The sequence below is a fragment of the Podarcis filfolensis genome (genome assembly GCF_964270895.1).
Source record: "Podarcis filfolensis genome assembly, chromosome: 9".
In the NCBI taxonomy this organism is placed as follows: Eukaryota; Metazoa; Chordata; class Lepidosauria; order Squamata; family Lacertidae; genus Podarcis; species Podarcis filfolensis.
This window is the reverse complement of record NC_139610.1, coordinates 74249841-74321418: the sequence shown is the minus strand read 5'-3', so window position 1 is coordinate 74321418 and position 71578 is coordinate 74249841. Positions and strand designations below refer to the sequence as shown.

The 71578-nt window shown below is 46.9% G+C and overlaps 2 protein-coding genes and 1 pseudogene across 3 annotated transcripts in view; 2 read left to right on the top strand and 1 right to left on the bottom strand.

Moving 5' to 3' along the window:
* Positions 1 to 36273: 36273 nt before the first annotated feature.
* On the bottom strand, positions 36274 to 37449 carry LOC310742751 (G-protein coupled receptor 151-like; the record flags this gene model as incomplete). The annotated part of the gene is made up of 1 exon (XM_083572168.1): positions 36274 to 37449. One exon carries the CDS (start codon positions 37447 to 37449, stop codon positions 36274 to 36276), a length of 1176 nt encoding a protein of 391 aa, XP_083428294.1.
* A 19155-nt stretch (positions 37450 to 56604) lies between these two features.
* Positions 56605 to 56913, top strand: LOC310742700 (thymosin beta-4-like; annotated as a pseudogene). The gene has a single exon. The product of its transcript is annotated as a thymosin beta-4-like (transcript).
* An 11742-nt stretch (positions 56914 to 68655) lies between these two features.
* Positions 68656 to 71578, top strand: part of LOC310742675 (RING finger protein 145-like) — a 19595-nt gene continuing 16672 nt past the window's right edge. Inside the window, exons 1-2 of the mRNA XM_083572095.1 lie at positions 68656 to 69335; positions 69383 to 69615. Coding sequence (XP_083428221.1) covers positions 69444 to 69615 — 172 coding nt within the window. The 5' untranslated portion in view covers positions 68656 to 69335; positions 69383 to 69443. The remainder of the gene's footprint in view (positions 69336 to 69382; positions 69616 to 71578) is intronic.

The following is a 71578-nucleotide window of genomic DNA, read 5'->3' as shown; positions in this document are numbered from 1 at the left end:
AAAGATCTGCTCTGTTCGGAATGTGGTCGGAAAACCAGGAAACTGGCAACCAAAGGTAAGGAAAAGCAAGGCAGCTGTAAGCTATGATCCCTTATTACAGTTGCAACAGGGTTCCGAAATACCAAAGCAAGAAAACTCCGTCTCCAGGTGAGTGCAGTTTTTATACCTTTCGGTTTGGTAGGTAAAATACGTCATAGATTCTGGTTACATAGGTAAGGGGTGCAAAACAGTGAGGTTCAGGTGCAAATACATCTACATTTGATAGGTGAAGTAAGTGTACAATTATTGATAGTATACAAGAGGAGATGTTTATGTCCAGATTCCAGGGAAATAATGGAATTTGGGGTTAGTGTGATGCAATAGTTAATTTTCTCTCTATTATAGGCTTGATTTCGAAGGTGAGCCTTACGAGGAAGTCCCCGGAATGATAAAGAAATCATTACCAGATGATCCCCCACTGGGGGATTAATTAACTCCATCTTCACTGTTACAATAAAGAGAATGCCGTAAAATGTCATGTTCCTTTTGATACATAGCTTATTTGTTACAACTCAGCATGGGTACAGCTAAAGCTACTCTGGTGTCATAAGAGTGTCATAAAGGTAAAGGTAAAGGGACCCCTGACCATTAGGTCCAGTCGTGGACAACTCTGGGGTTGCAGCGCTCATCTCACTTTACTGTCCAATGGAGCCGGCGTACAGCTTCCGGGTCATGTGGCCAGCATGAATAAGCCGCTTCTGGTGAACCAGAGCAGCACACGGAAATGCCGTTTACCTTCCCGCTGGAGCGGTACCTATTTATCTACTTGCACTTTGATGTGCTTTTGAACTGCTAGGTTGGCAGGAGCTGGGACCAAGCAACGGGAGCTCACCCCGTCGTGGGGATTCAAACCACCAACTTTCAGATGGGCAAGCTCTAGGCTCTGTGGTTTAACCCACAGCGCCACCCATGCCCCAAGAGTGTCATAAAAAGGTAAAGGTAAAGGGACCCCTGACCATTAGGTCCAGTCGTGACCAACTCTGGGGTTGCAGCACTCATCTCGCTTTACTGGCCAATGGAGCCGGCGTTTGTCCACAGACAGTTTTTCCAGGTCATGTGGCCAGCATGACTAAGCTGCTTCTGGCAGCGCACGGAAACACCGTTTACCTTCCTGCCAGAGCGGTACCTATTTATCTACTTGCACTTTGATGTGCTTTCGAACTGCTAGGTTGGCAGGAGCAGGGACCGAGCAACAGGAGCTCACCCTGTTGTGGGGATTCGAACTGCAGACCTTCTGATCAGCAAGTCCTAGGCTCTGTGGCTCTGTGGCTCTGTGGCTCTGTGTCATAGTCTCCCTATATAAAAATGTCAACGTTACACCCATAGTTCATTTAATGACAATGTTAAGCTTGCCTTTTATTCCCTACATTTTCTTTATTAACTAAATCTCAGGCGATCTCTGATCATTCTGAGGACAATGAGTGAGGTGAATATCTCAGAACATTTTATTACCAGGAAAGGGTTTGTGGTTGGAGAAAGCAATGTTTTTGGAATGTATACAGCATTGATCCCTTTACCTCTTTTGTAAAACAAGGCAATCTGTATCGGAACACATTAATCAACATGTGTCTCTTATAAGTAATGTGTGATTTCTGCATCAGTCCCAGTTCATACTTCTGTTAGAAGGCACAAAGATGGTACCAGAGCCTGTAAACAGATTTGTTCCCTCTCAGATGGTAGCCTGTTGACTTTGTCTCCTGATGGGAGGTGCTGAGGAAACACAACCACTCCCATCATCAAAGCCCTGCCCTGCCCTGACATGTTGGTTGTGCTGTAGTGTGACAGATTGCTGTCAATTGGGTTTTATAGAGAAGGAGTGACGGAAGCCAAGGTCATCCACTTCGGGATGTGAATAGATGCTAGGAGAGGATATATTTGTTAGATATTATCCTTCCTTCCTTACATTTTGAGTTCAGCAGTGTCGTCCCTTAAAAGGGAAGCTTAAATAGGTTAGTTTTAGTCTTTTAGTTTAAGTAATCCAGGATGCTTTAAGGCAGACTGGATTCTCCTGGTGTTTTCCCCCTTTTCTCCCTCTTAAAATAACAAACACACAAATAGTCTTGTAGAAATGTAAAACAAACAAACACACACACATTTACTCACTTTGAATACTTGTTGAAGAGCAACAGATACAGCAGCTTTGTTCAGGCAAGCTGAAAATGGCAATCCATTAAGGAATGCTTAATTCTAGCATAAAATGTAGTCTGAGCATGTAGTTCAGACTTAGCAGATGTTCTCACATTTCTGGCTTGGTGATGAAGAGATGAAGAACAGAGGAAAAAAGAGAGGATGCACCCAGGCAGGGAAGATAATATATATAGCTATGCCCTCTGCCTGTCAGGGCCCAGTGGGAATGCCTTTCACAGAGTTCTCTCTAGCAAACTTACAAGAAAATTCTGCAAGCTTCAGCTCCTATCATGTGCCTATCTCCAAAAGACGAATTGTTGGTTTGACAGCATTTTAAATATCCCACAGTCAAGGTGGCAGATGCTTTGTGCGCACAACCGTTCCAAACTCCAAGCTTGCGTGGCAGAGCCTCAGAATCCACACATGACCTCACACATAGGAGCGGGCTAACAGGCCATCATCAAGCAGGGCAGCTCCCCCAGCAGTTTCCCCATGTCTTCTATGGGCTTTCCCAAGTCCCTTCTCCTGAGGGTCACAGCAGTTTTCATCTCCTGCAAATGTTCAGCCAGGAAAAAGGGGCCGTGAGCTCCCCTATTTAATATGACTGATGGATTTTTCATCCTAGATCAAGAGCCAGTTAAGCTCTCAGGTTCTTTTGGAGAAAGCGGCTACGTCATTCTGATTTGCAATTATTTGATGGAAGAGAGAGAGAGAGAGAGAGAGAGAGAGAGAGAGAGAGAGAGTTGCCTTTACCAGCTCTAGAGTGGCAGCAGAATCCAGTGTTTTGCCTACCCATCATTGGGGGACGGAAGCAAAAAATCTGCGAGAAAGGAAAGGAAAAGAGCCACATTGGGAAATGTGGCTCATGTTGGATAATTCCAGCAAAAACTGGGGGGAAAGCAGAAATTGCTGCAGTTCGTATGCTCGTCTGTGGTCAGGATTTGGGAACGGAAATTGGTCAAATGAACATGATATGCATTCTTTCATATAATTATTGTTTTACCCCTCAAATGACACATAACAAATTACCCTTTTCCACTGTTTTGATACTGAAATGAACACAAGTTATGTAAATAGTTTTCCAAGTTGAATAAGTTAAGAAATTTAAACTAAATTGCAGACAGTGAGTTTTACCTCTATGGATGTTGGTGATCTGACACTAAGTAAAAGCGAAACGATAGAAGTGCCATGGTCAGATCACTTCCTGGTGCAACTGGACTTCTCCGTGACCCTTCCCCTCTGCAGGGAGGTGGGACCGATTCAGATGGTCCGCCCCCGCCACTTAATGGATCCAAATGGTTTCCAAAGAGTGGTAGGGGATGTTTTATCCCATGTTGATTGCCTTTCAGTTCATTCCCTGGTGGCCCGCTGGAATGTGGAGTTAACCAGGGCTATTGACTGTTTGGCTCCGAAGCGCCCTCTCCGATTGCATGGAGCCTGGACAGCCCCGTGGTTTTCCCCGGAGCTGAGGGCGATGAAACAATCGTTGAGACGGCTAGAGCGCCGGTGGCGGATAACTCATTCTAAAGCTGACCGGACACGGGTTAGAGCTCAATGTCGAGCCTACCAAGTGGCGATAGCGACGGCGAAGAAGACTTTCTTCACCGCCTCTATTGCATCTGCGGAAAACAGCAGCAGGAGACTCTTTCAGGTGGTTCGCAATTTAGCGGAACCACCTGCTCCATCAGGGCCCAGTACGGGCCACATGATCTCCTGCAATGATTTTGCAAAGTTTTTTGCAGATAAGGTGCTCAGGTTCGAGAAGAGGTAGACTCCACCGTGGGAGAAAGGCCGGGGCGGGAGAATGCTAGAGTCCTGTCTAATCAAGTTGTATGGGATCAATTCCAATCTGTTACCCCCGAGGATGTGGACAGGCTGCTTGGACGAGTGAAACCAACCACTTGTCTCCTTGACCCTTGCCCATCCTGGCTTATAAAAGCTAGCTGGGAAGGACTGGGCGATGGGCTTCGGGGGGTGGTGAATGCTTCCCTCTGTGAGGGAGCCTTCCCAGACCCGCTGAAAGAGGCAGTTATTAAACCGCTTCTTAAAAAAACATCTTTAGATGCAGCCACAATGGCCAACTATCGCCCAGTCTCAAATCTTCCATTCTTGGGCAAGGTGATTGAGCGCGTGGTTGCTGAACAACTCCAGGCACGCCTGGAGGATGCGGACCATTTGGATCCCTTCCAATCAGGATTCAGGCCTCATCATGGGACTGAAACTGCCTTGGTCGCGCTGGTTGATGATCTCCGGCGAGCTAGGGACAAAGGTGAGAGTTGTTTCCTGGTTCTGCTGGATCTCTCAGCGGCCTTTGATACAATCGACCATAACATCCTTCTGGACCGTCTAGAGGGGCTGGGAGCTGGGGGCACCGTTATGCAGTGGTTTCGCTCCTTCCTCCTGGGCCGTGTTCAGAAAGTGGTGGTGGGGGATGAGTGTTCAGACCCCTGGGCCCTCACTTGTGGGGTGCCTCAGGGTTCCATCCTCTCCCCCATGCTTTTTAACATCTATATGAAGCCACTGGGAGAGATCATCAGGGGGTTTGGACTGGGTGTCCATCAATATGCAGATGATACCCAGCTCTACCTCTCTTTCAAATCAGAACCAGTGAAGGTGGTGAAGGTCCTATGTGAGTGCCTGGAGGCGGTTGGAGGTTGGATGGCGGCTAACAGACTGAGGTTGAATCCTGACAAGACAGAAGTACTGTTCTTGGGGGACAGGAGGCGGGCAGGTGCAGTGGCGTAGCGTGGGTTGTCAGCACCCGGGGCAAGGCAAGTAATTTGCGCCCCCTAACCCGTGGATTTGCGCCCCCTAACCCATGGATTTGCCCTAACCCCAGATGTTGCGCCCGGTGCGGCCGGCCCCCCCTGCACCCCCCACGCTACGCCACTGGGCAGGTGTGGAGGATTCCTTGGTCTTGAATGGGGTAACTGTGCCCCTGAAGGACCAGGTGCACAGGCTGGGGGTTATTTTGGACTCGCAGCTGTCCATTGAGGCACAGGTCAAATCTGTGTCCAGGGCAGCTGTTTACCAGCTCCATCTGGTACGCAGGCTGAGACCCTATCTGCCTGCGGACTGCCTCGCCAGAGTGGTGCATGCTCTGGTTATCTCCCGCTTGGACTACTGCAATGCGCTCTACGTGGGGCTACCTTTGAAGGTGACCCGGAAACTACAACTAATCCAGAACGCGGCAGCTAGACTGGTGACTGGGAGTGGCCGCCGAGACCACATAACACCGGTCTTAAAAGACCTACATTGGCTCCCAGTACGTTTCCAAGCACAATTCAAAGTATTGGTGCTGACCTTTAAAGCCCTAAACAGCCTCAGCCCAGTATACCTGAAGGAGCGTCTCCACCCCCATCGTTCTGCCCATACACTGAGGTCCAGCGCCGAGGGGCTTCTGGCGGTTCCCTCATTGCGAGAAGCAAAGCTACAGGGAACCAGGCAGAGGGCCTTCTCGGTAGTGGCACCCGCCCTGTGGAACGCCCTCCCTTCAGATGTCAAAGCGATCAACAATTACCTGACATTCAGAAGACATCTTAAGGCAGCCCTGTTCAGGGAAGTTTTTAATGTGTGATTTTAGTGTATTTTTGGTTTCTATAGAAGCCGCCCAGAGTGGCTGGGGAAACCCGGCCAAATGGGCGGGGTACAAATAATAAATTATTATTATTATTAATAATAATAACATAGCATTTGGTAGAAGCTGAACTGCAGTAGAAAGGAAATAGTACTGATTGTGAAGGACACAGGTTAGGATGGAAATTGCTGCCTTCTTTCAACCCTACTCATAGGCTAGGCCTGGAGGTCTTATGGAAGTAACAACAACAGTAAGGTGCTCACCTCTCCCCATCACCCCTCTTCCTTGCCCAACAGTCACAAGCCCGCCTTGCTCACTGGATGCTCTGCTCACTTGCCCTGTTTCCTGTCTGTCTCTGATGCTTCCCTCAGCCTGGAGCATGTGAAGTCACCAGCATGATGACAAACGAGTACAAATAGAGTATAGAATTAAATATGAATATATAAATAAATCAGCTTATTTATTGAGTACACTTCATGCCACATCGGCCTAGAGGGGGGGACTCTTGCCAGATCAGAGTCGCTTCCTCTGAGTTGGCACGTGCCAAGGAAGGCCATCATAAGTTGTCACTGGCTTAGACAACTTTGAAGAGGGTGTAGAATTGGGTCTATCAATGACTACTTGTTTGGCTTTATGGAACCTCCATGATCAGAGTGGTGAGGGTGGAAGAAAGCAACAGGGGAAGGCTATTGTCTTCACACTCCTCTAATAGGCTTCCCAGAGGCATCCAACGGGCTACCATGGGAACCAAAATACTAGACTGAGGGCTGAGCCCTTAGCAAGATCCAGTCACGCTCTTTCTATTTCCTTATGTCTCACTAAATACCTGAACGTAAATTAATTGAACGGCTCAGTCGGTAAAGCATGAGACTCTTAATCTCAGGGCCATGGGTTCAAGCCCCACCATGGGCAATAAGATTCCTGCATTGCAGGGGGTTGGACATGATCTGATTGGGTGATATGATTGACATCCTATGCCCTTTTAAAATGTGGTTCTTTTTTGGGGGGGAGGGTGTTATTTTGATTATATATTTTGTGGTTTTATATTTTGTTCTGTGAACCGCTCCAAGACCTCTGGGTATATAACAGTATATAAATTCAAGAAATAAATAAAAGCACATAGATCTTCCCTCGCAGAAAACAATAGCACCTCATTCATCCATATTTTACTATTGCTCCTGATACCATCTAGTCAATTCCACATGACTTGACATTAACCCTGGCCTTTCAAACACTCTGGAAACTGGACTAAGCAGTGGAGAACTTGGAGACTGTGACTGGGGTGGGCAATATTGAGTGGAATGCAGCCAGAGGGGGGGGAGGTTAATTTCTTGCCTCCTTCCTCCTCCTCCTCTCTTTGTCAATGAGTCCCCACACCTTCAGTAAAAAATGGTCTCAAGAAGGACATTTACAAAGCCATTACAGGCTCCCACCATTTATCCACTTAAACTCACATCCTCCCAAGGCTGTTCTTAGTCTGAAAAAAATAAAGACTCTTCCACTGGGGAAAGATGGACAAGACTGTGTGTCAGACCTACAGTAGTTTGGAGCTGAGTGAGAATATAGGGCTCATGAGCTCGCCTGCGCAACTGTCATATTATGCAATATTAATTGCATTTGTATCCCACTTTTGCTCTAAGGAGCTCAGGGTGACTAGCATAGTGCGCTTCCACATTTCCTCTTCCCTGTGAGGTAGGTTAGAGTAAGTGACTGGCCCCCAGTTCACTCAATGACCTCCATGGCTGAGCAGGTATTTGAAATCTGGTTTCCCAGGTCCTAGCCTGATACATTAACCACTATGCCACAGTGGCTCAGATCCAATCCTCAATTACTTTTCCTCTGGCAAAGACCCAGAGCCAGTAAACCCTGAAGAGTAGACCCAGATGCCACACCCCTGCAACTCCAAGGAGTTATACCTAATGAGACCATTGAACCAGCCATCATCCATGCCTTCATCCATGCCAGGGGTGCGAAGTCTCTGGCTAGGAGCCCCAGTTTGAGCCATGAGATTATTTCCCCCCAATCCCACCCACTTGCCAATCATGTCACTGAGTGACATCGGCTGAAGAACGGTTACAGGGTTAGTGTGGGATGATTTTGATAGGTAGGAGAGGATATATTAATTGAGTGATTTATCCCTCCATGCACCTCCATGTGTTGGTTTAACAGAGCTTCAAAATCCCTTCTTTGGCAGCTAAATTAAAAGTATAGGAATTAGGCTACAAAACTTTCTTTTGAGCAAGTCCAGCTAACAAAGTAAGTTGACTTCCCCTTTCTCATCCCACTTACCAAAGAATCAGATTTACTTACTTCATGCATTGGTTCACAGCAACAGTAGCAGTAAAAGCTATGCAGGCAAAATACTTGAATTTCTAGTATTACCAGATTCAGGCACATGCCTGAAGTTGTTAAGGGCTTTGTATACTAATAGTAACACCTTGAACTTAACCCAGTAGAAAATTCACAACACATAAGCTTTGTGTAAGCAAATCAGGATCAGCAAATCCAGAAAGTAGGGGAACCCTAAGGCAGAGGCTCTCCAGGCAGAGAGAGCTCTTCCCAGTGATTTCCTGCTATCTGATTATTTCTAAAAAAAAAGATGGGAAGCAATTGTGCTCCACTGGTGAGCCACAACCCTTTACTTGAAGGATGATAAGACACAGGGAAACCATCTAAGAGGCTCAAAGCTCAACCAAGACTAGGTATAACTTATTCTAATTGCTTATAACACACTTTAAAAGCTTTACTAGTGCCCTGGAAATGTTTCTTTAAAAATTTACATATATTTACTTATAGCGGGAGACAGTGGAAGACAGAAGTGCCTGGCGTGCTCTGGTCCATGGGGTCACGAAGAGTCGGACACGACTAAACGACTAAACAACAAACTTATAGCATAGCTAGGTGTAATAACAGATGCCAAATAAAACAAAAGTAGAAAGGGATAACAGGAACTAAACATATAGGAACTAATTTTCATGCCAAAATCAAATGACTCAGAAAAGATCTACCCAATGCAACATTGGGAGTGCAATCTGTAATTAATACAAACACCATAGACTTGAGGCAGAGACTGGATGGGTCAAGTTACATTGGAAGGAGACCTGAAGAATGCAAATGTCTCCCTGCCTGGCTTCTCTGAGGGCATGTAATTATGGAGAAGGCAGGTGGGTGCTGATAGATAATGAGGACAGCTGTTGCCAGCTTTGGGAAACTGAGGGCAGTCTCCGCTTCCCCCTTCCTGCCACTCATCTGCCACAAAGTTCCATGCCTCTACCTTCATCAAAGAACAGAGTTGTGAAACCATCAGGCAGAATTCGAAAGAAACACGCAAGCAGAGGTTCATTGGCAACAGCAGTCAAACACCTGACTATTTTTTGATTCAGTGTATGAAATTTAGCTCCCTTGGCACCCACTTCCTTGTCTGGGCTCAGTCCCCATGGCTCCCAAACTCACTGTCATCTAACTTTCCCACCAACAGCACACATTGCCACAGTGCCACATGAGGTTTTCCCTTCAGTGTTTGCTTCCCAGCTCTGTAGTGTGGGTGCAACAAGTAAGGGGGCTTCCCCTCTAGAGTTGTGCTTTGTCCCCCTGCCTCCATGGATTTTCTCTTTGGGTCTCCTGGGATCAGCCATTTTATCAGACTGTCTCTCTTGGAGAAATTAGGAAGCAAAGCTCATTCCGTCAGGCACCTCCTTACTCTGTACTGTGTGCCAGCTGGTCATTATAAGAACAATTGTTTAAGAATTAGTGCCTGAGTTTGATTTCCCCCTCTTCCTTCCCAGTCCCTTTCGCTTTGAGTTTGATTTCCCCCTCTTCCTTCCCAGTCCCTTTCGCTTTGTGTGTTGTGGATTTGCTGATTTGCATTTAGATAGCAAGCTCGTCCCCACCCTGCACCCTGCACTTCACCTGTGGCTTCTAGAAACTGTTGGCATGCAACAACAGCCAGACTCCAGGAATGGGTCTGACTGACTCCCTAAACTGGGTGAGGTTAACCGATGGGTTTCAAACCCTCGGTGAGTTAGGCACTTATTCTGCATGCAAAGACAGGCTCTGGTGGACTGAGCAGACCAGACCAGTAGTCAGTCCTATGATTAAGATGGTGGTTTCTGCATGTGCTGTAGAGGGAAGTGAGGTGCAGATGGGGCTCATACACCCGGGAAGGGAGCCCATCTGGGAGAAGGACAACTCTGATCCTAAACCTCCACTGTCTTGAGTGATATATTTGGGAAAAGAAAAGGCTCAGGAGTAAACCCTACACAAATCTGGAGTGGAATCCCTAAGACAGTTGGATGGCGCCTTGCACACCTCCATCTGGCAACTACTGCGGCCAAGTTGGAGCCAAATGTATTGCTTTCCGTTCCTTTCAACCACATCAGCAAGGTCGAGAGGGGAGTCTTGTTGCTTGGGCACCAGCCTCCAGACACATTGCCCACGTCCCAGGGAGGTCACTTTGGTGCTTCTAATGCAGCCATTTGGAGGCGCACTCCATTGCCTCAAGACAGACACATGGCAACAATGAAAGCCGCTCTGGTGAGTAACAAATTCTCAAAATTAAATTTTTAAAAAATCTCTTTCAAATTTGTAATATGACAAACACTGACAGCTTTAATTTAAAGAACCACTGTTTTACGGAGTAATTAAATAAAAGGACCCTCTGCAAAAATTAAGAGTTCATGTTCATCAGAATAGATGAAGAACTGGTGAAGATTAGCCAAAGTTCAGAGTAATATTTGTGTAATTGTATTGTTCTTAGTTCCACTCAATATTTTAAACATGAGAAAGCCAGCAGCCCTGCAGGAAAAGAAGTGGCCTCAGCTCAGCACAAGTTTGTCACCATATAGAAAAACATTTGGAGTCATGAGGATGTGAGCATTTTATCTTGGCATTTTTTACCCTTGTCCAGCTGAGGTTTCAACCTGTGAATTAGCCTTCTGGAGAAAGTGGGAGGGACGTAACCATGGGAGAAATTGCTGCCTTTGAAATAGCACCTGCATAATTATATGGCTTGTCTGCTCTCTTTTCTTCCTAGTGATGAACAGTGAAGTTCAGAACTGAGTGCCTCCATGCCCTGGATCCTTTTGTTGGCTTTCCACCTGGCCTAGGGGGCAAGGCCCACACTCACCAGCCCCACTGAAGCAGCTCCTCATGAGTCCGGAGGAACATTGCCTGGCTGTGGGGTGTGAAGGCTGCTCCCTGCAAGGCCCTTTCCACCTGGCCTAGGGGTGAGGCCGACACTCACCAGCCCCACTGAAGAGGATCCTCATGAGGCCGGAGGAACACACAGTGGTACCTCAGGTTAAGTACTTAATTGGTTCCGGAAGTCCGTTCTTAACGTGAAGCATTCTTAACCTGAAGTGGACTTTCCTACTGAAAGTAATGGAAAGTGGATTGATCCATTCCAGATAATGAAAAACACTCCCTAAAACAGCAATTTAACACAAATTTTACTGTCTAACGAGACCATTGATCCATAAAATGAAGGCAATAATGTACTGCACTATAAAATAAATAAGACGATATTTTAGATTAAAAAAATAACATTTATTTCTTTTCTTACGTGCACTGATGATAGTCAGTTTGGATGGGGGGCTTTTATCCATTTCTGAAGTCACACAATCAACCAGTAGCTGAACTGGGTTCCACGCAGTCACAAAAGCAAGTCACAAAAATGAAGACACAAGCCACAGTCACAAAAGCAAAGTCACAAGTCAGTCCCATAAAATGAAGAACAAGTCACAGTCAAAAAACCGACAAAGCCACACAAACCAAAACGCAAAAAGGAACCGGACAATGAAAAGCGACCCCTAAAACAGCAATTTTACATGAATTTTATTATCTAACAAGGCCACTGATCCATAAAATGAAATCAATAAAACAGTACAAAATGAAAATGTGATTTTTTTTCTTACCTGCGCTGATGATAGTCATTGTTTGGATGGGGGCTCAGGGTCCTCTTCCACAATCACAATCGGCTTGGCTCTGGGAAATTCGCGGAGGCCTCAGAGAGCTCCGTAGGCCCCGCGGATGTCCGGGTTTGGCTCCAGGCAGCGGCGAGGCCTCCGAGAGCTCAGACAACTTACTTCTGGGTTACAATTGTTTGTAACCCGAAAAAACGTTTGTAACCCGAGGTACCACTGTAGTCTGGCTGTGGGGCGTGAAGGCCGCTCCCTGCAAGGCCCTTTCCACCTGGCCTAGGGGGCTGGGCCCACACTCACCAGCCCCACTGAAAAGGCTCCTCATGAGGCCGGAGGAACATCGCCCAGCTGTTAGTGTGAAGGCCACCAGGCAGAGGGCCTTCTCGGTGGTGGTACCCGCCCTGTGGAACGCCCCCCCCCCCAAACAAATGTCAAAGAGAAAAATAACTACCAAACTTTTAGAAGACATCTGAAGGCAGCCCTCTTTAGGGAAGCTTTTAATGTTTAATAAGTTATTGCATTTTAGTGTTCTGTTGGAAGCCGCCCAGAGTGGCTGGGGAAACCCAGCCAGATGGGCGGGGTATAAATAATAAATTATTATTATTATTATTATTATTATTATTATTATTATTATTATTATCATCATCCCTACAAGGCCCTTTCCACCTGGCCTAGGGGGCTGGGCCCAGACTCACCAGCCCCACTGAAGAGCACAGCTGTCAACTTTCCCCCTTCCTTGCGAGGAATCCTATTTGGAATAAGTGAATTTCCCTTTAAAAAAGGGAAACGTTGACAGCTATGCTGAAGAGGCTCCTCATGAGGCCAGAGGAACATTGTCCAGCTGTGAGGCGTGAAGGCCGCTCCCTGCAAGGCCCTTTCCACCTGGTCTAACCTGAAGCGTTCTTAACCTGAAGCATACTTTCCCATTGAAAGTAATGGAAAGTGGATTGATCCATTCCAGACGATGAAAAACACTCCCTGAAACAGCAATTTAACACAAATTTTACTGTTTAACGAGACCATTGATCCATAAAATGAAGGCAATAAGCAATGTACTGCACTATAAAATAAATAAGACGATATTTTAGATGAAAAAAAATAACATTTATTTCTTTTCTTACGTGCACTGATGATAGACGGTTTGGTTTGGGGGCATTTATCCATTTCTGAAGTCACACAATCAACCAGTAGCTGAACTGGGTTCCACGCAGTCACAAAAGCAAGTCACAAAAATGAAGACACAAGCCACAGTCACAAAAGCAAAGTCACAGGTCAGTCCCATAAAATGAAGAGCAAGTCACAGTCAAAAAACCGACAAAGCCACACAAAAAGGAACCAGGCGATGAAAAGCAACCCCTAAAACAGCAGTTTTACATGAATTTAACTTTCTAACAAGGCCATTGATCCATAAAATGAAATCAATAAAACAGTACAAAATGAAAATGTGATTTTTTTTCTTACCTGCGCTGATGATAGTCATTGTTTGGATGGGGGCTCAGGGTCCTCTTCCACAATCACAATCGGCTTGGCTCTGGGAAATTCGCGGAGGCCTCAGAGAGCTCCGCAGGCCCTGTGGATGTCCGGGTTTGGCTCCAGGCAGCGGCGAGGCCTCCGAGAGCTCAGACAACTTACTTCAGGCTTACAATTGTTCGTAACCTGAAAAAACATAAGTTGAAGCGTTCGTAACCCGAGGTACCACTGTAGTCCAGCTGTGGGGCATGAAGGCCGCTCCCTGCAAGGCCCTTTCCACCTGGCCTAGGGGGCTGGGCCCACACTCACTTATTTATGTTTTATTGATTCAAAGTGGTTTACAGCATATTAATATATTTCTTTGAAATATAAAGCGGGATAGAATTTTGTATAAATAAATAAATAAATACCATTGTTGTTGTTGTTTAGTCGTTTAGTCGTGTCCAACTCTTCGTGACCCCCTGGACCAGAGCACGCCACGCACTCCTGTCCTCCACTGCCTCCCAGTTTGGTCAAACTCATGCTGGTAGCTTCGAGAACACTCCCACCATCTCATCCTCCGTCGTCCCCTTCTCCTTGTGCCCTCCATCTTTCCCAACATCAGGGTCTTTTCCAGGGTGTCTTCTCTTCTCATGAGGTGGCCAAAGTCTTGGAGCCTCAGCTTCAGGATCTGTCCTTCCAGTGAGCACTCAGGGCTGATTTCCTTCAGAATGGAGAGGTTGGATCTTCTTGCAGTCCATGGGACTCTCAAGAGTCTCCTCCAGCACCAGAATCCAAAAGCATCAATTCTTTGGCGATCAGCCTTCTTTATGGTCCAGCTCTCACTTCCATACATCACTACTGGGAAAACCATAGCTTTAACTATACGGACCTTTGTTGGCAAGGTGATGTCTCTACTTTTTAAGATGCTGTCTTATTATTAAGTGTATAAATACCATAGGTTTGTTTAATGGCACTGTATTATTGTCACTTTTATTTTCAGTTCCTTTCCCAATGATTCCTAGCATGGAATTCACCTCCCCACCCCCAGCTTCTGCACATCTTCATTGAGCTATCCACCACATTCCCAAGGTCCCAATCCTAGTCCGTTGCCACCTCTTCAGACCCCACGTGCAGTTATGCAGTTAAGATTTTTCACCCCAACATGTTCGCACTGATTCGCATTTGTTTTCCTGCCCCTTTATTTATTTATTTATTTATTTACTGAACTTATATACTGCCCTACAGCCGGACGTCTCAGGGCGGTTCACAGAAAAGATCATAATATATAAAATAAAAACAATAACCCAATAACACCCTCCCCCCCCAAAAAGAGCCACATTTTAAAAGGCTATAGGATATCAATCAGGTCAACCAAAGGCCTGATTAAAAAGGAACATTTTTGCCTAGCAGATAAAAGTGTATAATGAAGGTGCCAGGCGAACTTCACTGGGTAGAGCATTCCATAGATGGGGAGTCACTGCAGAGAAGGCCCTGTTCTCGTGTTGCCACCCTCCAGACCTCTTGAGGAGGAGGCACACAAAGAAGGGCCTCAGAAGATAATCTCAGGGTCCGGTTAGGTTCAGATGGAAAGAGGCAGTCCTTGAGGTATCGCCATCCTGAGCCGTTTAAGGCTTTATAAGTCAAAACCAGCACTTTGAATTGGGCCTGGAAACTAATTGGTAGCCAGTGCAGTCGAACCAGGATCAGTGTAATATGCTCAAACCATCTTGCTCCAGTGAGCAACCTGGCCACTGAATTCTGCACTTGCTGAAGTTTCTGAACCATCTTCAGAGGCAGCCCTATGTATAACGCATTGCAGTAATCTAACCTTGAGGTTACCAGAGCATAGGCAACAGTAGTTAGGCTATCCCTGTCCTGATAGGGGCATAACTGGGCCACCCGCCGAAGCTGATGGAAGGCACTCCGGGCCACAGGCCACCTGAATCTCGAGCGACAGCAAAGGATCCAGGAGGACCCCCAAGCTACGAACCTGCTCCTTCAAAGGAAGTGTAACCCCACCAAGAGCAGGTGATCTGCCACCCATCTTGTATTTATCTTAGGCTGTATACATACCATGCATGTAAACACATGACTTCCCCCAAGGCTCCTGGGAACTGTAGTTTGTTGAGGGTACTATGGATTGTAGCCCTGTGAGGAGTAAAATACAGCTCCCATTATTCTTGGGCAGGGAAGCAATATTCTATAAATGTTTAGCGGGCTTTACAGTACATATTTCATAGGTTGTCATGGAACGAAAGAATCTGTATCCTGTTCTGGCATTGGTTGTGGTTTGTTTTGATTCTCTAAATAAAATAGAAAAGCATTTCAAAAGTTTGGAGAAAGGTTTAGAAAAAGGACAGCCCAAATGATCAAAGGGGATGGAGCTATTCTCTTATGATATAAGAACTAGAGACCCCAGGTGTATATATTTTATATTTTAAAAATGTTTCAGTGTTTCGCTTTAATTGCATTGAAACTTAAGCTTGATTGTTGTGTGCTCTGCATTTGCCAGTCTCTCCCTCCTACGCTGGGACGCGGGTGGTGCTGTGGGTTAAACCACAGAGCCTAGGACTTGCCAAACAGAAGGTCGGCGGTTTGAATCCCCACGACGGGGTGAGCTCCCGTTGCTCAGTCCCTGCTCCTGCCAGCCTAGCAGTTCGAAAGCACGTCAAAGTGCAAGTAGATAAATAGGTACCGCTCCGGCGGGAAAGTAAACGGTGTTTCCATGTGCTGCTCTGGTTCGCCAGAAGCGGCATAGTCTTGCTGGCCACATGACCCGGAAGCTGTCTGTGGACAAACGCCGGCTCCCTCGGCCTATAGAGCGAGATGAGCGCGCAACCCCAGAGTCGGTCACGACTGGACCTAATGGTCAGGGGTCCCTTTACCTTTATCTTTACCCTCCTATGCTGCATTCCATTTCTCCTTGTCTACCCCTGAAAGTGGTACAAATCGCCAGATGTTTTAGCACCAGAGTGTAAACTAGCTATCCTTGAAGCTATCTGAGACCCAGGAAGAGGGTTTTTATGATGATGTTCTTCCTTCTCACTGAAAATTAGGTTGCCAAGGTAACGCCGAACATCTGAGACCTAAAATGGTCAAATGGCCTAGGCAAATTGGGGCCACTCCAACGTGATGCTGTGACAAAGATACCAGTATGGAGCCATGTGTGTTTTACTTCTCATGACCTGTAACCTTTCCTGACGTATGTGAAGGTGTTTGATGACTCTTTTCCACAGAGAGGTTAGGCTGGCCTCAACCAGAGCCAGGGCTTTTTCGGCTGTGGCCCCGACTTGGTGGAACGCTCTGTCACAAGAGACTAGGGCCCTGCGGGACTTGACATCTTTCCGCAGGGCCTGCATGACAGAGCTGTTCCACCAGGCCTTTGGCCAAGGCGCAGTCTGACCCCCTCCTTTGGCAATCTTCACAGAACTCTAGCCCAATGGTTGCCATTGATCTAATTTGAACTGATTTTATAATGAAATGATTTTAGAATGTTGTATCATTTTACTGTTACTAGCCGCTCTGAGCCCGGCTTTGGCTGGGGAGGGCAGGATATAAACAAAATTTTATTATTATTATTATTATTATTATTATTATTATTATTATTATTTGTTTGCGGTGTTTGAACTACTATATAAGCTTTTATTCTGTAGTGCCTTGGGGCAGACCTTCTCAACTGGCACATTGAGTTGAGTGAGCTCTGTTCTATCGCAATAATAAATGCTGGGTCCTTAAATCTGGATGCTGGACTTGGAAATAGTTTCCTTGGTTCTGTGGTGTATTCAAAAGGTGGTTGTTTCTCACCTGGGTTTGTTACCTTGGTAACAAACAAGGTGGTGTAGCGGTGAATTCTTACCACACTTATTAAGGAAGTCTAGCATTTGGGACTTTTAAGAGAAAAGGCAGGTAGGAGGATTAGACAAAATCATGGAGGACAAGGCTATCAGTGACTACTAGTCATGTTGGCTATGCTTTGTCAGGTGGGCAAGGTGCTATTGCATTCATGTCCAGCTTGCAGGCATCTGGTTGTCCACTGTGAGAACATGAGGCTGGACTAGATGGGCCATTGGCCTGTTCCAGCGGGTTGTCATGTTCTCAAGTTCTAAGAATAAAATAAATTGTGCACTCCAGCAGCTTTCTTCCCTGTGGGGGAAAATACACCTGTGTGCATGTTCTTTCCTGTGCAGGTAGAAAAGCAGTTTTGGGAAGTCTATCCATAAGTGCAAAGGCATCTGGGAGATAACTGTATTTCCTCCCTGCAGGTGAAAGAAGGATGTTGACAAGCTGGAACGTGTGCAGATGAGGACAACCAAGATGATCAAGGGTCTGGAAACCAAGCCTTATGAGGAATGGTTGAAAGAGCTGGGTATGTTTAGCCTGGGAAAGAGGAGACAGAGAGGAGGTATCATAGCCATCTTCAAATATCTTAAGGGCTGTCACATGGAGGAGGGAGCATGCTTGTTTTCTCCTGCTCTGGAGGCTGGGACTCAATCCAATGGCTTCAAGTTACAAGGAAAGAGATTCCTCCTGAATATCAGGAAGGCTTTTCTGGCAGTAAGAACTGTACAACAGTGGGGAAACACCCTCAGGAGGTTGTGGACTCTCCTTCCTTTGAAATCTTTAAGCAGAGGGTGGATGGCCATCTGTCATGGATGCTTTAGTTGACATTCCTGCATGGCAGGGGATTGGGATTGGGGTACCTTCCAACTGTACCATTCTATGACTCTGTGGCAGGGGGTCCTCAAACTTTTTTAACAGGGGGCCAGTTCACTGTCCCTCAGACACTGCTGGGGGCTGGACTATAGTTTCAAAAAAAGGTCACCTTCATTATACACCTTTAGGTGCCAGGCAAAAATGTTCCATTTTAGCCAAGCTTTTGGTTGATTTTTTTTTTGGGGGGGGGAGATGTTATTGGGTTGTTGTTTTTATTTTGATTATATATATTGTGGTTTTAGATTTTGATTTTGTTCTGTGAACCGCCCTGAGACCTCCGAGTATAGGGTGGTATATAAATTCAATTAATAATAATAATAATAATAATAATAATAATAATAATAATAACTCAGTGGCAGTCCCAAATTCAACCCCTGGCATCCCCAGATGGCGTTGGGAGAGCCCCCTGCATGAAACACTGGAGTGCTGCTGCCAGCCAGGGTAGGCAATACTGAGCAATGGTCTGGCTTGGTATAAGGCAGGTCCCACGTGGTGTAGTGGTTAAGAGCGGTAGACTCGTAATCTGGTGAACCAGGTTCGCTTCCCCGCTCCTCCACATGCAGCTGCTGGGTGACCTTGGGCCAGTCACACTTCTCTGAAGTCTCTCAGCCCCACTCACCTCACAGAGTGTTTGTTGTGGGGCAGGAAGGGAAAGGAGAATATTAGCCGCTTTGAGACTCCTTCAGGTAGTGATAAAGCAGGATATCAAATCCAAACTCTTCTTCTTCTTCTCTTTCACCTCCTCCTCCTCCTGTTGCAAGAGCTAGCTGCTTGTCGGGAGAGGCTGCCCATTCTCTCCAGCTTCGCCCGGGGCCTCTGCCTCTGGCTCCAGCCCATGGGATCCCACTCTGCGTGGAGGCAAGCACTCTCGAACTGCCTCCTGCAGCCGCGCCACTTAGTCCTCAGAGCCTCCTCGGCCCATGGGCGACCCAGGCACTACACGGTCCCCGCCTCTCCACAGGAGGCGCCCCTGGGCCAAGGAGGCTCTGAGGACTAAGCGGCGGGGCTGCACCTATGACAAGGCGGGTGGAACAAAGAGTCTGGAGCCAAAGGGTACCATAGCCGACTGGTGTCTCTGCCTTAGTGTGGAGTGGGCAACTATGGGAAGGCGAAAGGGTCAAGAACAAAGTTCTGTGGAACGCTTGGAATGCAGGAGGAGGGAGGGAGAGACGCCAAGACACCCCTTTGCCTTAGCAGGAAACTACGAATTCCAGCATGCAATGTGGCTGCAGAGAGTATGATTAGGCCAGGCATGGAGTTGTTGACGAATGCTTTTGTTGCGTTCAGTCAGATCGCTTCGCCACCGCTTTGCCGTTCCCCCCTGCTGGGAGTGTTGGGTTCAGGACCCTGGCAGGCCGGATCTGGCCCATGGACCGTAGTTTCGGGCCCCTGCTCTATGAAAAACCAGGTGAGGCGATACAGAGGCAGATAGTGACTGTGAGAAAAGGGGTTAAGCAGAGGGAGGGAGGGAGGGTGGGATTCTTCAGTTAAACTTGCAGCTTCTTGAAGAGACATTTGGTTTTTTTAAAAAAATATATACCAAGGGGAAGATGCAAGCGGTTGTCTCTCCCACCCCAAACCTCCCCCTTCTTTCTCTACATGAAACACAGGCTGGAAAAAATGTCCCTTCCTCTGTGAAGGTGTAAACATCGTCCTCTTTAAGACAGCCAGAGACAGGAATCCAGTGAAGCATCCAAGACTTTGGCTTTGCCAGGAAAGGAGCTCTCCTGTCATAACAAACATGCTGCAGAGGTTTTAAAAACAACAACAACTACACCCAGCTGAGGCAGGGAGAAGGGAGAGGTGTAAGAAGAGCCCTGCTGGATTGGAGCAAAGCCCCAACTGGCCCACCAGCCTCTGAGCTGGCAATTTCAGGACAGAGCAGTTCTGAATGCTGGGGAGGTGATTGGAAGACTATTGGGTGGGAGGCTATAAACTGCCCTCTTGAGATGCTGCACCCAGGAAGGGCAGGCAAAAGGGAGAGATGAGTTTTGTGGTGGGTTTTGAAGTCCACCCAGACCACCATAGGTTCTCCACTCCTGCCATAAAGCAATGGTCCAGGAGCGGTGAGGGTCTGCATGGTGCAGTGGATAGATTTGGAACTGGGTTCAAATCCCCACTCAGCCATAAAGCTCCCTGCATGAGTTTGGGCCAAATCATTGCTCAACATATATTACCCCACAAGACCAGGGAGGAGGAGGAGGAGGAGGAGGAGGAGGAGGAGGAGGAGGAGAAGAAGAAGAAGAAGAAGAAGAAGAAGAAGAAGAAGAAGAAGAAGAAGAAGAAGAAGAAGAAAGGATCAATGCTGGAATTATTTCCTTGGAGGAATTATGGGGTGCTTCCACTGTGTCAAGGAGATGTCAACAAGCCAGGTCAACCACAGGGCAGGCACACACACAGCAGGCATGGAATGCAATTAGCTCTTTATTAACACAAAATGAGAACACAGCAGAGTCCTCTTGATCGCCTTAATCCAGTTAAGATGTTGCTGAATCTGACCACTAGCTCCATCCTTCCCCTCTAGCCTCTCACTCTGGATCCCTCCCAAGCAGGCAAAGGCTGCGTGGAAAGGGTGGACTCCTCGTCTGGGTCTGCCTGGCCCCTTGCTCAGCAACATGCAGGACTCTCGTTGTGACTGCTACCTGCCTGGGGCCACACACTTTCACCCATGGCATGCTGCAGTTAAAACTGGAACTTGGTACAGAGAAGCAGGGCAAAGCGGTCCTCTTTGAGGAAGCATGTGGTAATAACACAGCAATAGTAATATTGAAGAGAGCTCAGCTTCTAGCACTGGGTTGGCAGCTAGCTCCCAGATGAGAATTCTCTGCAGAACAGAAGAAATTAATGAGCATGGTTATAAAGGAGGCTGTGCATATTGGTTGGGAATTGGGGACATTTCAGTACATTCTGGTTGTTAGCAGAGGTACGGACAGTTGAGGATGGGAAGGAGAAGAAATGGGGGGGAGGTCACATAAGAGGAAAGAAGAGACCTTCAAATTAGGGTACCTCTAGACTAAGGATGGGGCAGAAATTAAATTCAGTTCTAATTTAAAGATAAATTTACCAATTTCACATTTTCTGAAACAATATGAGATCCAAAGCACAGGCATCCTTAGAAACTTGCAGTTACCTGAAATGTTCTATGCACTTCTCCAACCAGTAGCCACAAAAGTACACATATTAGGAGAAAGGGCATGCAAAAATGTGTACATTAGTCAAACCCGCATGCAAAAATGTGCTTATTGTGAGAGGTTCACACTAAAATGCAAATGAATTATTTTTCCAAGAGAAATTTGCAGATTGCTGCAGAAATGTAGAGGGTCAGATTTAAGGGTGGAAAAGTTAGAAACGGAGGGAACCAAAACTATCATATCCTTCCATCTGTAATTTAGACCAGCATCCTGTTTCCAGCAGGGGACAGGCAGATACCTGCCAGAAGCCCACAAGGAGCTCACAAAGTCAATGGCAAACCTGCCTCTGCAGTTATTCTCCCAGCTTCTGGTACTTAGAGGCCCTTTCACCTTGAGTAATCCTGAAAAGAAGAGATAGCCATCATGGCTAATGTGTGTGAATTTGTGGGGGACAGTCCTCTATTTGATGAGTTCTGTAGTTCTCCATCGACAGTGATGACTAAAGCAACAATCTGAGCCACTAGGTCACAGTCTTCTGCACTGTAGCAAGATGTACTGTATTTCTATTTATAGGATAATGATCATTTCTAAATGTGTAGCAATGCATATAAATTAGCATTTGCCCCTGCTAGGTTATCCCACTGCCCCCCAAGGGGTGATACCACAAACTTTGGGACCCACTGGCTGAAGACCAGTGGGCTGGAAGGAATCCAGCAGGAGTCTCCCTGGGTGCTTGTGACATTTGAGCTCAGCCGTGGCATTTAGTGAACATGTGTCTGGTTGGCCTCCTTCCTTGGGGCTCTTCCTCCTGAGTGCTGCCTCCTTTGCAACAACATGGAAATGGGTGGGCAGGTGGACATGGCATCACTGCTGCCAATCAATGGTTCAGCGCTTTACCAAGTGCAGCATGCAATACTGTGCTGGTCCCAGGGGCTAACTGAGAGGCGAGGTCCGACTCCAGTCCGAGGTCGAGGGTGCGGTATGGAGGCTGTCCGTCAAAGCTGTAGCTGGGTCCAAGGCGGGGAGTCAGGTGGGGTCAGGAACTCTGGCAGAAGAGCAGGACAGGGTGCAGGCAGGAACAGGCTAGCAACAACGTTGCTCCCGCAACCTGGGACTGGGGCTGACGGCTTTTATCTGCCCCGAGGCATAGGGCGGCCCCGGTCTACAGGTGACTTGCCTCTCCTGGCCTGGAGGCGAGCACTCCTCCTGCAGGAACTTAGTTCCCTCCGCCTCTCTGCCCTGAGCCTCTGCAGCTCAGGAGAGGCTGGAGGGTTACTGGACCCAGAGGCAACCTTCTCTTCCCCTGACGGGGCTGAGAGTGGAGCACCTGCAGGCAATGGGTCCTCCATCACCTCAGGGGCCAGAGCAGACTCAGCTGGTGCCTGCACCTGAGGATCCAGCACAGGTGAGGACCCCTCAGGCTCAGGCCCCAGCCCCGGCTCAGCTGGTTCTGGAGGCGGGGATTCCTGTGCAGGCTGGGATTCCTCAGGTTCAGCCTCTGAGTCCGAATCCCAGGCCATCACAAATAAGCTTTCAAACCAGCCTGCATTTGCATGCTTCTACACATGCTCGTATTCAAATTGTGCTGGAGAGAGGAGCAGACAATTATTCAATGGCTCAGAAACCTCTCTCTTTCACTCTTTTTTTTTTTAAAAAAAAACACTCCGTTGATTGAATGTTGCAAAATGAATGATGATTAGACAGCACAAGCTGTCAAGGCTGGCTCAGCCTCTAAGACAATGTGAGGCAGGGGACCAGCTTAAGGAAAGAGACTTCCATACCATGTCCAGCCCAAAAATCCAGGAAGTTGAAAATCGATTTGTGCTGCCTCTGGGCTGGTCAGGAACTGTGATGGCACAGGTTGCAGCTTGCAGTGTGAGAGGGAAAGAAGCAAGCAAGGAAACCCTCATATTCACACAACCATGCCGCAAGCAAGTCATAATGATTAGCCTCCAAGCTAGTTGCAGGGTTGGTGCCAGCAGTTAAGCAAGTCAGGCCAGAATTGGGGGGCGGAGGGGGCGGGTTACCCTGGATGCCACTCTGGGGGTGTGTGACAAGATGGCCCCTGCCTCCCCCCAGCTGTAGAGCGGATGAGGGCGTGCGCAGTCAGTATGGGTGCCGCTAGCGCGGCGACCATACAGGCTGCCGCTCTCGCGCAGCATCTATACAGGCGTCCATACGGGCTGCCTCTTGCACGGTGACTGTACAGGCTGCTGCTCTTGTGCGCTCTCCACACAGGCTGCCACACATGTGCACTCCATATGGGATGCCGCGTGTGCGCAGTCCGTACAGACATTGCGCATGCGCCACCAGGCGGTTCACCCTGCCCCTCAGCTCTGGGTGCCGGAGAGGGTTCCCCCGCCACTGAGTCAGGCACAGGCACAGTGGTCCCAGAACCTTCGAGGAGCCCTTCACCAGCTCAGCCAGGCCACGCCATCATTCACCTGCTCCCCAGCTGGTCCCCTGATGCATCTCAACAGTAGGTGGTGCTGGTGCTTTTGAACAGGTGGCAAGCTTAGCTCCCATTCAAAGGCATCACTGTTGAGTATAATTGTTTAATTGCACACTGAAATGGAGAATACCTGTATGTATATTGCTGAAGGGTTTAACATTGGAAAATTCCATTGGCGTATACTAAGTTGGAAGAGAGCTCTGTAAGCTTCTAACTGAGTTGATAATTGTTGACATTCTCTGTCACATGAGTGTTTAACCTTAGATCACATGATTAAGGTATTCAATTACAAATCTCCATTTTGTAGGGGAGTTGCCTTAGCCATTTGTTCCCAGGCACAGTGAGAGAAGGATGTGATGATGAAGCTTATCCAGGAGCTACATAGCCTTAGGCTGGATGCAGGCTAATGGGAGAGAGCTTTGATTTCTTTGCTCTGATCATAATTATGTAACATATTTAAAAAGAAGAACCTATGTTTGGATAAGCGTATGCTTTATGGCACTATTTTAATGTATCATTGTTTTTGCACCTGTTTTGAAGAAATTCTGGTTTGTAAAGCTTTGAATTATACTTATGGGTCTGTACAATCTTTATTCCCAGAGGAGTCTGCTTTTATGAATTCAATGGCTTCCTGCTGCACAATATCTGCAAAAATCATCTCCTGTCCACTGCCTCCAAGGGATAATGGAAAGTGAGACAAAGAGAGGCAACAGCTCCACCCATCTTGTTTGTGGTTGGCATCTTGAGCGACAATGGAGTATGCCTTGTGGGGTGAAGTCAAACCACTGTGTTAGCAGCACGGAAGTGATCCTGGGCTGCCTACACGATAAGACCTCCCTCTCGGACACGCTGGTGTGGTCCAAAAGAAAAGCAGAACTGATCTTCCACCTTCACCTTTTCCCTCTGCTCTCATTTCATTGCACGCCTCTTCATCTTTTTATTTTGTAAGGCTGATGCAAGGCTGGGCCTCTCCCTCCCTCCTGTGGATTGATTTGAGCCACTTTGGAAGACAATAAAAGAAACAGAGGGTGACAAATGAGGATAAATTATGTGAACAGGGAGCAGCCATCTGACAACCCTTGGAGGAAAAAAGAAACCCTAACACAGGTATTTGAATGAAGGGAAAGTGCTGAATCAATATCGGAGGCCAGCCCCTGTTAGTCATCCTCTGTCAGATCCCCTGCCAGAAGTGTTTTATTAGAAGCTAAACTTGCAGAGACTGGAGAGACACAGAAGTTCTATTAGCAGGTATCAATATTGTGCAGTGTAGTGAAGTTAAAGTTGGAAAGGTGAAGCAGCTGGAACCGACACAGGCTGTGAGTGAAGCAATTTCTCTCTGAGAGAGAGAAAGAGAGAGAGAGACTTTGCTTTCCCAAGGGCTTTGGATAAAAGCTGGATCTGGTAGAATCCACCTGAGCTTGTTTATAACATCAGTGTCTCACATCAAATATAACGGATTTGTAGAAAAAAATTCTGTGAAAGGAAAACAGAGACGCTGTATATACTTTTGTAATTCAAGAAAATATTTAATAAAAACATTTTAAAAAACAATAAGAAATAAGAAAAGTAATGAAAAGCTATGAGTCTACTCTCTCCCACACTCTCCCTGGCGGTGCTGCAAGCTGAGCTGAGCCCAACGTTTCTAATTTTCAAGTAAGTCACACCCAGCTTTGATTACATCACTTCCTATGGGTTACAGCAAAGGCTGAGCTGAGTGTTTGCAGCAGAACATTTTCTTTAATTAAACAAACAAACAAAATCCCTTCCAGGGTTGTTGTGGGGTTCAAATGAGCAGGGGCAGAACCATGTACAACACCTTGAGCTCCTTGGAGAAAAAGGTAAGATACAAAATGCAAGAAATAAATAAATGAAATTTAAGAACATCAGAAAAGTCCAGCATCTCATCTGGTACAGCTTTTTATTCTCACAGTGGCCAGCAAGACGCTTCTGGGAAGCCCGCAAACAGGGCCAGAGTGCAAGAGAGGAGATATGATAACCATTTTCAAGTATCTAAAGGGCTGTTTCATGGAAGATGGAGGAAACGTGTTTTCTCCTGCTTCAGAGAGGATAGAACCCGAACCAATGGATTCAAGTTATAAGAGATTCTGACTGAACACCAGGAAGAATTTGATGACTGTTGGACAGTGGAATGGACTCCCTTAGGAGGTGGTGGACTCTCCTTCCTTGGAGGTTTTTAGGCAGAGATGGGGTGGTCATCTGTCAGGGATGCTTGAGTCGAGATTCCTGCATTGTAGGGGGTTTGATTAGATGGCCGTGTTGGAAGATTCCATTCCACCTTTAGTTGCAGACATGGGATTGTTACGTGTCACATGTCTGTTTACATTCCAGCACAGTTTGCTGGCATAAGTGGAACTTCCACTGTATTGCTTTTGTTTTGACTCGCTCTCCGAGGAGACGTCAAGGAGAGACGACATGTTTCTTTGTCTTGATTTATGTTTAATAAATCCGTAGTTCATAGTATGTATCCACAAGCCTCAGCCTCTTCTGTTTGTGCGGTTTACACTGCTATGTATAGTGTGCCCAAGTCTGGGAGGCTTGAGTCACTGATATATGTAAGAGCCAGAGGTCGATGGATCTTCGCAGCGGCACAGCTGAGAAGGAGACGATCCAGCTGGGGGCTAGCCAGCTGGCCTTTTGACCCCCAGATGCCTACAGGCCATTGGGGGGTCCCTTCCAACTCTATGATTCTATGATTCTAAGAAAACTCTTCCCCACTTGTGATTCCCAGAAACTGTTATTCAGAGCCAGGGTGCTGCCACCACTGCTATTATGAATACAGTGGAACCTTGGTTCTCGAACGGCTAAATAGCCGAACAAATCAGCTCCCAAAGCTGCAAACTCAGAAGTAAGTGTTCCAGTTTGTGAACGTTTTTCAGAAGCTGGATGCCCTGATGAGTGGCCCTTTCTCTGAGATGTCCCTATGAAGCAAATCTTCATTTGCACAGCTTACTGCTTGACTTAAGGGTGCATCGTTCACATGTTACCTTTAAAGATATCATCCATGCCAAGATGAATTAGGCTTTCGCAGGACAAATCAATCACCATTCCCTCTCTTACTAGCATTCAGGGTGTGAGTGTCATTGCCCATGTAGCCAATATGGTGCCTTGCTCCAGGCACAGGAGGAGGTATGGGCAGTCATGGGTAAACCCCAAGGTTTGCAAAACCACACACACACAAAAGAAAGAGGGGGAGGAATCCAAAGGAGGGGGAAATCACCAAACTAATGATCATTGAATTTTGACTGGCTATTAAGGGTAACAATGGGAAAACAGGCTGGAGCGGGGGTGGGAGGTGGAATTGAATAACTTGAAGGAGAGTATAGCTGCCTGGCTGGAACAGTAACCATAAGAACTCCACGCTGCAGGATTATGCTGACTGTCCCACTTGTGTCATTCTAATTTTGAGGCTGAGGTGGAAGGTGGGTCACATGCTTTGTTGAAAATGTACATCAAGCATGTTTGTGTGTGTGTGTGTGTGTGTGTGTGTGTGAGAGAGAGAGAGAGAGAGACTTGAGCATAGAATCATAGCATTGTAGAGTTGGAAGGGACCACAAGGGTCATCTAGTCCAACCCCTCTGCAATGCAGAGATCTTTTGTCCAACATGGGATTTGAACCCAACCCCTGAGACTAAGTCTTATGCTCTATCGACTGAGCTAGAGTAAAACACTAAGTGTGCACATATTTATCTAGAAATGAAGACAGGAGTGCCCGGCGTGCTCTGGTCCATGGGGTCACGAAGAGTCGGACACGACTAAATGACTAAACAACAACATGTCCTGTTGTGTTCAGTGGCCTTTATTCATTTCCCTGTTAAGTGTGCTTAGAGCTGCTGCTGGAGGGAATTATCACGAGCAGAAGTTTCTTGTGCTTTGCTTTCCGAAGCTGGCCTTAGGAAGAGGAATCTCAGCGTCCACAGAGCCAAATTGAAAGGTTACACAAAAAGAAACCATTGGTCTCTGAAGAGCCTGCAGATATAATTTGCAGGTTGGTTGCCATACAATTGCATTGCAGAGTCTTTCTTTTTCTCCCCGTGACAGGTTATTAAAGGATGGCACAGCTGCTTGCTTAAACCCAGTGCCAGATATATATATTCTTTTGAATGCCAGAAAGGGCAGCAAATGCCATCGTTCCTCCTCCCATATTTTGCCTCCTCTTTAGTTGTCTGAGTTTTCTTTGTCTTCCAAGAACAGCTGTAGATGTCTCCTCCTCTCCATAGCTGCACTTGACCCTTGACCTGATGGTTGCCTTTGGGCCCTCCCATTTCTCTAGCATTCAGTTTCCAGCAGTGGACAGCCAGTTGCCTCTGAAAGCTCACAAGCCTGACATGGAGATGATGACCCATCCCAGTTGCTTCTTCCTAAGATACGATAATGAGGGTATACGGTTTCTGGGCATAGAGGCTCCATTGAGCCATCATTTGAAACCATTGAGGCATTCATTGGCCTTTTCCCCGTGGATCTGAACACTAGAGGGGGGCTGTAAGTAAGGGGGTGATCCTTTAGATATATGGGGCCCAAGTCATTTCGGACTGTAAACACCAACGTGAGCACCTTGAACTGGGCTCAGGAGCTAACTTGTACAGCCTTATGTAGCGCAGGACCCCAATACCTTAAGAACCGCCTCACCCCATATGAACTGACCCAGACCCTGCAGTTATCACCTGAGGCCCTTCTTTGTGTGCCTGCTCCATGACAGATCCAGAGAGTGGCAACATGAGAATGGGCCTTTTCTGTGGTGGATGCTCATCCCAGCAATAGCGGACTTTGGTACCCCTGTGCAAGGCCAAAATTACCCCCAGCCCTGACGTGCTGCCTTCCTAAAGGTGGGTGAGGAGGCAACCTCCTTTGCGAAGGAGGTGTGAAGGTACTGTCAGGGTCCAGAAGCCATCCACCTCTTTCCCAAAGCTGGGAAAGTGCTAACTAGGCTTTGGGAAGGAGAAGTGGGACTCCAGGACCCTGTCAAAGCCTCATGTCTTCTTCCCAAAACCCAGTGCCTTGCCTGCCAGGCTTTGAGATGGCGCCCCCTTGGCTCAGCACCCAGTGTACGCACCACTCGCAGAGTCCCAGATCCAGCCCTCACCACCGGGATGCTTGTCTGGCAGCATCATTGCATATCTTCAGGCACCAGGAGAAAGCATTCTTTTATAACCAGGTCTTTTCGCCTTCTATGATTGAGTGGGGTCTTTGTAATACATACATTTCCTCTTGCTTTTAATGTATGTATGTATGTATGTGGTTTTTGTTTCTGTTTTTTTGTAAGTAGCTTGAAGAAGAAAGCAACTAATAAATTTAATAAATAGTAATAATAATAAACTGGCAACCAATGCAGCTGTTGCAAAATGATGAGTTCTAAATGGAACCCCAAACAGTCACCTAACTGCTGGGTTTGGGGCCAGCTGAGGACACCGTATTCTTGCAGGATCTAGCATGTTGTTGTTGATGATGATGTTGTTGTTGTTGCTGCTGTTGTTGTTATACTGCCCCATATCTGGGGGTCTCAGGATGGTTCACATAATGTATCTCTCCTATCCCTCATTCCTTTTCCCCCCCTTTTCCCTTTTGCATCTTGTCTCTTTCGTTGGCAAGCAGAGCTAAAACTCTTAGCCACGCCAGAAACAGAGTTTCTTAACAGGCATGCCCAAAACTTTTCCAGCTCTGCCTCGCAGAAGCCTTTGGAGAAATGCAAAACCTCTGCAATGCCTTCCGCTGGGCCTCTCCACTTGTTCAGTCTCCAATGAAGCATGTAGAGTTCAAAGCTTTAAGTAAGGGGGGGAATTATGCTAGCTAAAGACACATAATAGGCTGCCTTAGATGTGCCTTTACAAAGTGGGGAGGCTCCGCTAATTGGCAGGCGTCGGGCAAAAGTGCCACCTGCAAGAGACAAGTCAAGCTGGAAGCTTGTTAAGTCAGGCCCACTCAAGCACTTTCATTTTCAAATGAGGGAGAGCTCTCCAGAGCTGGAAATGGGGGAGGTATTTGTATCACATTTTGCTGTCACCCGTCAATCAGCAGCTGGCTTTCACGGTGCTTTACAGAGGAGAATTGTGACATTGCTGTTGTAATAGTCATTCCTTTTTAATCAATTAATTATAGTGATTGTGATTATGATAATGAACAACAACAACAACAACAACAGATTTCGGTGATTCTATTAATGAGATCTAGCATCGTGTCTTATGGAAGACAATCTTACTCGGCTGCGAGTGATCACCAAAGAAGAAGAAGAAGAAGGTGTCACACCCCTCAACCGTCTCGCTTTAAGCAGGACATCCCAAAACTGCAGAAGCCACCCCAGCTTCTGATGGGATCCCAGAACGTCCCATTTTTTTGGTCCCAAACATCAGAAAGAACTTTCTGACAGTAAGAGCTGTTTGACAGTGAAACAGACTTCCTGGGGAGGTTGTGGACTCTCCTTCCTTGGAGGTTTTTAAGCAGAGGTTGGATGGCCATCTGTCATGGATGCTTGAGCTGAGAGTCCTGCATTGCAGGGGGTTGGACTAGATGACCCTTGGGGTCCCTTCCAACTTTACAGGTCTATGGTGGGCTACTGTGGGAATGGGATAATGGACTAAATGGGTCATTGGCCTGATCCAGCTGACTCTTCTTGGTTTTTTTTTAGAGGGCAAACAGTTGCACCTTCTCCTTTCCTTTTGGGGTATCCACTTGGATTTTTGAAATCTGTCTGCTCCCCTATCCACCCCCACCCCACAGTCTCCTCCTCCTAGACTACCATGTTTCCTTGAGGCATTCCTCAGTCGGCTTTCTCATCCAGAGAGGAGGATCACTGCTGGCTCTCTGCCTTCTCCATATTCATGCGCCTGGGCCACAGGTCAGTTTCCCCATCAGACTGGTGTGCTTAACATCGCTTACCTCTATAAATAGCTTGGAGGTATTTGCAGAGATGGCCCCCGTATAATTCCCTGGCATGATTATGAATTCTGACAGCATTTAAGCTGGCAAAACAAGAAAGGCCCAACCAAGCTGGCTGGCATTCTTCTCTGCTCTCATGTGACTGAGGACAAATTATCAAAAGAGCTTAAAAGATTGCAAAGCTTTATTCTGTATTAGTTTATTGTTGAATGGATCCCCCCCCCCTTTCTTTTCAGCTACCCAGACCAAAATCCAGCCTTAGTTTGAAGGGAGGTGGGAGTCTGATGAAGAACAAAGGCCAAGAGAGAGGGAGGAGGGAAAATTATGTATTGTCATGGACTCACGTAGCTTGCCATGGTGCTGTCTATGGTCCCTTTCTGGAACAAGGATGCAAGAACTGCCTTTGTGGATCAGAGGAAAGTTAAGGGGTGGGGAACCTGTGGCCCTCCAGATATTGTTGGACTACAACCAGGGGCAGATTTAGGTTTGATGAGGCCCTAAGCTACTGAAGGTAATGGGGCCCAGCTTTGTCAACACCTTTGTCAACAACAAATTGTCACTGTTTTTTGCATATGCTACGTGGTAATTTATGGACCTTATAGGTATCTAAAGCCATTTGCACATAACAAATAGGAGCCTCCACAACACAAAACACTTATAGGTATCTAAAGCCATTTCCACATAACAAATAGGAGCCTCCACAACACAAAACACTGTTGCTGTATGCAGGTTTTATTTTATTTGTTTTTCATCTTACATTTTGGAAATGTACATCCAGTTGTTGTTTTTTTCCTTTATTTTTTGAAGGGGCCCCCAAGAGAGTGGGGCCCTAGGCTATAGCTTGTTTAGCTTATACGTAAATCCAGCACTGACTACAACTCCCATCAGTAAGAAGAACATGAGAAGAGCCTGCTGGATCAGGCCAGTGACTCACATGGTCCAGCATCCTGTTCACACAGTGGCCAACCAGATGCAAGCACAAAAAGAATTATCCTTTGTGGAGGTGATGCTCCGCTTGTGCTGAGGCAAACCTCGCACCAGGCATGCAACAGTGTGCCAAGGAGCGTTGCGCCCACACTCCCTGACCTTTTGCCTTCTTGGCTAGAAAACAGGGTTTCCCCCCTGACCGTTTGTCCTCTCACAGATTTGGTTACTAGACATAACGCTTGGCTGGAGTATGACCGGGGACGCAGATGTAATCAAGTATCAGGGGAACATCTGAGGGAAACACCTGCTGACATGTGTATTTGCTAATGCTGGAAATGTGCTTAGATGGAAATACGTCATGTTCAGAATGGTTTCACTACTGTTTCCAGTTGCTGACTTCTGCTAATAAAAGGAGCCTCAGCAGAGCTAGTCGGCAGCTTGTTTTGGGGCTTGCTTGCCAGTGTGCCTCTGCACAGCTCACCTGCATCCAACCTCCTGTCGTCCTCATTATTCCTACAATCCTCTCCTGTTGTTTCCAGTGAACAGCATTCAGAAGCATCTCTGCCTCCATCTGTGATGGGCAGAGCAAAGCCATCCTGGCTAGTAGCTGACATAGCCTTCTTCTCCATGAATTAGTCCATTCCTCTTTCCAAGCCATCCAAGTTGGTGGCCATCCCTGACTCCAGTGGGAGTGAGTTCCACAGATTAGCTATGCACTGCGGGAAGAGGGATTCCATTTTATGTGTCCTGAATCCTTTGACATTCAGCTTCATCAAATATCCACGAGCTCTACTGTTATCAGAGAGGAGGAACAACTTTCCTCCGGCCACTTTCTCCATGCCCTGCAGGATATTCTAAACCTCCATCTCATCATGTCCTACTTGCCTTTTCTCTAAATTAAAACCTGTCCCCAAAGCTGCAACCTTGCTTTATGGAGGAGTCACTCTGTCCCATTGGCCACTTTGGTGGCCTGGGGTTTCAGACAAGGGACATCCCCAGTCGTACCTGTAGATGCCAGGCTTGAACCTGGCTCCTTTGGCCTGCATAGCAGGTCCTGAGTCACAGCCTTCCAGTGTATGACCATCTCTGTACAGGTGTCTGGATCTGTCTTTGCTAACCTGGTGACCTCAAAATGCTTTAAACTGCAACCCACACCTGCTCCAGACAACTGGGAGTTGTAGTCTGAACATTTGGAGGGCTCCAGGTTTGCAAAGCCTGGTGTAGATATATGGATTACTGTGTTGTTGCTGTTTTTTTTAAAAAAACCATCTCAGCTCCAACACCTCTTGTTCATTCTCTATGTTTTTATTTAAACCCAAAAAAAGCACATTTAGAAAACACAGTCCATTGCATTCTTCATGTTCACTTTCTTCCCAGGGAATTGTCCTTCTCCAGTTGAAGTATGCCTCTCTTTTTCCAAATAAACATCTACTGTCAAGGGGAGAGGGATTTTCTTCCTTTCAGAACAATGTGGCATCCCTTTCTTTAAAGCAGCCATTCCCCGCCCCCCCCCAGAGGACAGGGGGTGGGCAGTTGGTGGAACTTCTGTAGGGTGGTTGTGATGGTTGAGGGTGCTGCAGAAACAGCTCCTGACCAAAGCCCTTCTCTAACTAAGGCTGCAGTCCCAGGCACACTTAAGACGAGAGCAAATGGGCAACTTACTGCCAAGTAAATTCACATAAGTTTGTACTGCACAGGAAAAAAAGAAAAGCCAGGGAATGGAAACAGCATTACAGTGGTACCTCGGGTTACAGACACTTCAGGTTACAGACCCTGCTAACCCAGAAATAGTACCTCAGGTTAAGAACTTTGCCCCAGGATGAGAACAGAGATTGTGTGGCAGCGGCAGCGGGAGGCCCCATTAGCTAAAGTGGTACCTCAGGTTAAGAACAGTTTCAGGTTAAGAACAGACCTCCAGAACGAATAAAGTTCTTAACCCGAAGTACCACTGTATGGGGAACGGTTGAGGGAGTTGGGTGTGTTCACTGTTCAGCCTGAAGAAGAGGACACTGAGAGGAGATACCGATAGAAGCCATCTTCCAATAGCTAAAGTGCTGTCACGTGGAAGATGGAGCAAGCTTGTTTCCTCCTCCTTGCAGGCTCCGAAACAATGACTTGCAAGAAAGGAGATTCTGTCAAGACATCAGGAAGAACTTTCTGGCGGTAAGAGCTGTTTGACAGTGGAACTGACACCCTCAGAAGGTGGTGGACTCTCCTTCCTTGGAGATTTTAAAGCTGAGGTTGGATGGGATTCTTTAGCTGTCATTCCTGCATTGTAGGAGGTTGGATTAGATAACTCTCGGGGTTATTTCCAACTCTACAATTCTATGAAGGTTATGAACTTTACAGAGAGAAAATGGGGGGGGGGTTCCTCTCTGGTGGGCTCTCCATTAGTGGACAACCAACTGTCAGCTTACAACTCTAGAGCTTACATGTTCCTCTTATATCTGTGGGAGAGAGCATCTTGCTTCCCTCTGGAGCAGGGGTAGAGAATCTCAGACTCGGGGACCAAATATTGTCCTCTGGCCCTTGGAACTTTCACTGGCCACGCCCCCTCTCCAGGCCACACCTCCCACCAGCCCTGCTTTGCACCTCAAGTGTTTTTTCACCAACTGCAATGTGCCCTTGAATTCCCACTTGTCTGGGTGGAGGATAAATGCACTTGCTACTCCACCCACTTTTGGCCTCCAGCCTCATCAACCATGAGGCCCTTGTAAGGTTTCTCAGAAGGCAATGTGGCCCTTGGGATGAAAAGGGCTCCCAAGTCCGGAGTAATATTCTGCACCATCTCTGGATAGCTAACATGGGCCATCCTCTTGTCCTGCAAGCCAACACACTACAAAAGGGAAAAGACAGAGGGGTCCTGGAACCAGATATTTCACATACTAGCTGAGAGCCCTGTTGATATGTCTTGCAATCTTGGTTTTGGCACAATACTGATGGGTTTTGGTCTCTGTTTTTAAAGCCGTGGGGCGGGGGGGGGGGAGAGTTACTGTCATATCCCCAAAATTCAACAGTGAAAAATATATTAAACATAGTGATTCCTTCTAGCAAAGAATGATGGTTCTTGTTTATTAAGCTGTAAGTTACCTGAACAGAAAAGCTCATGTATGGTGCAGGATACACCCCCCTTTTCCATAAACTTGGAGCCATTCCTAGAAGGTATAATATACATAAAATGAAATATCTGAGACCATATACGTGGGTGTCTTTCTAATGAGAGGGACAGTCACTCATTGCTTAAAAGCCACCATTACTATTGACAGCAAAACAAGCAATAAAGATAGAAGCCTCTTTTGCAATACTTTTTTTTGGGGGGGGGGGTTAGATATAATATTCCTTTCCCCACCACGTCCCCTGTCTACAAGCACCAGATACCCTTTCTCCAAGTTTCTCTTTTTTCAGCGTAGACACATACACTTGACATTACCCTGGGAAGAGATAGGGGTGAAAAGCTGAAAATGTGTGTGTGTGTGTGTGTGTGTGTGTGTGTGTGCGAGAGAGAGAGAGAGAGAGAGAGAGAGAGAGAGAGAGAGAGAAGTTGGGGCTTGTTTTGCTTTGTTAAGGGTGGGAAGCTACTAGAGGCAACACATTAGGTTGCCATGGGCCTCCCTATCTCACTGGGGATGATTTGTCAATGGGAAGAGGAACAGGGTCATCTTCCAACATGAGAGTGTCAGCAATTTGGTTTCAGAGGACACACCACTCAAAGGGAGTAAGGTGGAATTTGGGGGATATAGATAACATGGAGCACTTATGGGGTGCTTTGCAGTGTTTGAAAGTATTTCTCATTATGTGGCAACGCTTAGGACAGTCCCTGTAAGGTAGGCCAATAGCAGTAATAATAGTCCCATGTTCCATATTGTGGGGATTAAGTGAGTGATGAGTGACACACACACACACACACACACACACACACAGAGAGAGAGAGAGAGAGAGAGAGAGAGAGAAGGGGTGCCAACTTGAGTTAATTGGGGGGGGCAGGTAAGTCCCATCCTGCATAATTGATCACAAGATGCAGCACACATACTCCATTTGAATGGCAATGCCCATCAACTTTCGGGCAGCAGCGGCTTTCTCAAATATTTTTTGGGGGGCCTGAAGGGACCTCGGCCTCTAGGAGTTGGCTCATGTGTGTGTGTGTGTGTGTGTGTGTGAAGGGGGGGGGGAGAGACTATCTCACCAAAGGCCCCTTAGTGAGGGCCAGGCACAAGGTGAGGTTAAAAATTCATGACTGGCTCTTCCATATGACTTAGAGAAAGGGGAATATCAGATGTGGATCAGGGTCACAACACTGGGGGTTTAACACACACACTGCACCTGCAAGCCATAATTAGCCATGGGGTGGGAGAGAGAAAGAGAAGAGTGGGTGATTCATGGTTGAAGAGAGATTAAAACTCAGGACAACAATGCAGCTTCTACTTTTAATGTCACTGCAGAAGTTCTCTCTCTCTCTCTCTCTCTCTCTCTCTCTCTCTCTCCAATATGGTGTCCTAGTTAGCGGCTCAGGAGGTTAGTAGCACCTGGGAGACCAGAGTTCAAATCCCCATTCAGTCATGAAGTTCACCAGAGGATCATGGGCCAGTCACGCACTCTCAGCCTGACCTACCTCACAAGACTGTTGTGAGGATAAAATGAGGAGAAAAACTATGCATGGCATCTTGGGCTCCTTGGAGGAAGGTGAGCTATATATCCAATCAATCAATCAATCAATCAGTTTGCAGGGGGGCATCAGAATGTGCCCATTTCAAGAGGAAAAAGGGGGTAGAAAAGATCAAATTAAAGCGGTGGTTCAGGCATTATTATTATTATTATTATTATTATTATTATTATTATTATTAAAAATCACTTAATGTGGAAAGCAGAACCAAAGTGTTGGAATGCAATGATTCCACCTCCTTCAAGGAAGCCAGCTGTTCGTTTGCTTTTTGAAAATGGGGGGGGGGGGAGGAGGTGGGGCTTGGAAACAACGGGAGGTGGCGAGAAACAGCAGCAGCAACAAGTCCTACAAACCGGAGAAAAGCGGCTCTCCCCTCCCTCCCCTTTTCAAGGGTCACCCTGGTGCTCCCAGGGGACCGGGTCGCTCTCCTCCCCGGCGACGGTGTTCCTCCGGTCCTTCCAAAAGTGCTCCACGTCGGGCAGAACTTTCTCCTGCGCCGCCGCCGTCGCCGCTTCCCCGTCCTCCTCTTCCTTCAGGTCCTGCAAAGACTGGGGGGTCTCCTCGCTCCTGGGCCTCCGGGCTTCATCTCCCCTGCAGCTCAGCCCCCTCCGGAGGCTCCTCAACCCTTCCCGGAATTCCCCGGAGGTGGCCAAAAAGACGCCTGGGTTGAGGGCGCCATCAAGAAAGATGAGGACTTCAGCGGCGAAGATCAAAGCCGGGGGCGGCTGGGGGCCCCCTCCGCTGTGCCTCTCCCACAGCCAGGCCACCCAGGCCGGCAGCCACGTGGCCTGGAAGAGGAGGGTGAGGCCCAGGAGCACCCAGGTCACCTTCTTGCTCTGGGGGCTTCCGGGCTTGGCCAGTCGGTTCCGCCTGCCCCCTCTCTGGGCGCGCAGAGCCCTCCAGTAGCAAGAGAAGGTGAAGCCCGCGGGCGCCAGGTAGGCGATCAGGGGGTAGACCTTACTGAAGACGTCCATGAAGTTGGCGGCGTAGGGGGGGCTCCGGAAGACGCAGTAGAGGAGCCCGCTCGGGGCGCCGCCGGCCTCCAGGTAGGTGAAGAGCAGGTGCGGGAGAGGCAGGAGCAGCGCCGCTAGCCAAGCCGAGGCTAGGAGCCCCGCCAAGCGCCGCCAGCTCAAGCCCAGGCACTTGGAAGAAGATGATGAAGAAGAAGAAGAGGAGGAGGAGGAGGAGACCACATGCTTGTACCTGGCTTGCCCCACCGCCGCCCAGGTGAGGCTTTTGGCCACCAGGCAGCCGTGGAGGAGCCAGTCCGTCGCTTTGCAGACGAAGCTGCCGAAGACCCAGGAGCGCCGCGAGTAGGTGGCGATGCGCGTGGGGAGGCAGCAGACGACCAGGATCAGGTCCGCCGAGCACAGGTTGAGCACCAAGGCGTTGGCGGGCGAGATCTTCCCTCTTCGGAGCTCGTGGATGAGGACCGTCAAGAGGAGCAGGTTCCCGGCCAAGCTCGCCAGGCACAGCCCGGCCAGCAGGAGGGGAAGGACCGCGCTCCCAGCCCGCCACCCCTGGGGTCCCCCGGCGAAGAAGAGGGCTTGGGAGCTGTTCATGGTGCTGAAAGGTTCCTCCGCGGCGAGATCCGCGCAGTGGCGTCGGAAGAAAAGCGAAGTGAGAAGGCGCGTTGGGTTGAGTGGGTGGATGGAGAAGGGTTGCTGTCAACTCTCTCTCTCTCTCTCCGAAGGGGAGTGGGTGGAGGTGAGGAGGTGGGAGGAGAGAGGACTACGCCAAACCTTCTCGACAGGGAATCCGGAGCTCTTGACCGTGGTAGCTGGAATGGAGCGCTTGCTAATATTCCCTCCCAACCCACTCCCTACTCCGGGGAAAGAAGCCACCCACCAGAGTGGGCGACCCGGAGGAGCTGCAGGCGGGAGAAACGGGTCAGGCGCACCTGGGCAGGTGAGCAAAGGACAGAGAGATCGGAGGAAAGTGAGAGGCACGCCTGTAGCGCTTCCCCCTCCGAGGGCGTCCCGCGACTCCAAAGGGCAGGGAAAGGCAGCTCTGCGACCCCTGGTCTTTTTGAGTTCCTGGGTTCTGAATGAGTGAGTGAGTGGGTTTTTTGGGGAAAAAAGAGGCCAAAGAAGCGCGGAGCAACAAGTCTTGCCCTCTCTCACACACATGCACTTTTCCCCTGTCTGGAATCTCAGCAATTAAAAAAGAGCAATCACTCTCTGGCGCGCGGTGAAGAGCCGCGGAGCTGTCCACGAAGCATGGTGCTGGAATTCCAGCCTCAGTGTTAGTCTTCCCTTGCAGTGATTGAAATGCCTCTCCCGCCCGTTCTTTTGTAAGGGGAGAAAGGCAGGCTGGTTCTTTATGAAACCCACAAAGGGCTGCTCTGTGTGGTGTCCCCAATTATTAATCAAGCCCCCGTCAGCCTTAATAATAATAATAATTTTTTAATAAAACCAGCAGCTAAGGGATAGCCTGCCTTAGTTCAGTGGTGGAGCATCCTCTTTGCATCCGGGAAGTATAAGGTTCAAAGCCTGTCATCTCCAGGTAGGGCTGGAAAAGTCTTCTGGTCTGAAACACCGGATAGCCTCTGACAGTTAGTGTAGAAAATACTATGCTAAAAGGACCAATGGTCTGACTCTGCATTGTTGTTGTTGTTGTTTAGTCGTTTAGTCGTGTCCACCTCTTCATGGCCCCCTGGACCAGAGCACGCCAGGCACTCCTATCTTCCACTGCCTCCCGCAGTTTGGTCAAACTCATGCTGGTAGCTTCGAGAACACAGTCCAACCATCTCGTCCTCCGCTGATTCTGCATACAGCAGATTAATAGAATCATAAAATCATAGGATTATAGAGTTGGAAGGGAACCGGCGGTAATCTAGTCCAATCAGCTGCAGTGCAGGAATCTTTTGCTCAACATGGGGCTCAAATCCATGAGCAACTGAGTTCGAGTGTAAGCATGGGTAACTTCATGCCCAGGGGTCAAATGCGGCCCCCAGGTCTCCCTTATTGGACCCCGGGTTTGACTTCTCTCCAGGCCCCACCCCACACTGCTCCTGCTCCATGCTTCCTGCTGCCCCTCCACCCCCGGATGTAGTGTGCCCTTAAATTGTGGAACTGCCTCTTGCTTGCCTGGATTCCAGATGAACCTGTGTGCCACTTCCAACTCTACAGTTCTGTGATTCTATGAAGTCCACATAGAAACCTCTGGGCTGTGTCTGCCTGGACTGCAGTTCCACCCCACTGGCATGTGATCCCTGGATGCATCCTCAGATTGAAAATGTTTCCCCACTCTTGTTCAAGAGGGAAAGGGGTACTCTTTTGGGGCCAAGTCATTTCACTGCTTATGTGATCGTGCCCTCCCATTCAGATCAGCTGTTGCACCCCCTCTGCTGTGTGTGAGGCAGGTTTGTCGGCATCTCAAGACAGGGTTTTTCCTGTGGTGGCACTGTGTGAGTGACTGTGTGTGTGTGGAACTCCCTGCCCCAAGAAGTAAGGCTCTATTCCACTTTATCTGTTGAAGTCATTTCATTTGAAGCAAGGTGCTTAATAGATTGGTTGTTAGTGCTGCTCTTTGGGATTTTGCTGTTGCTCTTAGTTTTTGTGCTTTGCTTGTAGGCCCTTTCAAACAACTGAGACTTTCAGGGGAAAGTACATACATAGCTCAGGGACAGGTTTCGTCCCCAGCAATCCCAGGTAGAGGTGGAAAGACTCTCCACCTAAAACCATGGAGAACTGCTGCCAATTACTGTAGACACACTAAGCCAGATGGACCAATATTTGCTAACTCATCTGTAAAGCAGGAATAATTTTTTAGAAAATAAAATGAATATAAGATATGTGCAGCATTCATAGTTTTGTAATATTCCCCCATTGTATTTCCCACCTGTGGTTCTCAAACTTTTTTCTCTGGGCCACACTTTCAGAATAAAAATTTGCTTGTGCCAGACTGAATTTTTCAATGGTAAGAAATACATTGGAAAACAAAAAAATAAAGATCTCCTAGCAATGCTTGATTTATAACATTAAAACACAGCCAATCTATAATATGATCATGGGACATCCAGAAAGGATAAATCAATGCAGCTATTAAAAAACGGATGATTCCCAACATATAATTATAAGTGAACCTTTTGTATATATACCTTAATTATGTATACAAACTCAGTGAAAGGTGTGATCTGGCTTTTGCCATGTAATCTGATTGATATTAGGTGTAATTTGAGACAAACTAATTTTATCACCCCATCAACAGAAAGAATCATTTCTCTCTTCTGATCTTTCATATTTCTTAGAGTTGAAAATCCCTGTTCATAACAATACGGTGTGGAAAACTATACGTAGAACAATAGCCAATGCTCTCGCTCTCATTTTGAAAAGAGATCTAGCCATATTCTGCAAATAAAGAAATAAATGACACCATACTATACTACACTACACTGAAATGTTGAAATGTTTATTTGATCACCCTCAAATGTTCCTGCCACTCTTGCCGCCCTGTCCAGCCACGTCCATGAGAACCACTGCTAAAAACCTCCTTTTTTCTCTTTCTTTTTCAGTAGGGATGTATTCTGAAATCAGTGGCGTAGCGTGGGTTGTCAGCACCCGGGGCAAGGCAAGTAATTTGCGCCCCCTAACCCATGGATTTGCCCTAACCCCAGATGTTGCGCCCGGTGCGGCCCGCCCCCCCTGCACCCCCCACGCTACGCCACTGTCTGAAATGCAAATGTAAAACCTGCATTGTCCCCTGGACACCCCGACTCACTCATTTTCTTGCTGTCTTTGCTGTTTGGGCAGGGGGGCTTCCTCTGTAAACTGGGGAAAAAATCATAATAATTTCCATTTCATTTTCTGAGTGCTCAAAGGATTCCACCTGAATATTGCCAGTTATCTTTTAAAGAACCGCATAAGATAATTAGTTTCATTGCATCCATATTGTCAGGCAGGGGTGGGAGTGTGGTGTGTGGCTGGAATAATAAGGGACTTATCCCACTGCTGGGATGCTGGTGGCGCTGTGGTCTAAACCACTGAGACTCTTGGGCTTGCTGATCGGAAGGTCGACGGTTCGAATCCCCACGGCGGGGTGAGTTCCCGTTGCTCGGTCCCAGCTCCTGCCAACCTAGCAGTTCGAAAGCACATCAAAGTGCAAGTAGATAAATAGGTACCGCTCCGGCGGGAAGGTAAACAGCGTTTCCGTGTGCTGCTCCGGTTTCACCAGAAGCGGCTTAGTCATGCTGGCCACATGACCTGGGAAAACTGTCTGCGGACAAACATCGGCTCCCTCGGCCAGTAAAGCGAGATGAGCACTGCAACCCCAGAGTTGTTCGCGACTAGACTTAACTGTCAGAGGTCCTCTACCTTTTATCTCACTGCTACCATGGGGTCATTGTGTAGCACCAAGCAAGTGATTCTCAGCCCCAGCTTCCTATCAGTAACATGAGGCTAAAAATGGCCTACTTTACAAGTCTGTTGTGAACACAACGAGCCAAATCAAAGCTGATGTCTGTGTTTGAGGTACCCAGATGGGCAGGGTATAAATAATGAAATTATTATTAATAATCAGTGAATGAGTGTCTCACTCTTTCAAAAGAGAGTCAAAATATTAGAGGTCTTCCAACATGAACCCACAACCCTAATATTAAAAGTCTCATGCTCTGCTCACTGAGCCATCCTCGAAGTCGACATTTTTATGTATCTCATGAGAAGTGTGTGGCATGAAATCTCCTAATACCTGCAGGCAGATAAACAAAAGAATGCACAGAACTTTGGGACTGTTGTGGGGTGGGAATTCCAACATCAGCTGAAATGCACCTTTCCTAGAAGAATGCAAGTCGCATTAACTGATACCAAATTCCTTTGTTCACACTCCCTTTGGTAACAACCTCTTTTGTGAGCGCTTTGCAATCTTGTCTCCTGCTGTTTATTGAAAAGGAAATCCTGGATTCCGAACTCAAAAACAAACTGGCACAAGCTGTCGACAGAAGGCTTGGAGAGGAAACTGGCTCCCTCCAGCTTTTGAATAAAGAAGATGCGAAGTCAACAAGCTGCCTGTTGGTGTTTGCTTTCAAGAATGATTCACACACACACGCAGTGAGGAATTTTAATAAATAAAATGAGATTGCATCAAAGGCCAGTTTGTTTTTCTAATAAGAACCAAAATGTGGTGTCGTGTCGTGTGCATCTGTTGCACAAAAGATCTTGATCATATCCAGCTGCACCCCACAAATAATGTCCACTCGCACATCGGCACCCCACGTTCAGGAGAGCCCATGCAGTCTGTGTCACATTGAGGCATGTTCCAAAGAGACCACTCCAGTTTACTCAAGCCAGTGAGCCAAGCTGCACTGTAGATGAAAAGGAGGGAACCATACAAGGTCACTATCTAACAGCAGGATTCCTTTTGTTCTGCCCGGACACTGAGGTCCAGCTCCGAGGGCCTTTTGGCGGTTCCCTCGTTGCGAGAAGCAAAGCTACAGGGAACCAGGCAGAGGGCCTTCTCGGTAGTGGCGCCCACCCTGTGGAACGCCCTCCCATCAGATGTCAAAGAGAAAAACAACTACCTAACATTTAGAAGACATCTGAAGGCAGCCCTGTTCAGGGAAGTTTTTAATGTGTGACATCTTAGTGTACTTTTTGTCTTTGTTGGAAGCTGCCCAGAGTAGCTGGGGAAACCCAGCCAGATGGGTGGGGTACAAATAATAAATTATTATTATTATTATTATTATTATTATTATTATTATTATTATTATTTTGGCAGAGGCAGGTTTAGGGCAACGGATGCTGGACTAGATGGGCCACTGGGTTCTACTTACGTTATCTTTAGATAATAATGTGCAATATGCTGCTGGCTTCAAAATGCGGCAAGGCAATCTGGCTGCAACCGGGGACCTCCTGCTCATTCAGCTGAATGGGGCCCCCAGCCCCTGCCCCCAAAGTCCTCCCCTAAATGGTGCCACCAGCCGTACCTCTGTAGCAGAAGTGAAATCAGAGGTAGCTTCGAGCAGAGAAGGAAAGTGGAATGCAGAAAGATCTTTCCTGCGACAAACCAGCCCAGGTAGAGAGGTCAGCACAGCGCAGTTGCTAAATGAGGAGCAATTCACCAGGCAAATCAGTCTTGGCCCCCTTCTCTTCCTCCCCCTCCCCACCAATCTTTGTTAGCAATGTCACCACTGCTCAGTGTTAGGCTGACTTACTAACCTTATCTTGATTGCCTGTCATCTTTCTTAATCAAAGCACTTTGTTGGTGCCAGAGGTGGTGAAAGGAAGAGGAGGGGACAGATTCTGAACGGTTGAGTGTTTACCTGCACACAGAGTGTCCTGCAAATTTGAAACACCCCTGGGAGGAGTGACTCACCTCATTTACCCCCCCCCCCACTAAACCCCTTCCCCTCAATAAGTTGAAATGAAAATGAAAACAATTATCATTATGAACTCATGCTGGGAGTGATGTGGTGGTGTTGGGGGGGGGGGAGAAAATGTGTAAAGTGGGAGAGATGGGGGGGGAGGAAGCAGCCCATGGAAGAAAATGACCAGGTGAGCCAAATGCAACCACCTGACTTCCTTTGAGGAAAGAGGCTCTTGACTCAAATGAGTCCTCTTGAAATTAGATAGTCTTGAAGAAAGGAGGTGGAACAGTTTATGAAACTGCTGGGATCGAGTTTGGATGAAGGGAGAGATGGAGACCTGATGACTATCTATCATCTATCTATCAATCTATCTATCTATCTATCTATCTAATCTATATCTATCTATCTATCTATCATCTATCTATCTATCTATCTATCTATCTATCTATCTATCTATCTATCATCTATCTATCTATATCTATCTATCTATCTATCATCTATCTATCTATCTATCTATCTATCTATCATCTATCTATCTATCATCGCCCACCCACCACCCTAGGATCCCACAGCAGGTCACAACATTAAAACGCAACATTAAAAACAGTTTAACTCAACCTACAACCATAAAAATAAGGCGGGCCCTGAAACTCGAACCAGCAGCTTCAGGTTACGAGAAAGGAGATTCCGACTAAACTTCAGGAAGACCTTTCTGACAATAAGAGCCCTTCGCAGGTGGAAAAGACTCCCTCCTGGAGGGAGGTGGAAAAGACTCTCTTTCCATGGAGGTTTTTAAACCACGGTTAGATGTCATGGATGCTTCAGTTAAGATTCCTGCATTGCAGGCGGTTGGACTAGCTGACACTTCGGCTCCCGACGCTACAATTCTATGATTCCAAGTGTCAAAAGCCAGGATAAAGAGGTGCATTTTCAGCTCCCTGCAAAAGTTTTACAGTGAAGGTGCCAAGTGCACCTCGGGAGGAAGTTCCAAAGCTTAGGGGCCACCCCAGAGAAGGCCCTCTACTTCTGAAGGTGAAGATGTTGGATGGATTTGGAGAGCAGGATACAATATTGTTTATTATTTACCCTTCCTCTCATTCACTTGTGTGAGAATAATGTCTAGTTAGCAGAGTTTAAAATTACAATCCCTTCACGGTATAAAATGTGGAAACTTCTTAGGCAAGGTTACTTAAACTTATTAGTAATTACCCAGGATGCTTTAGCAGACAGGACCTTCTCCTTTTTATCCCTCTAAACAAAGGAGGAACACAGAAGTCTGTAGTGTAAGAATAAAAATAGTTTTTACTTACATAAAGCTTCGGACTTGATTCAAGAGTAAGCAGCAGGGAAAATAACCCAGGCAGAATCTACTTTTAGATTACAGAATACATGTTGGAGATCAAAATGGAGTCTGTGCTCAGGAGAGCACAAAACAAGCATCCTCTCTCTCCAGTTCTGAACGGGGAGGGTGTAGTGAGGATTACCGTATTTTGCTTTTCTTAATTTATCTGCCAGGGCAAACAGGGGGTATGACCTCACAGAGTGCCCTCTTTAGGAATTTGGCAGGGAACTCCATATGCCCTAACCCTTTGCTTGTCTAGCAACACATGAATTTTTATTTTGGCTGCATCATCATTCCCCACAGGTGGAACTATGAGAGTGATCCCCCTGTGCCAATCTCAGCACCCTGAAGGGTTTGTAGGGAAGGAGGTGGCCATTCTGATACCTGGCAAGCATTGTGTTTTTGAGTATCGTTCACTAGTGCCCAATCTTAAGCCCTCAGTAGCTCCTGGAGGTGGGCAACCCTAGTGTCCCATAACTCTTTGTCCATCAAAGTGGTTTTTAAAAAATCATTTTGTTGAATTTTACATTTTTATCATAATAGCAACTTATCATAGAACAAAAAATAGTACAATTCCCAAAACTCTCCCCCCCCCCAAATTCCCTGGTTTTAAACATATTAACTTCTCCTGCTTGCTTTATATCTTGATCTTAAGTTCTTTAAATTAAATATTGTTATACTCTCACAATTTTAACATCAACTTTATAATTTCTCTGTTTGTTTTCTTAGTTGTAAGTGTTTACTCAAACTCTACTAGTGAGTCCATTTCTTTACATTGTTTCTGTAGATACAGCATTAATGGTTCCCAATCTTTTTTAAAAAATCTTTCTGTTAGCTTCGCCATTTCAGCATATTCCACCAATTTTTCTCGACATTCTTCTTTGGTTTGTATTTCGTCGCTTTTGCGTCTTTGGGCTAGGAGTATCCTAGCTGCAGTTGTAGCATACAGGAAAAGTTTCTTCTTCTCTTTTGGCAAATCTTGACCTGAAATGTCTAATAAAAAATGCTTCTGCTCTTTTAACAAAGGTTATCTTAAACATTTTTAAAATTTGATTATAGATCATATTTTGTCCATCAAAGCGTTGATGAAATGCGTATCCCATCCCTCCATCAAAGAATTCAGAGTAATAAACTGCAAAAAAAACCCAAACAAACCATTTTTATCCCCACAACAACCCTGTGGGGTAGATTAAGCTGCGAGGTGTGATGGCCTGGGACTCAGGCTCGGACTTGGAACCAGAGGAGACTCAGTCTGCACTGGATCCTTTGCCTCAGGCATCATCTGAACCAAGTCTGGGGCCTGATTCTGAAGAGCCCCAGTCTGCACAGGTTCCCCTCCAGGAAGCACCAGCTGGGCCAAGTCAGGGGCCTGAGCCTGCCCTGGCTCCAGATGCGGGAATGACCTTGTTGCCTTCAGCTGGGCCATCACTTACAGCTGCTCCACTACCGGTTGGGTCAGGGGAGGCTGAGGCAGTCCCTGGGTCTAGTAACCCACCAGTGTCTCCCGAGCTGCAGAGACTGAGGTCGGAGAGAAGGAAAGATCTGAGTACTCACAGGAGGAGTGCTCGCTTTTGGGCAAAGCAGGGAGGTGAGTCGCCGGGGGATCAGGACCAGCCGCTACCCTGACAAAGATAAAAGGCTGTTGGACCCTGCCCCAGATTGCAGGAGCAACACTGCTGCATGCCAGACCCTGCCCTTGCCTGGTTTCCTGCCTTGTGTCCTGCCTTGGCCCTGCTGGACTGACTCCTAGCGGAACCTACAGATTCTGGACTGGACCTGGACCGTGGTTTTCAGGTTACTCCCGGGCCCAGCACATGAGGTGGTGAACGTTCCACAATCAACCAGTGAGCTCAGGGGGAAGAGGATTAAACCTCAGGCCTCTCAAGTGCTACTCCAACACTCTAACCACTATACTACATTACCCTGGCTCTCTAAAAACTGGTTAGAGGAGCACAAGCTGGAAGCAGATATTCTGAGGTGCCCTCCTTAATATCTCAAAGTATCATGGGCTATAAATAAAACAAACCAGCACACACAGCCCCAAACTAAGGTTCTTTCTATATCCAGCACCCCAGGATAAACAGATCATGGAAAGATATACTCCAATTTAAAATTAGGGTGGGGGGGTTCAAACCACAGGTGTCCCTGAAAACAAAATCACATTAAAAATAGAGCACGTCAAGAGAATCCACAAAGCAGCAGGCAAGGGGGGAAAAGAGCATAATCAAAAAATTAATAGACATGTCTGATTAAAAACAACAGAAACAGTCTGAGTGGAAGCTATCCCCCCCGGTTTGGTGTGTGGGACCGCAAGTTCACTGTTCACTGAAAAACAAAAATAACAACCAAGTATAACTGACGCAAAATTGACACTTGTCAGACTGAGTTACAACTGCCACACACAAAAATAATCAGGGCGGTTCCACCCACCCTACTTAGATTGCACTGACACCTCTGCAAAATGCAGATTCTTTCCATGAAGGCAAGGTCCCTGTGGCATCCTTTTGGCAGCACCACACACCTCGTTCCAGGGCATCTGGCTTTGACAGGCAAATTCCAAAGCTCAATCAAGTCCTTTGATTACCCTTATTGAGAAGCTCTGGGAGCAGATGCCTTGAAAACAGTAATTTGCAGGAAAATGGGGGTGGGGGTGGGGTGGGGCGAGGAGCTTTTCAAACATCAAAATTCATTTTATTAATCTGTAGGAACTTGACACCTTAATATGTGGGTTGATTTACCTTGAAAGGGAGAGGAATACAGAGAGAGAGAGATGGATCGCTCTTAGAGGCAAAGAGGGATGTGCCTCCCTGCTCAGCTCACAGCAAAAGCATCTGGTGAAGATTCCCAGGAAATGCAAAGAAGAAAAGATGAAATTCATTAACCTAGCTCTATCTGCACACACACACAAACACATGCATACACAAACTGTTGGGTACTTAATTTCTGCAAGCCTTTGAGCACCACAAAACTCCTTGCTTGGGAGAAGGGTGTTCACAGAAGCATAGATTTTGAAGAACTGTGGAATTGGGACCCTGAGCGTCATCTACTCCTCCCCTTGCAATGAAGGAATCTCAACACACCTGGTCTCCCAGATCCCACTTCAGTGCTCTTACCACCACCCCAAACTGGCTCTCTCCACTTGCTGCAAAGTCAGGTATTTGACAGCTAATAAGTTGCATCACCTTGCCAACAAAGGTCCATAAAGTTAAAGCTATGGTTTTCCCAGTAGTGATGTATGGAAGTGAGAGCTGGACCATAAAGAAGGCTGATCACCCAAGAATGGATGCTTTTGAATTCTGGTGCTGGAGGAGATCCTTGAGAGTCCCATGGACTGCAAGAAGATCAAACCTATCCATTCTGAAGGAAATCAGCCCTGAGTGCTCACTGGAAGGACAGATCCTGAAGCTGAGGCTCCAATCCTTTGGCCACCTCAGGAGAAGAGAAGACTCCCTGGAAAAGACCCTGATGTTGGGAAAGATGGAGGGCACAAGGAGAAGGGGACGACAGAGGATGAGATGGTTGGATAGTGTTCTCGAAGCTACCAGCATGAGTTTGACCAAACTGCGGGAGGCAGTGGAAGACAGGAGTGCCTGGCGTGCTCTGGTCCAGGGGGTCACAAAGAGTCGGACACAACTAAACGACTAAACAACAACAACAAGTTGCATTAACCTGCTGGCATCCATCTGTTTCGGGAGACAACAGAGGAGTGCACCTTTGGGGGTGAAGTCAAAGCGTAGGAGAGTTACAGCGCCTGCTGTGGCTGTAGAGACCAATATGGGAGAGACATGTTTTGCTGCAGATGAGGCAGATGGAGGCATCCAGTTTGGCTGCTGCAGATGCACCAGGACATTTCTTTTCTCTGTGCTCCTCCTAGCGGTCATTCCTACTCATGTCACTGCTGTGGATGCATGATCTGACTGTCTCCAGGCACTGTAAGGGACCCTCATGTGGCAGGGTTGATACTGAGAGCCTTCATACCATGTCTGCAGACATCTTTGTAACACAGAGCTGATCTGCCAACAGGCCTGGTGCCTCGGGGCACTGCGGTCGTCTGTAAGGGATCCCAATAAACAGTGGGGTTAATATTGCCAGCCTGTGGCATCCATGCGACATAAAACCTGCGGCAGCTAAGACCTGCCTTTTTGTTCTTTGCCCACAAGCTGTGGACAGCCTTGCCCCTGCTTTTCTCCTCCAGTCCTTGCCCAGATGTTGTGAAGCGTCTCCCTGGATATACAGGGAGAGAGGAAGGCACCCGTCTTGTGTTCAGAACTGCCTGCCAAAATCTCCATGGCAACAGGAGCCAGGAGCAACTTGCGCAGGTGCAACCGAAAGTTGCCCATGAGGATCAGCAGGAGAGGAAAAGGTGCAACGACTGAAACCTGCATAGACACAGTGCCTCATATTCCTGCAGTCATTAAGGATTTTGGGGGGGGGGGCGGGGTATGCTCTGCACACTGGTTAAGATCCTTTGGCTCCCCCTGTGCTCTCTGGAAGTCATTTGCACCACTTTCGGAGTCACAGGTCCCTTTCATGCATTGGAGCTAAGCGGACAGCAACAAAGTGCCTTGGAGTGCATTGCGTGATGCTGAGCTGGGGTTGCTGCTTGAATTAGCAACAAGAATTCTGCTAAAGGAAGAGAAGAGGAAAGACAACTCACTGATGAGCAGGGGTCCTTAAAATGGGCAAGGAATGGAGGTTCCCCCGCCCCCAGCTGTGCTATCTTAAGATACTCCAGCTCTTAAACAAAGACCATCTCTGGTCTGTTTCAGAAGGGATTTGCTTGGGAACATAGCTGCTTATACTGAGTCAAACCATTGAGCCATTTAGCTCAGCACTGTGTGCACTCACTGGCAGCAGCTGTCCAGGGTTTCAGACAAGGACCTCCCAGCCCTAACTGGAGATGGACTCTAACTTCCTGCATGCTCAGTTCCTGAGCTACTGGATGTGTGTGTCCCCCTGGCTCTCTCCAGCTAAACAGCTGTCTTTGCTACCCAGTCCATGTCACTACAGACTGCTTGCCCCCATCCTAGAGGCCAGACTGCAATATAGGTCAGTGTTTAATTTTCTCCCCACTCCGGCTTGCAGACAGAAATTAGCTCCGCGTGGCGGCTCCAGCTGAGACAAGCTGTCTCCGGGGACCTTCCTCTGTTCCCGAGGATGCCAGTTTTCTCCTGTCTCCCTTCATAGCCATGCAAAGTACAGCTGCTTAGCTCCCTTCTCGCACGACTAACTTGTGGGGGGTGGGTGCGGGGAGACAGGTCTGATGGCTTCTGGGGACTTCCAGGCCATGGGAAGAAGGTGTTTTAGTCTCTGTCTTTGGAGAGTCTAGAAGTTGGCTGGTGTGCAGTATTTGTTGTTGTTTAGTCGTTTAGTCGTGTCCGACTCTTTGTGACCCCCTGGACCAGAGCACGCCAGGCACTCCTGTCTTCCACTGCCTCCCGCAGTTTGGTCAAACTCATGCTGGTAGCTTCGAGAACACTATCCAACCATCTCATCCTCTGCCGTCCCCTTCTCCTTGTGCCCTCCATCTTTCCCAACATCAGGGTCTTTTCCAGGGAGTCTTCTCTTCTCCTGAGGTGGCCAAAGGATTGGAGCCTCAGCTTCAGGATCTGTCCTTCCAGTGAGCACTCAGGGCTGATTTCCTTCAGAATGGATAGGTTTGATCTTCTTGCAGTCCATGGGACTCTCAAGGATCTCCTCCAGCACCAGAATTCAAAAGCATCAATTCTTTGGCGATCAGCCTTCTTTATGGTCCAGCTCTCACTTCCATACATCACTACTGGGAAAACCATAGCTTTAACTATACGGACCTTTGTCGGCAAGGTGATGCCTCTGCTTTTTAAGATGCTGTCTAGGTTTGTCATTGCTTTTCTCCCAAGAAGCAGGCGTCTTTTAATTTCGTGACTGCTGTCACCATCTGCAGTGATCATGGAGCCCAAGAAAGTTAAATCTATCACTGCCTCCATTTCTTCCCCTTCTATTTGCCAGGAGGTGATGGGACCAGTGGCCATGATCTTCGTTTTTTTGATGTTGAGCTTCAGACCATATTTTGCGCTCTCCTCTTTCACCCTCATTAAAAGGTTCTTTAATTCCTCCTCACTTTCTGCCATCAAGGTTGTGTCATCTGCATATCTGAGGTTGTTGATATTTCTTCTGGCAATCTTAATTCTGGTTTGGGATTCATCCAGCCCAGCCTTTTGCATGATGAATTCTGCATATAAGTTAAATAAGCAGGAAGACAATATACAGCCTTGTCGTACTCCTTTCCCAATTTTGAACCAATCCGTTATTCCATATCCAGTTCTAACTGTAGCTTCTTTTCCCCATAGAGATTTCTCAGAAGACTGATCAGGCACTCCCATTTCTTTAAGAACTTGCCATAGTTTGCTGTGGTCGACACAGTCAAAGGCTTTTGCATAGTCAATGAAGTGTGCAGTATAGAAGAGTCAATTTGCTTTGTTAGGAAAGTAACTCCCTGTTCTCACTGTCCCAAAACTATTTCCTGGGGGAGGGGGTGCTTCGCAGTGTCCACCAACCCAATTCAGTCCTGAGAGTGTCGTCGTTGTTGGCACCTGCTTGTCTCGGGGGACAATGGAGGAGTGTGCCTTCGGGGTAAAGTCAAACCATTGGAAGCTTGCAGCGCCTGCTGTGGCTGCAGAGACCAATAGGGGAGAGACATGTTTTGTTGCAGCCGGGGCAGATGAAGGCGTCTGGTTGTGCTGCTGCAGATGCACCAATGCATTTCTTCTCTCTGTGCTTCTTCCAGCGGTCATTTCTCCTCTGGTCACTGCTACGGATGCACAACCTGACTGTCTGTCTTCAGGCACTGCAGTTGTCTGCAAGGGATAGCGGGGTTGATGTTGGCAGCCTCTATGCCATGTCTGCAGACATCTTTGCAACGCAGAGTTGGTCTGCCAACAGGCCAGGTGCCTGAAGCTAGCTCCCCATAGAGGACATCCTTGGGGTTCCTGCCGTCTTCCATGCTGTGGGCACAACCAAGACAGTGTAGACATCACTGAGACAGGAATGTGAACTTGCCATTTCCATGTGAAGGGCTGGCACATGGAAGAGGGAACAAGCTTGTTTTCTCCTGCTCTGGAAGGTAGGACTCGAACCCATGGCTTCAAGTTACAAGAAGGGAGATTCTGACTAAACATCAGGAAGAATTTTCTGACAGTAAGAGCTGTTTGCCAGTGGAGCAGACTCCCTCAGGAGGCTGCAGACTCTTCTCCCCTGGAGGTTTGTGTGGGATGTGAAACACCAGAGCAGTCAAGTACAACATTCCTAGAGTGAACATGTTTACACATGGGGAGGAATGTTTTTCCAGCCAGCAGGTAAACTTCCTGTTTCCTTCTGGGCTGGGACAGACTTCCTCTGCGTGTGACTAGAGGTGGGCGTGGCCTCAGCTGTGCAGGTAACTGCAAAAGCACAGGGCAGGGCAGCCATCTCTCTCTCTTTGACTACATGCATCGAAGAAGCAACATCTGCTTAGCCAAAGATGCTCTCTTGGCCTCCATAAGGACTGTCTCCTTATGATATATTTTCCAGGTATATGTTACTTTTCTAAGCTAAGTCTGCCTTCTGGGATCCTATTGTGAACAGAATGATGTGTGAGTAAACCTTTTCATACTTTTATAGAAGACTGTGTCGTATCTTATCTTTTATGAGGGAATAAGGGGAAAATACCAGAACAGTTATTATAAAGGCTTTAGCGAGCCTGAGCTAATGCATCCGCTGCGAGTTTTAAAAAGAGGGAATGTTACTCTGCTAAATTGTGAACTTGTTAACACAAGCTGGAAAGGCTATAACCAAACAATATATCCTCTCCTGCATCCTTGAACATTCCCACAGTTTGTAAGCAGACGCTGGATTGTCATGGATGCTTTAGATGAGATTCCTTGTGGTGGGAATGCAAATGCATTAAAAAATACTGGGCAACGATATATAATGAACTGGGGAAACAAATTAAATGAATTTTGGTAAACATCCTGAAGCCTTTCTACTAGGTACGGTATCTCAGATCAAGAGCTGCTGAAAGAAAAATGGACATTATTTATGTATGCTACAACAGCGGCAAGAGTCTTGATTGCACAATACTGGAAGATGGAAGAAATACCATCAAAAGAATAACAGCAAGAAAAATTGATGAACTATGCAGAATTGGCTAAGCTAACAGATAAATTAAGAAAGGACAAAAAGGACTTCAGAAGAGTTTGGGAACCCTGGACTGGAGTCACTGGCAGGGTTTGAATAAACGTTCACAACATTATTATAGTAACAGATATTTTAGAGAATGATAAGGGAATTTGCTTTGATACAAAGCAGGACACAATAAACAAAACCAAATAACTCAGAAGAGGGGGAGTTGAGGGAAGTCCGAAGGAGGGGAGGGAGAACATTTGTATACAATATGACGAATGAGATTTGTATTTTTATTTGTTATAAAACCCAATAAGTATTTAAAACCTTCCTGCCAAGGGACGCTGGTGGCGCTGTGGGTAAAACCTCAGTGCCTGGGGCTTGCCGATCGTATGGTCGGCAGTTCAAATCCCCGCGGCGGGGTGAGCTCCCGTCTTTCGGTCCCAGCTCCTGCCCACCTAGCAGTTCGAAAGCACACTTAAGAGCAAGTGGATAAATAGGTACTGCTTTATAGCGGGAAGGTAAATGGCGTTTCCGTGTGCGGCGCTGGTGCCGGCTCGCCAGAGCAGCTTCGTCACGCTGGCCACGTGACCCGGAAGTGTCTGCGGACAGCGCTGGCTCCCGGCCTCTAGAGTGAGATGAGCGTGCAACCCCAGAGTCGGACACGACTGGCCCGTACGGGCAGGGGTACCTTTACCTTACCTTTACCTTAACCTTCCTGCCACTGCTGCTGGGCCAGCATCTTCTGCCTCCTCACACTGCCCAATGGAAGGACCGGCTCCAAGGCAGACAAGAAAACACCTTGCGCTGTCTGATTTCTCCCCCCATTTCTCTCGCTCTCCTTTTTTCTCTCCCTTTGCCTTGGGCCCGAAGGAAGCCCAGAAAGAAACCCGCCAGCTTTTGTTTCCCCTTCTACTGCAACCCCCCCCCCAACTTTTCATGCTTTTGACTGCACTAGTAGAACAATGGGACTCCTGGCAGTGGTGGATTTCTATTAGCACTTAGAAAGGATTGTTAATTGCAAGCCTGGGACTCGGGAGGTTGGCACTGATTGAATAGCTGCCCGGTGGCAAAACCTTTTGTCCCGTGTTTAGCAGAAGGAGCTGCCCCAGGGATGGAGAGCGTGGAGGGGAATTCAAATTAGCAGGGCCTCCCCTCTCCCCCTGGGATGGGATTGTCGCTGCTGCTATATCATCTTGGGCTCAGGAAGGCCCTATAACCCTTCCTAGGAATAATGGGATTTAGAGGACCCCTGGAGAGAAGGGTAAAGGGAAAGGGAAATTTCCTACAGATGCCCGCACCCCTCAAAACCATCTCTGCTTCTGAAGACAGCTTTACGAATTGCAGATTTCACCTCTGCATCTTTTGCATACTAGCCACAATCGCTATTCTCTGCTTCTGCAGGAGGAAGGAAGCAAAGCTTTTGAAAACAGGTGACTCTCGCGTCCCAGGGATAGCTGCACTAAAAGCAAAAACTGTGGGTAGTCAAAACACATTGGGTTCAATGACAGACAGGCTGGCCAAAGACTTTTTCCCTGGACGCCCACCCCCTTTAATAAAAAATTCCCTGCATTGCAGGTGACCCCTGGACCCCCCTCTGTGGGAATGTTGTGGGTATGGGTCCGAACTTCAATGTCTAAAACTCCTGGTAGAGGACAAGGCTCTAGAGATCACGCTAAGGGTGGCCAAATTTTGTGCGACTGCCCTAAAACTGTACAAGCTGTACTACCAAAATGATTAAGGTTTTAAATGACAATTTTAGGTTATATTTTAGTGATCAAGATTTAATATATATTTTTAACTGCCACTATATCTGAATTGTCTCTGTTATACCCAATTGCAATTCAATGTATTCCTATTGTGTTTTATGATTTTCCTGATATTGTAAGTGAGCCGGAACTGGTCTGTGACCGTAATAATAAAATTCAAGTTGTGGGTAGCAGGAGAGGATATATTGATTAAATATTATCCTTCCTGACTCACACTAGTGAGTTTATTCATACAGCAGAGTATACCCCCCTTTTACACAGCCAGAAGCTTCGTTTGAATCTCTTAAATTCTATTATTCTGGGTAAGACCCCTTGATTCCCTCCTAAAAGAATAAAGACACAACAGTCTTGTTCATAAGTAACAATAAGAAGTTTACTCATGATCAGAGCACAGTGTGGTCCCTGAAAGAAGGCTTTAGGCTTGAAGTTACAAATAAGTAGGAGCGGATTTACCCCATATGGGTATATCCCTGGCTCTCAACCAGCAGTGCAGTCCAGGAGGCAAAAGGCAAAAGGAGTTAAAAAGGAAAAGAAAAGAGGGAGATGGCTGAGTGCCTGGACCTTTTGTTAGGTCTGGAAGGGTCACCTACCTGGTCACATGCAAAAGGAAGGATGCTCCAGCCAGGTGTAACAGGAAGTTCAACTGGCTGGACCAACATTCCCCTGCATGTTCACTCTAGGCAAGCAGGAGATGTTGTACTTGACTGCTCCAGAGGATTACATCCCACACCTTCCAACTCTATCCTTCTGCAATTCTATGAAATGCTGTCATGAATCCATCATGCCTTGTCTGAAAAAGTCAGTATGAAGTCAGAAGGATAGGGAAAGCGGCTGCAAGAGCCATTGATCCTGCTCAACCCAACACTTCCTGGCTAACTTTCTCACTTCAGGAAAAACCTCAAAAACTTCTTTCCATTTCTCTGCCTCAGCTGGTTCCCGCTGGGAAGGTGCCAGCTGTGTTGACATGGAACAATCAATCTAATTAAGAACCTAAGAGGAAGAGCCTGGCTGGATTAGACCTAAGCTCTGTCAGGTCCAACATCCATTTCCCAACAGCAGCAAAGCAGAGGCTTCTGGGAATCTTGCACAGAGGGCATGGCAAGCCCTGTCCTTTGTCTCCTTCAGCTGGTAAGCAAAGGTTTACCGGCTCTCTGGGCCACAGCACCTGTGGGGGCAGATTGCAGGTTGGAAAAGGATGAAAGGATCAGTTTCTTCCCACCTTTGTGGATAAATTTGCTTATAAGCAGCAGTTTAACACGGAGCTGCAGCTGTCCAAAATTCTTGCCAGACCACTTCCGATGCTCATCATCATCATCATCATCATCATCATCATCATCATCATCATTTATTGGGTTTCCCCACCCACTCTGGGCGGCTTCCAACAGAATATTAAAATACAATAGTCTATTAAACATTAAAAGCTTCCCTAAACAGGGCTGCCTTCAGATGTCTTCTAAAAGTCTGGTAGTTGTTGTTCTCTTTGACACCTGGTGGCAGGGCGTTCCACAGGGTGGGTGCCACCACCAAGAAGGCCCTCCTGGATCTTTTACAGCCAGAGTCACTGAGGTCTTGCTGGGGGTTCCCGGAAAGATGGTTCACACTCAACTCCAAGTCCATAGCACCACATGCAAAGGGTTGTACAGTGGTACCTTGGGTTACAGACGCTTCAGGTTACAGACTCCGCTAACCCAGAAATAGTACCTCAGGTTAAGAACTTTGCTTTAGGATGAGAACAGAAATTGTGCAGCAGCGGTGCGGCGGCAGCGGGAGACCCCTTTAGCTAAAGTGGTGCTTCAGGTTAAGAACGGACCTCCGGAACGAATTAAGTTCTTAACCCGAGGTACCACTGTATTCAGTGCTCTGCAACAGGTTTGCTATCCTCTCCCCTGTACACACACACCAAATCTGCCCCAACGGCTCCACCAGCCCTCCAAGGTGGATTTTGAGGGCTGGGGGTGCAGAGGAGAGGAATTGGGAGCTCCAGTCCACATGCAGAAATCTCTGCTGGTGGAACAGGATCATTGACGACCACCCCTTAATCCTTTTTCTTTACTCCTTCTCCTCCCCCATCCTAATAATAAAAATATTAGGGACACAGGTGGCGCTGTGGTCTAAACCACTGAGCCTGATACGACGGTCCAGAGCAAATGATGCAAAGAGCGGAATTGTACCTGAAGAGAGTGCATCACTGATCAATCGGCAGATATGTCTGACAAACCAGATATGGCTGAAATTCGACAAGTCTAAGTTGAAGAAGACGGCAATGCAAGAGAAAAACCCACTGCCTTCAAAAGAAACAATTGAACAAGAGAAGCAAGCGGGTGAATCGTAATGAAACCGGCCCTTCCAAATTATGCACTGTACATTCCACAAGCATTGCCTTCTTATTTTACTTATTTTAGCTGTTTTAACTTTGTAAGATGCAAAGAGGTTGGATAAAGTTTGAATGACTGAACTGCCCCTTTCGCATCCATTTTTTTTTAAAAGAATGGAGAGAACTACTGATGCTGTGAACGAAGGTTATGATGCAATTAACAGAGTGCCTTTTTGTTGTTGTTGTTCAAGTGATTTTAATTATTGGAATGCACAATTAGTATTTTTTAACCACTGAGCCTCTTGGGCTTGCCGATCAGAAGGTCGGCGGTTCGAATCCCCACAACGGGATGAGCTCCTGTTGCTCTGTCCCAGCCCCTGCCAAACTAGCAGTTCGAAAGCACCTCAAAGTGCAAGTAGATAAAGAGGTACCACTGCGGCAAGAAAGTAGACGGCATTTCCGTGTGCTCTGGTTTCCGTCATGGTGTCCCGTTGCACCAGAAGCAGTTTAGTCATGCTGGCCACATGACCAAGGAAAGCTGTCCGTGGACAAACGCTGGCTCCCTCGGCCTGAAAGCGAGATGCACGCCACACCCCATAGTTGCCTTTGATTGGACTTAAGTGTCCAGGGGTACTTTTACCTTTTTTAATAAAAATATAGGGTAGAAGCACAAATGAATAGTTGGAACGTAAACGAAACAATACACACTCCACATACAACACATTTAAAAGGCCACAGAATATTAATCAGCCAAAGGCCTGGTTGAAGAAGAACCAGGGGTACACAGTACAGCACCTTTTTTCAAAATGGCGCTTACTATAACAACTTCGCGGAGAGTACCAGCACCTTGTTTTCTTTTTAAAAAAGCCCTGAGAGGAATGTTTTCGCCTGGAGCCTAAAGATGCATAATGAAGGCGCCAAGAGAGCCTCCCTGGGGAGAGCATCCCACAAATGGGGAGCCAGTGCAGAAAAGGCTCTGTTCTCATGTTGCCACCCTCCGGAGACCTCTCACGGAGAAGGCACACGAAAAAGGGCCTCAGAGAATGATTGCAGGCCCCGGGTTTGTTCATATGGGGGGAGGCAGTCCTTGAGGTATTGTGATTCTTTCTTTAAAAAATATTTTTTTATTAGAAATTTCAAATTAACAGTTTTTCAAAAATACATCATCCTCATTTTCCCCCCTCCCCATTTCCCCCCTCCCCCATCCCCGGAAAACAGAAAACACTCCCTCCCCCCCCCCCCCCCGGAGTTCCCTCAGCTCCTCTCAGCACATGTTATTCTCTGCATGTTATAAAATTGTAAAGATCCTTAATTTATCTATCTATATGTTACCAATAAAAAGTTTGTGAGTGTTTATTCAAAGCCTGCCAAGGAGTCCAATTCATTTTGTTGTTTCTTTAAGTACTTTGTACTTTCCCATTCTTCTTTAAAGTCACAGTTGTCCTTATCACGTAGTTTATGTGTCAACTTTGCCAATTCTGCATAGTCCATCAGTTTCTCTTGCCACAGTTCTTTGGTCGGGATTTCCTCATTCTTCCATCCTTGTGCTATTAAGACTCTCGCCGCCGATGTCACATACATAAAGATATTTTTTAGTTTCCTTGGCAGGTCTTTTCCTACAAACCCTAACAAAAATGCTTCAGGTTTTTTAAACAAATGTTAGTTGGAACATTTTCTTCAATTCATTATATATCATTTCTCAATTTTTTAAAATTGTGCTACAATCCCACCACATATGATAAAAAGTCCCTTCTTTTTCCTTACATTTCCAACACAAATTTGAACCGGTTTTATACATATTGAAATTCTGAGCCATTGGTTGGTTGGCCATCAGTCAGGGATTCTTTGGTTGCGATTCCTGCATTGCAGAGGGTTGGACTAGATGACCCTTAGGATCCCTTGCAACTCTGCGGTTCTGTGGTTCTGTGATTCTATGATAAGTCAAGATGAATACTCAACAATTAGTCCTCTGCTGGAGTCGCGGGGGATCTTGGGAATAGGTTTTGTCGTAGCACGTACCTGACTGAGCCCCACGCAAAAGGGTACAGCAATTGCGTCAGTTCCTCCCTTTTCCCACCGGCTGCTCTGCTTAGCACCTGGGTGCCATGAGTAATTAGCCGTAAACCGATAAGGCCATTGGCACGCAGGGGAAACAGGGTGACGTTTCGAACGCCCGGCCAGCAGAATGCAACATGTGCACCTCTGGCTTTCGCTCTTCAAAGAGTCTTGGGCTGAGCAGATACCGGGATGGGATTGCAAGTCAGACTAGGCCCAAGGTGGCAGGATTGCACCATAGCACAGGTGGTCTCTTGGCTTCTATCACACAGGGGAAGGCAGTTTGTTGAAGGATAACGAAAGCAGTGGTGTACATGGCGACTTCTAAAAGGAACACAGGAAGCTGCCTTGTTGTTGTTGTTTAGTCGTTTAGTCGTGTCTGACTCTTCGTGACCCCCTGGACCAGAGCACGCCAGGGACTCCTGTCTTCCACTGCCTCCCGCAGTTTGGTCAAACTCATGCTGGTAGCTTCGAGAACACTGTCCAACCACCTCGTCCTCTGTCGTCCCCTTCTCCTTGTGCCCTCCATCTTTCCCAACATCAGGGTCTTTTCCAGGGAGTCTTCTCTTCTCATGAGGTGGCCAAAGTCTTGGAGCCTCAGCTTCAGGATCTGTCCTTCCAGTGAGCACTCCGGGCTGATTTCCTTCAGAATGGAGAGGTTTGATCTTCTTGCAGTCCATGGGACTCTCAAGAGTCTCCTCCAGCACCAGAATTCAAAAGCATCAATTCTTCGGCGATCAGCCTTCTTTATGGTCCAGCTCTCACTTCCATACATCACTACTGGGAAAACCATATGCTGAGTCAAAACAATGGCCCACCACGTATCGTCCACACTCATAGAATTACAGAATTTCAGAGGTGGAAGGTACACCATACGATGATCTAGTCTAGCAGTGCAGGAATCTCAACTAAAGCCTTCATGATAGGTGGCCAGCCAACCTCTGCTTACAAACCTCCGAAGAAGGGGAGCCTACCACCTTCTGAGGGAGTCCGTTCCACTGTCGAACAGACCTGATTATTGTAACTCACTCTGTGTGGGGCTGCCCTTGAGACTGACCCAGAAACTCCAGCGGGTGCAGAATGCCTTGGCGAGACTCCTTATGGGGTCCTCGCTGTGGGATCACACTCACCCGGTGCTATACCATCTGCATTGGCTCCCGGTGGAGTACAGGTTTAAGGTGCTGGTTTTAACCTTTAAAGCCCTATACGGCTTAAGACCCTCGTACCTATGGAACCGCCTCTCCTGGTATGTCCCACGGAGGACCTTACAGTCTTCAAATAAAAACGTCTTGGAGGTCCCGGGCCACAGGGAGGTTAGGCTGGCCTCAACCAGAGCCAGGGCTTTTTCGGCCGTGGCCCCGATCTGGTGGAACGCTCTGTCCCAAGAGACTAGGGCCCTGCGGGACTTGACATCTTTCCGCACGGCCTGCAAGACAGAGCTATTCCACCAGGCCTTTGGCCAAGGCACAGCCTGACCCCCTCCTTTGGTAATCCTCACAGAACTCTAGCCCAATGGTTGCCATTAATTTGATTTTGAATTGATTTTAGAAAGCTGTGTTATTTTTATTGTTGTTAGCCGCTCTGAGCTCGGCTTCGGCTGGAGAGGGCAGGATATAAATAAATTATTATTATTATTATTATTATTATTATTATTATTATTATTATTATCTTTAGCTCAGCTGGTAAAGCACGAGACTCTTAATCTCAGGGTCATGGATTCAAGCCGTGTTGGGCAAAATATTCCTGTATTGCAGGGGGTTGGACTAGATGACCCTTGTGGTCCCTTCCAATTCTATGGTTCTATTTTTTTTACCATCAGAAAGTTCTTCTTAATGCTTAATCAGAATCACCTTTCTCATTTGCAATCTCCTTGCTCTAACTTCCATGGGGCAGCCCTTAAGATATTTGGTGCCCATCATACTACCTCTCATCCTTCTCTTCCCCAGACATACCCAGTTCCCTCTGCTGTTTCTCAAAAGCCCCAAGTGGGGATTTGAACCCCAGCCTCCCAGGTGCTAGTCCAACACTCTAACCACTGCACCACACTGCCTCCTGCATCAATTAAAACTTTAATTGAGCTATTCTGCCTGGCCTTTGGTTTGGACTCAGTCTGACCCTTATGTTTCCTTCCCCTTATGGTTTTGATCTATGGGCTACTTTTAAAATGAGGCTGCATTTTAAATTGCATTTTAACCTGTATTTTAAATTAGTTCCCCCCCCCTATTATGTTTTTACTGTAATCTTACTGGTGTTAGCTGCCCTGAGCCCAGCTCTGGCCGGGGAGGGCGGAGTATAAATAAAATTTATTATTATTATTATTATAAAGCAAAACTGAATGAAATAGCTATGACTGTGGAGCAGATTTCGATTTGGTGCAGCCTGAGTCCCTCCCCTCAGCTGCCACCCGCTGGAAATGCACCCCCTTTGCAATTAATAATAATAATATAATAATAATTTATTATTTATACTCCGCCCATCTGGCGTTTTCCCAGCCACTCTGGGCGGCTTCCAATTGAGTGTTAAAAACAATCACTACAAAGGAAAATGATGGGTCCTGAGTCGAGAGCATTGGTCCTGGAGATGCTGTCAGGAATCGAACCCAGGACCTTCTGCACGTGAAATGGATCCTCTGAGCCACGGCCCTTCGAGGTAGGCAACGGTTCCCAAAAGTCAGCGGTTTGAAAGACGACCGAGATGCATTATATGGTGGAATTGTTTAAACATCAAACAATTTTGGGAAACAATATATAATGAAATGGGAAAAAAATGTTCAGATATTCATTTAGGAAAACACCAGAAGGTTTCCTATTGGGAATAGTTCCAGGAAGTCTAAAGGAAGAAGACAAGACATTATATTCGTACACAACAGTAGCCGCAAGGCTATTGATTGCAAAAAATTGGAAAAGTGGTATAATACCGACAAAAACAGAGTGGCTTGTCAAATTATTGGAGTATTACAATATAACCAAAACAATGGGAGAAATTGGAAGGATCTCAAAAGAGGAGATAGACAAGGACTGGAAGGTGTTTAAAGGACACTTGCAAAATCATACTGAAAAATCAGAACTCCTATTAGAATAAACAATAAATGCTGAAATACTAAATAAGTTGGTCGACAATGTGTAACAGAAAAAGAAGTAGAAAAGTTGGTTTAAAAGTGTGTGAAAGAAAGTAATAGAAGTGGAAAGAAATTGCAATTGAGTAGATTGGAAGGGTGGGGTGCGGGGTGGTGGATGGTGATGGGAAAAGGAAGTATGTGTGGGATTGAGTGTGGGTATGTATGAATATTTTTAAGGATTGTATGAAATGTATGTTTGTTTGTTTGTTTGTTCGTAATATGTCTGCATTAATGCTGAATTATTTTAATAATAATAAATAATTTAAATTATAAAAAAAAGACGACCGAGATGCACGGCTGAGCAAGCTCCCTCACCGGCTGCTGGTGTGTTGGTCATAAGCAACGCGCCCACCCTCTCGTGTAGCGTTGAACCCCTTGTCTCAGCCTCTGCCTGCTTTGCAGGCTTGTTAATTGCTTTCGCACTGTCTTTTCACAGGATGCCAGAGCTGATGGATTGCAAGAGTGAAGCTCAGTCAAGGGAGACCTGGTTTAATTCTCAGGGGTCACAAAGGGGTCACCCCAGCGCACACGTCGCCACTGCTAGGTTTTGCTTTTCCTTCCTCCTGCTTTTTCAGTGAGTGGAAGTGAACTGGACTTCCCGACCTCAGCCCTGCAGAGAGAAACCGCACAGTGCTTTTGTCTGTCGGTCTGTCTGTCTGTCTGTCTCTCTTGGAAACCGTTGCAGCTAGTTAACTGTTTGAAACTGTTTGCTAGGGACCCTTAGGAAAGGAATCGGAAATAAAACAGTCAGCATCATAATGTACAAACCTGCCATGCATGCCCTCCAAGTGTCCCAATTTTCCAGGGAGAGTCCTGTAATTACGAAAGCTATCTTGGCTTCTGATCTGATCCCAAAATGTCCCTATTTTCCCCACCAGGGGAAGGAGAATGGGCCAGCGATTGTCCTGAGCACCCGTGGCAGTTGCAAGAGAGCATCCCATGGTCTTTCCATGGCTGCCATTATCAGTCTCTTCCCTTGGGCATTATTATTATTATTATTATTATTATTATTATTATTATTGTTATTATTATCATACCACCCTATACCCGGGTGGCGCTGTGGGCTAAACCACAGAGCCTAGGACTTGCTGATCAGAAGGTCGGCGGTTCAAATCCCCGCGACAGGGTGAGCTCCCGTTGCTCGGTCCCTGCTCCTGCCAGCCTAGCAGTTCGAAAGCACGTCAAAGTGCAAGTAGATAATTAGGTACCGCTCTGGCGGGAAGGTAAACAGTGTTTCCATGCTCTGCTCTGGTTCGCCAGAAGCGGCTTAGTCCTGCTGGCCACATGACCTGGAAGCTGTACGCCGGCTCCCTGGGCCAGTAAAGCGAGATGAGCGCCACAACCCCAGAGTCGGCCACGACTGGACTTAATGGTCAGGGATCCCTTTACACCTTTATACCCACAAATCCCAGGGCAGTTTGCAGGATAAAATCAGAATATAAAACCACAAATCTTTCTTTGTGAGATTCCCTGAGTCCCGTTTCTGGGGGAAAGGCGAAACCATGACAACAATAACAGTAAAATTTATTATTGTTGCTATTATTATTATTATTAAATTTACTTACCACATTTCATCTGATCTTAGGATGGTTCACAACATAAAAATAGAAGATAAAAACACAAAACACATAATAAAGACAAGGAAAATGTTAATAATAATTAATAATCAATTAATAATAATTGGAAGAGGAGGAGGACAACACGGGAAGAAAAATGTGTTGCGCATGCAGCAACGAAAGTCTCTTGAGTCAGTTCAGCTGTGAAATTGGCCCACAGTGTGATTTGGAGTTTTGCATCATCTCACACGCAGAGAAGTGAATCTTCTTCGCTCGTTTCTGACACACAAGGAATTTTCTGGGAGTTTGGCACCTCCTGCTGGCTAAACAAAGCCATGCTGATTATTTGATCTGCTGACTCCTCAAATTCTTAAAAAAATATAAATTGAAGCAACCGTTTTAATAGCAAGGATGGCTTCAGAATGGAAGCCCATCAACAATCCCACCTTTGCTAGCATTCAGCCACCACCTTGTTCTGCCTTCCTCTATGTCAAATTCCAGACTGTAAGCTGCTCGGGGCAGGGACCTCTCATTTGTCTGCTGGGCTTTTAAAGTTCACTTTTGGCCCCGAAGGAAATAATTCTCCTGCCATCAATGTTAAATTGACCCATGTGAAGGGAACTTTAGAACCAAGACTTTGCTGGGACTATTCCCAAAGGGTGTTTAAAAGTCATTTCCAAAGGGTGTCTGACGTGAAGCCCAACAAACCCGTCTGTTAAACGGTTCAGAGGAGAAATAACTCCATCTCAGCAAGAAGAACAGAGGCTTGATTTTAAATCATCCAGAACTAAGATTTGAAAATCTTCCAGAGTCAGGGATTATGTTTTCCCCCTTTGGCTAGGTTGGGGGGTCTTGCATTTTTACCAAAAGGTCACCAAGGCAACCAACACTTGATAACTGGCAGGCTTTGAAAAAAGATGCCCAGACCCTTCCTGGAGGCGGCGCCTCCGACAATGGCGGATTCCCTCTAACTCAGAGGGAGACAGCTCCGTGGAAATCGGGTCCTACCGCTGCAGCGAAGCGGGGACCCTTTAAAAACCGCAGGCGGAAGAAGCCTGCGGACCTGGGACTCGGCGGGCACCGTTTGCGCCCCCCCGTTTGGCAAAGGAACCCTATAAAGGGCTCCGGAGGAGACGGGGGTTGGTGTGGTGCTGAGAGTCAATCGCTAACTCTGCGGAGCGATGCTGCACAGCTGTTGTCGGAGGGCGTTCTCCTTCTTCCTATGACAATTCGGATTCTAAACAACAACCCGTGAGTAGGACAATTGAAAATTTTGCATGAAAATACAGCCTGGAATTTGACCTGAAACGGGAAGGTGTAAAAAGGAAGTCCACCTCCCGTCCTTTGTATAAAGATCAAAGCAAAGATTTTACAAGCTAAAAGCCGGGAAAACAGATAGCCTGAAGGTTCCTGCATTTTTAACCATCAAAACCCCCCTTGACAGCAGGAGGAAAGGGGGGAAAATTTGACTTTTTAAGCCTGCAGAGAGAAATTTAAGAAAATAAGTTTCCACTGTCCCTAACCTGGGGACGGAATGGCAGGAAAGAAGGAAAGAAACGGTCGGTGATATTTACAAATTGAAAATAGAAAAATTGATATACAGAATTGGAAAAGGGAAAAATAACTCCAAAGCCGCTTTCTGCCTGTTTGTTTTATATTGAAAGGAAATAAAGTATCTGGAAATCGAAAGGAATTTTTCCTTGTTGGATACAATTTAAAGATGGATGCTAAAAAGTAACTACACCCCCTAGAGGAAGCCAGCCAGTGTGCCTGTCTTTCAGTTATAAAGAGAACATTGTATCAGGGAAAACTAGAGCGTGGGATCAGCTCCCTGACCTTGACAGAAATGAATAGAGAGGAAGTCTTATCTGCTCTGAACAAAATATATGATGGGCTGCGACAGCTGGAGGAGAAAATGATTTTGATGAATCAAAAGAGGGACAATACAGCTAAAGTCAGTAAAGAGGTGCCAATGGAAGATGCCACAGAAATTGTACAGCAATCTATGCAGGAGACAGATTTAACAGGGCAACTGCAAGGTCAGAGAAAGATGGAGATACAGAGGATGGATTTTGGAGGACACTGGCCAAACTTTGGATTTAAGAAATTTTTTATCTTTGGTGGGACTGTGAAACGAGTGGAAGAATTTTTTTGGAACAATTACTTCTTGGATTACAAACTAAACACTGGGGAGTGCAACACCGGGGAATTGGACAATTGGAGAAAAGGAAAGGAAGAATGTTACTGTACGGAATCACCCGGTGATTGGACTCCCAAGGAGAAAGAGAAGGAAAGGCGAAAGAACTCAACAGGGATCAAGGATGTATGTAACTACAAACAGGAACAAGAAAACTCGCAGAAGGGGCTTGGATATGATTTGAAAGCCTCGGATATTAGGACACCTGACTGATATGGATATAATGATATATGGGCTGACATTGCCGTGAACCAGGAAAAGGGGCGCTGGACTAATCTAGAATGAGAAATGTCTTGTGTAATTAATCTATATCTATGGAATTAGTTTAATACTAATGAAATATTAAAAGATGTTGGAAAGGATGTAATCGGCTCTAGCAAAATTTAGTCTAAATTTTGAAAGTTTAATGATTTGAGGACAAGATAAAATTAATGAAATTAATGAAATTATTGTAAAAAAGAAGTGGTTTGAGAAATAAGGTGAAATAAGAATTGGCAAAAACGGTTTGATTAAAAATGAAAATATGAGGATATTATATGGGGATATATAATCAAGGGTAAGATAAGAGGTATGAATTTGCTGAACATATCGTTAAGTGGAATACAAAGAGGGAGGTGGGAGGGAGTCAGGAAAATAAGTTAAAAAGGGAAAAATGGTGAGAAATTGAAAAGAGAGATTTTTGATTTTCTTGTTTTTTCTTTTTTTTGTTTTTCTTCTCTATGTTTTTTCTATGTTTTTTGTGTTGAATTTATTGTTTAAGATTTTGTAAACTTTTTTTCTGTTTTGTTAAAATCCAATAAAATATCATTATAAAAAAAAAGAAAAAAGATGCCCAGACAGCACCAATTGCAGAAGAAAAACTGCCCCGCAATACCAACCCAATCCTTAACCTGCATGTTGCAATAAATAAATAAAATGTCCAGTAGCACCTTTGTTGTTGTTTAGTCATTTAGTCATGTCCAACTCTTTGTGACCCCCTGGACCAGAGCACGCCAGGCACTCCTGTCTTCCACTGCCTCCTACAGTTTGGTCAAACTCATGCTGGTAGCTTCGAGAACACTGCCCCACCATCTCGTCCTCTGTCATCCCCTTCTCCTTGTGCCCTCCATCTTTCCCAACATCAGGGTCTTTTCCAGGGAGTCTTCTCTTCTCATGAGGTGGCCAAAGTCTTGGAGCCTCAGCTTCAGGATCTGTCCTTCCAGTGAGCACTCAGGGCTGATTTCCTTCAGAATGGAGAGGTTTGATCTTCTTGCAGTCCATGGGACTCTCAAGAATCTCCTCCAGCACTAGAATTCAAAAGCATCAATTCTTGTGGCATCAGTGTGGTGGAGTGGTTAAGAGCGGTGGACTCGTAATCTGGGCAACTGGGTTCGCTTCCCCGCTCCTCCACCTGCAGCTGCTGGGTGACCTTGGGCCAGTCACACTTCTTTGAAGTCTCTCAGCCCCACTCACCTCACAGAGTGTTTGTTGCGGGGGAGGAAGGGAAAGGAGAATGTTAGCAGCTTTGAGACTCCTTCAGGTAGTGATAAAGCGGGATATCAAATCCAAACTCTTCTTCTTCTTCGGCAATCAGCCTTCTTTATGGTCCAGCTGTCACTTCCATGCATCACTACTAGGAATACCATAGCTTTAACTATACCGACCTTTGCTGGCAAGGTGATGTCTCTGCTTTTTAAGATGCTGCCTAGGTTTGCCATTGCTTTTCTCCCAAGAAACAGGCGTCTTTTAATTTCGTGACTGCTGTCACCATCTGCAGTGATCATGGAGCCCAAGAAAGTAAAATCTCTCACTGCCTCCATTTCTTCCCCTTCTATTTGCCAGGAGGTGATGGGCTCAGTGGCCATGATCTTCGTTTTTTTGATGTTGAGCTTCAGACCATATTTGGCGCTCATTAAAAGGTTCTTTAATTCCTCCTCACTTTCTGCCATCAATGTTGTGTCATCTGCATATCTGAGGTTGTTGATATTTCTTCCGGCAATCTTAATTCTGGCTAGGGATTCATCCAGCCCAGCCTTTCGCATGATGAAATCTGCATATAAGTTAAATAAGCAGGGAGACGAGTAGCACCTTAGAGACCGACTAAGTTTGTTGCAGATCAGCAGGATCTGAAACAGGATGGCTCACAACAGCCCTGCAGAGTAGGCCACTGCTAGCTTAAGCAGTATGTGGACCGAGAACTCCCAGAAGTGCAAGCTGGATTTTGAAGGGGCAGAGGAACCAGAGACCAAATTGCAAACATGCGCTGGATTATGGAGAAAGCTAGAGATATCTACTTCTGCTTCATTGACTATGCAAAAGCCTTTGACTGTGTCGACCACAGCAAACTATGGCAAGTTCTTAAAGAAATGGGAGTGCCTGATCAGTCTCCTGAGAAATCTCTATGTGGGACAAGAAGCTACAGTTAGAACTGGATATGGAACAACTGACTGGTTCAAAATTGGGAAAGGAGTACGACCAGGCTGTATATTGTCTCCCTGCTTATTTAATACACTGATGCAGATATTTCCCCTCCATTGCAATTCATATTTATACCCACGGCAGGGTTCCCTGTGCTACATTCCCACCGTCCTTGCCCCGCACATGGAGGGGATGAGTGGAACGATGGAGAGACGAATGGGAACCGGAAGTGATGCATCTTCGGGATCGGTCGAAGTTCAACTTCTTTGTACTTCTGTTTCAGTGTATCTGACGAAGTGTGCATGCACACGAAAGCTCATACCAAGAACTAACTTAGTTGGTCTTTAAGGTGCTACTGGAAAGAAATTTTTTTTTTCTTTGTACCTAACAGGGGAGGGGGAAAAAAAGCGGGCGCCCTCACCAAAGATGGCGGCGCAGCCTTCAGGGGCGCTGGCGTCCCTGGAGCGCCACGTGGCTCCCGCGGGGCGGCAGGGAGGAAGGGCGCGCCCGGAGCCAAGATGGCCGCCGAGGCTTCACTAGGGGAGGCAAAGGTCAAGGGGCGGGGCTTGAGGGAAAGTGAAAGTACGGCGCTGGCAAGGTGTGTGGGGGGGTGGCGTCGCTTGACCCGGAGAGGAGGATTTTTCTGCCCCCCCTCCTCGGTGGGGGAGGTCCCCAGCCTTGAGGGGCCCCGCACCCCATTACTGGGGCTGCCCCCCCGGAAGGAAACCCGACCCCCCCCTCGCGCCTTCTTTCGCAGCCCCCTCCCCAAGTCCTCACTCCTTTCCTCCTCCCCTCCCCCTTTATTTGAACCTGCCTCCCCCCCCTCGAGAATTATTTGACCCCCTTAACTTTCCTTGAGGGGGGGAGAGGAGTCTTGCCCCCCCCAAACTCCTGCTTCTCCCCCTTCAGCCTGACGCCCCCCACCCTACCCCACCCCCTGGCCCCCTCCCCCCATCTTATTTTCTCCCCACCCCTCAAGCTCCCCCCTCCCAACTGTGAACGCCCCTCTTCTTAACACCCCCCCAAAAGAGATTTGACCCCCCCTCCCTCCCTGTCCCCATTCCAGCTTCCCTCCTGCCTTCCTCTGCCTCTCTTTTGGGGTTGCTGCCCCCTCTTATTTCGGCCCCTTCCCTGAGACTACCCACCTGGAAGGAGGCCTGGGGGGGGGGAGGGAGGGAGAGATCCTTCGGGGGGGGGGAGAGAGACACCCCTCGGTGGACCGGTAAGGGAAGCCCTCAGAGCAGAGCCTCAGGTCCCTGCTGGCTTTCTTTGCTTGGGGTGGGGAGGCAGAGAGAGGAGCCTCAGGTCCCTGCTGGAGTTGGGGTGTGGTTTTTTTGGAGGGGGGTGTCCTTAACTCGGAGCTGCCATGCCCAGGCTGGAAGAGGTGGCCAACGTGGCGCTCCGCGTGCCCAGCATCGCCCTGCTGGACCTGCTCTACCGGTGGGATGTTCAGGCCTTTGCGGAGCTGCTGTTGCACCCGAGGAGGCCGGAGGGGACCTACCTGTGGCGACATCACCTGTGGAACGCCTATTACGCAGGTGAGTGGTGCAGGGGTGAAGTCTCTGCAATGGTGGTTGCATCGCTCATGGTCTTGATGGTGCCTTGCTTGAGCATGTGCAGAGTGCCCAGCGCAGGATTCAGGCTTCTGGTGTTGGCTTTGTTTTCTCAACAAAGCCCACCAACCCGAGCCAAAAAGATTACTTTGGCGGGGAGTTATTGAACCGATTATCGGTCATTTTCTGTTATCTTATGTACCGTGAGATGACCTCCGTGTGCCAGTATGAACCTACAAGCCCAAGAGGCATTGTGGTGAAGTGGTCAGTGTACCGGACCAGGACTTGGGAGACCAGGGTTCGAATCCCCACTCGACACTGGGTGACCTTGGTGCCTTTCAGCCTAGCCTACCTCACAGGGTTGTTGTGGGAATTTATGTTGTTTTGAGCTCCTTGGAGTAAAAGAGTGGGTTATAATTGCAATTATTATTATTCATAATAACACAACTGAGTTACTTCAGATCAGGCCTTTTTGGGGGGATAGAAGTCGCTTTGCCGATAGTAGTGCTGAGGAACTGGATGTCAGAAACACGTGCCAAACTACTGCAAATTATCCATTGATTTATACCAGTAAATCCCAGGCTGCTTTCTGCCCTGAGCTGTCAACATGTTGTGTTTAAAACCAAGCTTCCGGATTCTGCATCAAAGTAACTAAAATTTTCCCACTCACGCACACAAAGTGAAATTATGCAACCTGGAATAAGTTATGTAAACTGAGGACATTTTTGCATATGGGTGCTCCAGGATCTGTGTATATGTTCAAATGTTCATGCACACATACACAAAAAGTGGAATTATACATCCTGGAATAAATTATGTCCGCTGAAGAAATTGATGCCTGTAGCAGGTTATGAATTCTGGCTGCTCCAGAGGTCTGTCTGTCTCCTGGAATGTATTTGATCAGAGATAGTTCAGCTCACATTGCTAGCCGTTGTAAGTTTTTATTGCCAGAAGTTTGGAAAGTCACAAATGTACCTTCGGCTTAAAAAAAAAGAGTAATTAAACACTGGGGATGTGACAGTGATAAAAAATCATTACTTACATAGAAAGCAATGAGAAGATGATAATCTGTTACGCGTCTTAATAAATAGTATAGGTTTATGATACTATGGAATAATCTAGGGCTGGCCTGTGGATTTGAAAACATGTTTGCAGATGTGGAAAAAATGGTGTGTTGCAATTTTGACTGGATTAATGTTCTGCTGAGACTGATATTTTTCGCTATACAATCATTGCAAAGTTATGTGTACACAGTTCTTTCTGCCTCTTCTACCCAGTGGGACCTTTGCAGACAATCTCAATCCCCTGGCCTTTCTAAGTCCCCATCAGCTGGTATTTTAAGTTCCCTCTGCCTGTTGCTGCATGCTTTCTGCTGTCATAAGCAGTTAGAAATTAGCCAGCCGCCGGGTGCGTTTTGCAACTGGCAGGGACCCAATTGTGACCACTGGGAGATCTCTGGGCAAAAGCAGCTGGCAAAAGCAGAATGTCACTTGGAGAAGGATCTGAAATATTTCCCTTGGAGCATGAATTTGTTTTATTTTTAAAATGTGTTGTAAACCGCTTTGGTATATAAATATAAAGCAGCAACAACAAGAAGAAGAACTAACTTTGGGGGGTGGGGTATGATGCAGAGAAATCCTATTGTGGTGACCGTAACCTAGGTTTAAGGTGCCATTTGGTGATTAGATTGTATAGCTGAGTTTTTGACATTTTTTCTCAATCAGAAAAGAATTAAGATTCATTGGCATGCCGAGTTCTTTGCCTACTGCCATGGTCTATGTTGTTCAGTTGCAATCATGGCCGGGCAGAATATTCACAGGTTTGGAGAGGGGTTCAGGCAAGTTTTTGGCACAACAGCCTGACCCTTGAACATTTGACGGAAGGCAACTAAGGGCTTTTCCGCAAAACTAAACAGGCAGACATAAGAGTGTTTAAAATGTTGGCTTCT